The sequence below is a fragment of the Pelodiscus sinensis genome, chromosome 5, assembly GCF_049634645.1.
Source record: "Pelodiscus sinensis isolate JC-2024 chromosome 5, ASM4963464v1, whole genome shotgun sequence".
In the NCBI taxonomy this organism is placed as follows: Eukaryota; Metazoa; Chordata; order Testudines; family Trionychidae; genus Pelodiscus; species Pelodiscus sinensis.
Genome location: NC_134715.1, coordinates 109,590,230 through 109,662,318, shown reverse-complemented (window position 1 = coordinate 109,662,318; position 72,089 = coordinate 109,590,230). Strand labels below are relative to the sequence as shown.

At 43.5% G+C, this 72,089-nt stretch overlaps 1 long non-coding RNA gene across 1 annotated transcript; it reads left to right on the top strand.

Moving 5' to 3' along the window:
- Positions 1–23,019: 23,019 nt before the first annotated feature.
- LOC142829674 (uncharacterized) lies at positions 23,020–52,275 on the top strand. The gene is made up of 3 exons (XR_012904372.1): positions 23,020–23,096; positions 51,127–51,316; positions 52,139–52,275. It is a non-coding gene; the product is annotated as an uncharacterized LOC142829674 (long non-coding RNA).
- The last annotated feature ends 19,814 nt before the right edge of the window (positions 52,276–72,089 follow it).

The following is a 72,089-nucleotide window of genomic DNA, read 5'->3' as shown; positions in this document are numbered from 1 at the left end:
TGTTGGCTTTTTCTTCCCAAAGGCATTTGAATTATAATAAAAAAAATGAATCATGAGCATCCACCCCAAAACTGAGATTTCATCAAAAGTAGATAATTTTCCCTCCTAATGGTTGATAATTGAAGAAAACATTTCAGTGAATGTTTTTACAAAACAATCTGCAACCCTTTTCACCTTCGATTTTTTTAAATCAATATCTGCCCATAAAGTCTAAACAAATGATATAGATTAGAAGTACAAGTGACTGTAAATACACACAAGTATGTTTTATGCATAGCATAAAAAACACAGAATTTCAGTTCTCCAATGTACAATCCTTTAGTGAATATATAGTGCCATGACTGTATGTAACATTTATTTACTATGGTCTTCTACGCTATAAACTTTCAACTTATCCTAAGTAATGGGCAACACTTATGTTGCTGACCCAAAAGCAGGCCAGGGTAGGATTTGTGACTCAGGGTATGTCTACACTACAGCGCTAATTCGAACTAACTAAATTCGAATTAGTTAATTCGAACTAAGCTAATTCGAACTAACGCATCCAGACTAAAAAACTAGTTTGAATTAGCGTTTTGCTAATTCGGACTAGCATGTCCACATTAAGTGGACCCTGAACCGGGGTTAAGGATGGCCGAAAGCAGTGCCGGCAGGGCATCAGATGAGGACTTAGAGCGTGGAGCTGCTGTCTCAGGCTAGCCGAGGGCTGTGCTTAAAGGGACCTGACCCCCACCCTGGACAGACAGTTCTCAGGGGTCCAGTTCTCAGGGGTCCATATTTAACTTGCAAAGCAGTCCTGTCTTGGAGTGCCCTGAGTGCCCACACTGGGCACATCACAGCACTCGGCCATCAGACCGGCTGCACTTGCCGCAGGCTGCCATCTGGGGAGAGGGGGCAATTGGGGGCTGCAGGAGAGCTTCCACCCCCAGAAGCCCGCAGAGCCAGCCCAGTCCTCCCCATCGGGGGCTCGTACCCCATTCCTCCCTCACCTCCTTCCACTTACCCTTCCCTAGCCCCTCTTCCTGATGTACAAAATAAAGGACAATTGTGTTCAAAAATAGAATCTCTCTTTATTGAACAAAACTCGGGGAGCCTGGGAAAAGAAGGTGGGAGAGGGGAAGAGAGAGGGTGGGAGAGGGGAGGGCAACTACAATGATGAGGGTTTTGGAACAGGTCCCATATGAAGAGAGGCTAAAGAGACTGGGACTTTTCAGCTTAGAAAAGAGGAGATGGAGGGGGGATATGATAGAGGTCTATAAAAGCACGAGTGGGGTGGAGAGGGTGCATACAGAAAAGTTCTTCATTAGTTCCCATAATAGAAGGACTAGAGGACACCAAAGGAAAGGAATGGGTAGCAGGCTTCAAACTAGTAACAGAAAGTTGTTCTTCACAAAGCAAAGAGTCAACCTGTGGAACTCCGTGCTGCAGGAGGCTGTGAAGGCTACAACTAGAACAGAGTTTAAAGAGAAGTGAGATCAAGTGATGGAGGTTGGGTCCATGGAGTGGTATTAGCCAGGGGGTAGGAGTGGTGTCCCTGCCCAAAGAGACAAATGGCTTGGTCACTGTCTTTGGTCCATTCCCTCCAGGGTCCCTAGGGTTGGCCGCTGTCGGCAGACAGGCTACTGGGCTAGATGGACCTTTGGTCTGACCCAGTACAGCCATTGTAAGCTCAGGGCTCAGGGTCGGGGGTCTCAGTGGACCACCTTGATTTTCATGCACACCTGCTCCTGGGTGGCCAGGCTGGCAGCTATCCTGCCCTAGATGGCCACTTTCCTGTACCTAGTGCGGAGTTCGTGGACGAGGTCCAAGATGTCCGCACTAGACCAGGCGGGTTCCCGCCTCTTGCGGTCCCGGGCAAGCTCCCGAGAGCCGCCAGCCTGGTCCCGGGAAGAGGGGGAGGGCTAAGGGGGGAATCGGATGGCTGGCTCAAGCCATGCCAGGTGCAGGGTCTGCTAGCTGGGTGCTGGCAGGCTTGCACCTGGCACGGGCACCGTAGCCAGCCCGTGCCCCTTTAAGGGATCCGGGGCCAGGAGGGGGGCAGACGAGTTTCCCTGGTGTTGGCCAGAGTGGCCACCAGGGAAACCTGGGGAGGGTTAGCCTCCCACTAGTTCGAATTAAGGGGCTACACAGCCCTTAATTCGAACTAGTAAGTTCGAACTAGGCTTAGTCCTCGTAGAATGAGGTTTACCTAGTTCGAACTAAGTGCTCCGCTAGGTCGAATTAAGTTTGAACTAGCGGAGCGCTAGTGTAGCGCCTATCAAAGTTAATTCGAACTAACGTCTGTTAGTTCGAATTAACTTTGTAGTGTAGACATACCCTCAGAGATGCAATTTAGTTTCTCATTTTCTGTTACTTCAGGTGGGAAAAGTAATCTGCCGTCTCCCTTTCCGATGGACTACCTCCCATCCATACCAGCTCTGATCTCCTGGCTGGCATTTTGGGGAGGGAGTCATTCTTCTTTCCATCTGTCCACTGTATATTATGGTGGGTGGGAGTAACAACTTCCTCTGTGCATTGTAACCAAATCAGAATCGGGGCCCCATTATAACTGGGAGCTCTTTTATAGGACATAATACAGTATAAAATACAAAAAGTAAAAATAAGGTATCATTTTGGGGCTGCAGATATATGTCCTTTATAAACCCTGTTTTCCATCACCCAGATTTTTCTGAAACATTTCCTGTTGGGCTGAAAGGTTCCCGGCCAGGTGATTGTCCTGAGGTGATTGTTTTTAAATGTTCAAGTAAAATCTATTGGTTCATTGCAGACTTCGCTGATGTACATTTTTCCCACTGTGAGAAAAAGTTTTTATTTTTCTGAAAGGGGCTCATCAAAACTTTGAAACATAAAACTTGGCATGTTGGTAGGTCCTAATGCATAGTGATTTGTTAGTTGCACAAATGTTAGCTGAATATTAATAAAGTACTGCATGATTAATAAATTGGCTCTGTGCATGCACCAGAGGACAATTCCTGCCTGTGTTGGGGAGGATTGTTTATGAACTTAAGCTTTTATTACTTTAAAATCATTGGATGGATTTTCCTCCCAATTTTTTTCTTTTAAGTGTTAAGTTTGTGGCATTGGCTATTCAGTTCATATGAAGAGATAACACTTCTTTCCTCCACAGGAAGCAAATTAAGTCACTATACAGACATTGTTCTAGCAAGCACCAAGTCCCATGCTTCCCCTGGTTAGATGTCTTATACATTTGTGCAGTTACTATGCATGATTTCCAACCCTCACTTTTTATAGATAGCAGAGCTTGTGAGCCTTCCAGATTGAAATCTTGCTTGCTGGTTTAGCATTTCTGTGAAAAGAAAACTTAACCCAGATTGTTTTGGCAGGCCATAGACCATAATTCCTTCAGAAAAGTCCTAATAGAATAATTATCTTGAAGACAAGATTGCCTGAATCAAAGACAATTTTTCAAAATGCAAGGTGACAAAAAACCAGATTGTGCAATATCCCACCCTTATTTGTTAGAATGTAACAGTTGTGCAAATGGACATATAGAAAACACTCGAAGCTGCCAGATGCAAAAGAAAGGATCTTTCTCTACTCGGGATGGTGGAAGTCAGCAAGCAGCACCTAAACTCATTTGACGTTGATGCACCATTACCGATCCACACTTTGCACTAGCTCCCCATACTGTTCCCAATCAATTTTAACGTCCTTGTACTAATTTTTACAGGTAAAATTCTCAAAAGTATTGAGCACTCAGGACTACCATTGATTTACGTTAACTCAATCTAATAACAGATTGAGCCTTGAACTATTAATGTCCTTGACCTTCAAGGCCTTCATGGGCACGGGCCCAAGCTGCCTCAGAAACTGCTGGTGACAGCTGGTCCATCATGACAACTGTAATTAAAAGAGAAAGTGAAGCTATGGGTGAAATTCCTACAGCAAGGGACAGAGCATTCTCATTATCAGGACCTCTACTGTGGAAATCATTATCCTTAAATCATGCCACATTTTAATCTTAAGCAAGGTATTGGGCCATTCGTGGACTGTCTGCATTGGGGTGATTATCATCTTTATTTTGTTCACCTGACAGTCTACTGCCAACATTTCTGTTTTTACCTCAAATAAGGAAGTGTTGACAATAATGCTATCTGGCTTAAGAATATCTTTTTCTTTCCTAGTGGTTCTTTGCCAGTCTGCAGACTTTGTTTCCCCGCATTTATTAAAAATAATTACTACTTTTTTTAAAAAAGAGCAAATTATCATTTACAATTATGAACCGGGGGTGTTCCTTTTTTCAAGCCAAGAGCATTGCTAACTCGGACATGACACAGATGTATGCCTCAAGATCAAAAAGTGAAAAAAGGAGGCGGAGTGGTATATTGATGGCTTCACATCTATAAAGAATTCTCCCCAAGGTGTGCTCATGCATCTGTTATTTGTTTAGGTAAATATATACTGACAGCTTTAGAGATTTATTCAGGTGAGCATCTGTAGACACAAGACCATGTCAAGCAGCTGTGAGGTGGAACAAGGGGGTAGTGGAGTGCTCCCATTATGATTAAAATGGTTAATATAGAATGGATTGTATATAAAATGCCAGAGAGATTTTCAGAAATTGGAAAGTTATTCCCTCTCCTGTTCTCCCTCAGGACCGTGGTTGCTGTGAGGTCCAAAACAACCTGCTCATTGATAGTGGACTACAGAACATCCAGCAACAGGGATTGACTGTGACCGACTCATCCCATCTGTATTGAAGATATTTATGTCAAGACTATTTATTATGAATTATATTGATGAAATGCTAAAAAAAAATCTATTTTATTTGTAAACTATTATTCCAACATTAGAATGGGCATCACATTGTTTTTATTTCAGCTGGGGCAAGATGAATAACAACATCTCTCTTCTGATACTGTATGTGCTAATTATCTTGAGGAAAAGGAGAACAACAAAACCCTGTTGAGCCATAGAGCAACAGAAGTTCATTCAACTGATGTTCCTTTGCTAACAGTGAGAGCAACATATATAAAATGTCATCATATACTTGTGAAGTCAAATGCACATTCAGTGCTAGAAATTGACCTTCATTTCTCTCCCACGGCCATAAATCCATTTCATTGTTTGACATGGTTGGCTGAATTACAAATTATTGCCTTAGTGACAGTCTGAATGTAAGCAACACTATTGGTACAGATGCTTCTGCAGTGCACCTCTACGTCACAGCTTTGTGCTATAAAAATATAAACGCTTAAATGTGATGCTTAAACCTCACAGTCAGCCTGCAATAGGGCAGCAAACTAATAAAGCCGAAATACAAATTTGGCTTTAGTCCTGTGACAACATTACAGTGTGCTCTCATATCAAACATTAACACTTTTATACACACGTGACAAGATCTTTCAGTGGGCTGGTACTTAATTCCTTACTGTACATTTCTGGAGCACAAATGCTGTTTTTCTGGGAGGAAAATAACACCGAGGAAAGCCATTTCTCAGAAATAATGCAGGACTATTTCTCGTCTCACCCAAATTGGATTTCATTGACTACATTAGATTTGCTCCCATTTTATAGTAACATACATGAGATTAGAACCTGGACCTGTGTCTTAGTGGGGTTTTTGTTTTTGTTTTTGTTTTTGTTTTGCGTGCTGCTGAACTGCTTTTGAACATGTGCAACCTGAAACTATGGTTATATATTATTATAATATCTGCAGTGCTCCCCATTAACTTTTTAAAAGCCACCTTTATCACTGTCTAGGAACTAAAAAATTAATTTACTGGTGAAGTATGAATAATGGAATGACTGAACCATGGCATGTTTTATTTTCCCCAATGTGAAGCTATAAGAGATAATATTCCCATTGGGTCTGAAACCTGCAGCTGGCTGGCTAATTAGCCTTACCTGCTGCACCTGGGAAAAGACCAGCAACTTAATTGGCTGATCCACATAAAAGGAGGGGCAGATAATGTAAAGAGGGGGCTCTAATATCCGTGAATGTTTAGAGCAAGTGCTGGGAGAAGCAGTCTGAAGAAACTGAGGGACAGAAGAGAAATTGGGGAAATTCTTGTATCACAAATGGCTCTGAGGTAAGAGCCAGGAACTTTGGGTTGATGAACTCATGATGCAAGAGACAGACTTGGGGGGAAAGGAACTAACCTTTGCAGGACAAGACTGTGAAATTTTGGTCTTCCTTTTGTTAAGAAGGCTTGAAATAAAATGCATGGTAATTAATTGGACTGGAGACTATTCTGCCTGCATTCTGTGAGAAGGCCCCAGGCATGATTTCCCCAAGGAGGGGCTTGACCCTGCCTGGAACCAGACTGGGTCCGGCCAGAAGAGGGTAGCCCCAATCCTTTATTTCTGATCTGAAAGCTATTTGAGAGTTGAGAGTATTTTAATGTTGTCCAGAGTTTTTCTGCAGAGAAGACAAAGGAAAAGCAGTTGTTCTGCACACATAAGTAGCCCTTCACGTCTTCTCTAGGAACTCATATGGAGGTGAACAGGTCTCTTCACCACCAGTCTCCTGAAATTGGGCTACGTGTACTGAAATGCATGCTAAAAGCAATGCCAACAAGTCAAAAGGAAGTCCAAGCCTTTTAAGCACCAGTGTTTCAAAAACTGGAAGGGACTCCCATCATATGGCTATATGATGGCCTTTTAAATGGTGTGATCCTATTCCCCATACTGCTGGACAGAAGTCCTCAGGAAAGCCACTGAGACTGGCAGCCTTTTGGGCAGTCTCGGTAGAATCCAAAGATCTTGAAAAGTGAGCTTCTGTCATACTTTCAGAACTTCTAAGAACAGAAAGATTCTAGAAAACTGGAAAGGGGCAAACATGGTGCCCATCTATAATAAGGGAAATAAGAATGATCTAGGAAGCTACAGACTAGTCACTTTGACTTCTGTGCCAGGAAAGATAATGAAGCAGGTAATTAAGGAATTTATCTGCAAACCTCTGGAAGAAAACAAGGTGATAGATAAAAGCCAGTATGGTTTTATAAAGAACAAATCATGTCAAACCAAACTGATAGCTTTCTTTGATAGGATAACAAGTCTTGTGAATAATAGAGAAGCAGTGGATGCGGTATATCTAGACTTTAGTAAGGCATTTGATATGGTCTCACATGACGTGCTTATCAATAAATTAGGCAAATACACCTTAGATGGGGCTACTATAAGGTGGGTGCATAACTGGCTGGATAACTGTTCTCAGAGACTTCAGAGGGTAGCCGAGTTAGTCTGTTACTGAAAAAAACAACAAATGGTCTGGTAGCACAAATGACCGGTCATCTGAAGAAGTGGGCTGTGCCCACGAAAGCTCATGATACCATCTACATGTTTTGTTAATCTATAAAGTACTACAAGACCATTTGTTGTTTTGGTCGCAAAGAGTAGTTATTAATAGTTCACAGTCAGGCTGGAATGGCATAAAATGTGGAGTTCTACAGGCATCTGTTTGGGGACAGGAGCTGTTCAATATCTTCAGCAATGATTCAGATGATGGCATAGAGAATATGCTTATTAAGTCTGCAGATGCTTTGGAGGATAGGGTCATAATTCAAAATGATCTGGACCAACTGGAGAAATGGTCTGAGGTAAGTAGGATGAAGTTTAATATGGACAAATGCAAAGTACTCCCCTTAGGAAGGAATAATCCATTTCACACATATAGAATGGGAACTGATTGGCAAGGAAGGAGTACTGCAGAAAAGGATCATAGTAGACCAAAAGCTAAATATGAGTCAACAGTGTGGCACTGTTGCAAAAAAATGCATTCTGGGATTCATTAATAGGAATGTTGTGAGCAAGAGATGAGAAGTCATTCTTCTGCTCTTCTCTGTGCTGATTAGGACTCATTTGAAATATTGTGTCCAGTTCTGGGCACCACATTTCAAGAAAGATGTGGAGAAACTGGAGATGGTCCAGAGAAGAGCAACAAAAATGATTAAAGGTCTAGAGAACATGATCTATGAGTGAAGACTGAAAGAACTGGACTTGTTTAGTTTGGAAAAAAGAAGACTGAGAGGGGACATAATAGCAGTTTTCAAGTACCTAATAGGGAGTTACAAGGAGGAAGGAGAAAAATTGTTCACCTTGGCCTCTGATGATAGGACAAGAAGAAATGGGTTTATGTTGCAGCAAGAGAAGTTTAAGTTGGACATTAGGAAAAACTTCCTAACTGTTAGGGTGGATAAACACTGAATTAAATTGCCTAGGGAGGTTGTGGAATCTCCATCACGGGAGATATTTAGGAACAGGTTAGACAGACATCTATCAGGCATGATCTAGATGGTGTTTGGTCCTGCCATTAGGGTAGAAGACTGGGCTTGATGAGCTCTGGAGGTCCCTTCAGTTCTAGTATTCTCTGATTTTATGCAATGGCTGAGCAAACAGAAAACCATATGTTACTCCTGCCCATGCTCTAGCTGTTCAGTGAATGACAATAGTGACTAGGGCTTCCAGCTTGCTCATATGTAAAATATGAATAAGAACAATCTACTTAGTAAAATACTATAGATTATAACTTTGACTGATAAAGATAATAGTGTAGAAATAACATACTTCTATAAGGTAGTTGACTTGGTACAGTATTACATTTTGATGATATAAAATCAATATGGTGAATATTAAATAGATCAAAATTTAATTGTAAACAGGGAATCATTATCAAGTGGGCATATTCTTAAAGGAGTTGCACAGGAATAAGTTGTTAAAGTAGTTTGACACTTTTGCAAAGATCTGGAATAAAGCCTAAAATCATTCCTGATAGAATCTGCAGATAATGAAGAGAACAGGTCACTGATGCAGAGCAAACTGTACCAATTAGTAAACCTGGCACAAGCAAACAATATATCTAAGAACAAAGAAAGTTCCCACACTGGTTAGCCCTTGGAGAGGTGATGGTCTGAGACCATCTGTGGTGCTCTGAGGGGGTTGTGATCAAGAAGACCAGGAGGGGTCAGAGGTACAGTTAGACCATATATCTCATGTCTGTCCATGTTTCAGCGTAATTGAGTTCATGATAGGTCTATTTAAGGGGTCACAGCTCATTTCTGTTTTGTTCTCTGGAGGAACACAGACATGCTGTGGTTGGATTCAATTGCTAAATTCCATGTGCCTTGAAGTTACCCAGTTCTGGATCCCACAGGATACGTCTACACAGTGGCGTTATTTCGGGATAACATCCTTTATCCCAAAATAGCATTGTGCGCGTCTTAACAGCACTCACGTTATTTAAAAATAGGTTTTAAATAACGGGCATCTTATTCTGGTTTCCTGTAAACCTCATTGCACAAGGAATAAGGAAGACACTGGAATAGAGCTCTCTTTCAAAATAAGCTACGGAATTCACATAGCTCCAATTGCGTATCTTATTTTGAGCTACGTGCAACTGTAGACGTACCCTCAAGTGTCAAGCCCCTTGTTGCTGCTAGAACCCAGAATTATTGGCTCACCCTTCTGAGTCACCATTGCTTAGAAATGTTCCTCCAGGTTCAACCTGGCAGTGGAAGCTTTAGTTACACCCTCCATGTGATAGTACAGCCAGGCAACACAGGCTTAGCAAAGGAACTTTCATCCACAAACCATTTTTACTCTTAAAAACAAGTTACATTTTCATGGTAAACAAAATACTTGAATGCAATGCCTCTAAGTCTAACTTCACTTTGTTGATGAGTCCTGGGTTCGATATGTTGCCCAGATCTTTCAAGGTACTTAGGCTTCTAACTTCCAATAGTTCTATGGAAATAGGGAGCCTAAATAGAATCATAGAATCATAGGACTGGAAGGGACCTCAAGAGGTCATCGAGTCCAGCCCCCCGCCCTCAAGGCAGGACCAAGCTCCGTCTACACCATCCCTGACAGATGTCTATCTAACCTGTTCTTCAATATCTCCAGAGAGGGAGATTCCACCACCTCCCTTGGCAATTTATTCCAATATTTGACCACCCTGGGTATGTCTACACTACCCCGCTAGTTCGAACTAGCGGGATAATGTAGGCATACCGCAATTGCAAATGAAGCCCGGGATTTGAATTTCCCGGGCTTCATTTGCATAAGCGGGGCACCGCCATTTTTAAATCCCCGCTAGTTCGAATCCCGTGCCGCGCGGCTACACGCGGCACGAACTAGGTAGTTCGAACTAGGCTTCCTAGTTCGAACTACCGTTACTCCTTGTGGAATGAGGAGTAACGGTAGTTCGAACTAGGAAGCCTAGTTTGAACTACCTAGTTCGTGCCGCGTGTAGCTGCGCGGCACGGGGTTCAAACGAGTGGGGCTTTAAAAATGGCGGCGCCCCCCTTATGCAAATGAAGCCCGGGAAATTCAAATCCCGGGCTTCATTTGCAATTGTGGTATGCCTACATTACCCCGCTAGTTCGAACTAGAGGGGTAGTGTAGACATACCCCCTGACAGTTAGGAATTTTTTCCTAATATCCAATCTAAACCTCCCTTGCTGCACTTTAAGCCCATTACTCCTTGTCCTGTCCTCAGAAACCAAGAGGAACAAATTTTCTCCTTCCTCTTTGTGACACCCTTTTAGATATTTGAAAACCGCTATCATGTCCCCCCTTAATCTTCTTTTTTCCAAACTAAACAAGCCCAGTTCATGAAGCCTGGCTTCATAGGTCATGTTCTCCAGACCTTTAATCATTCTTGTAGCTCTTCTCTGTACCCTTTCCAATTTCTCCACATCTTTCTTGAAATGTGGCACCCAGAACTGGACACAGTACTCCAGCTGAGGACTAACTAGTGCAGAGTAGAGCGGCAGAATGACTTCACGAGTTTTGCTTACAACACACCTGTTGATACAACCTAGAATCATATTTGCTTTTTTTGCAACAGCATCACACTGTTGACTCATATTCAACTTGTGGTCCACTATGACCCCTGGATCTCTTTCCGCCATGCTCCTTCCTAGACAGTCGCTTCCCATCTTGTATGTATGGAACTGATTGTTCCTTCCTAAGTGGAGCACTTTGCATTTCTCTTTATTAAACTTCATCCTGTTTACCTCTGACCATTTCTCTAACTTGCTAAGGTCATTTTGAATTATGTCCCTATCCTCCAAAGAAGTTGCAACCCCACCCAGTTTGGTATCATCTGCAAACTTAATAAGTATACTCTCTATCCCAATATCTACATCATTGATGAAGATATTGAACAGTACGGGTCCCAAAACAGACCCTTGCGGAACTCCACTTGTTATTCCTTTCCAGCAGGATTTAGCACCGTTAACAACAACTCTCTGTCTACAGTTATCCAGCCAATTATGCACCCACCTTATCGTGGCCCTATCTAAGTTATATTTGCCTAGTTTATCAATAAGAATATCATGCGAGACTGTATCAAATGCCTTACTAAAGTCTAGGTATATGACATCCACCGCTTCTCCCTTATCCACAAGGCTCGTTATCCTATCAAAGAAAGCTATCAGATTAGTTTAGCATGACTTGTTCTTCACAAACCCATGCTGGCTATTCGCTATCACTTTATTACCTTCCAAGTGTTTGCATATGATTTCCTTAATTACCTGCTCCATTATCTTCCCTGGGACAGACGTTAAACTGACCGGTCTGTAGTTTCCTGGGTTGTTCTTATTCCCCTTTTTATAGATGGCCACAATATTTGCCCTTTTCCAGTCTTCTGGAATCTCTCCTGTCTTCCATGATTTTTCAAAGATCATAGCTAAAGGCTCAGATACCTCCTTCAAAGATCATACCTAAAGGCTCAGATACCTCCTCAAATACCTTGGAAGATCTGAGCTTGAGTCCTTTGAACAGGCAGGTTTTTCCAGCATCTCCCAGACAGCTTCTGGATAGAGAGTTGTTCACAGTCAACTGCCCTTGTTGACAGCCAACCATTAGGGCAGAACTATTTAATGTTGATGCCACTCGCTTGCTCTGTTTCTGGCTTCAAGGCATTGGAGACCTAGGTTAAAGTTCTGCTTCACGTCAGATCTTCTTATGAGACCTTAAGCAAATTATTCATTCTCTCTGTGCTTCAGTTTCCCATCTGTAAAATGCCCATGTAGTACTATCCTGCCTTACAAAGAGGTAGTGAGGATAAATACAGTGATACTATGGTGATTGGAGACATACAGTTTTATAGCCATTCCCTATGGCATATTGGATTTTTGCAGAAGTTAATCAAGTTAGAACCGAATGACTTTCATGCTCCAAGAATCATATTCAGTTTTTTCTTACGTAGTCTTCAAAGTGAAATCCAAAATGGTGTCCATGATCAGCTTCGTCAATCAATGTTTAAAATCAACGACTGCATCTAGACTGGCAAGTTTTTCCGCAAAAGCAGGTGCTTTTGTGCAAAAACCTGCCAGGTGTCTACACTGGCCACTTGATTTTGCACAAAAACACTGACGTTCTACTGTCTGAAATCAGTGCTTCTTGCACAAATGCTTTGACGTTCCCGTTTGGGCAAAAGCCCTTTTCTGAAAATGTTTTTGCGCAAGAGAGCCAGTGTAGACAGCTAAAAACTGTTTTGCACAAAAAAGCCCCGATGGCGAAAATGGCGATCGGGGCTTTCTTGCACAAAACCGTGTCTAGATTGGCACGGATGCTTTTCCGCAAAAAGTGCTTTTGCGGAAAAGCATCCGTGCCAATCTAGACGCTCTTTTCCACAAATTCTTTTAACGGAAAAACTTTTCCGTTAAAAGCATTTGCAGAAAATCATGCCAGTCTTGATGTAGCCAACCAGTCAAGACTTACATTACAGGCAGTCCCCGAGTTACGCGGATCCGACTTATGTTGGATCCGCAGTTACGAACGGGGCTTTTCTCGCCCCGGAGGACTGGAGCGGCGGGTCGTCCAGATGCGCTGCAGTCCCGCCGCCCCCATCCTCCAGGGCGAGAAAAGCTGCTCCATGTCTCCCTGGTCTGCTGGGGGGGGGGGAGCCCCCCCCCAGCAGACCAGAGAGCAAAGCCTTGGAGCACGCCCGCAGCGGAACAGCCCGGGTGCGTCCAGGCTGTTCCGCTGCGGGTGTGCTCCACAGCTTTGCTCCCCATCTCCCTGGTCAGCAGACCAGGGAGACAGAGCAAAGCTGTGGAGGACGTGGGCGGTCCTGCCACCCGCGTCTCTCTGGTCTGCTGGGGGGGGGGGGGTGCAGCTAGTGCCACCCCTCCCTCCCCCAGCAGACCAGGCTTTTCTTGCCTACCCCTGGGGTAGAGCAGTTGGGGCGCTGCCGGGTTGGTCCCGCAGCACCGCTCCTCGGCGCTACTGTACCAACCGGGAAGCACCCCAGCTGCTCTGCCCCAGGCGTCCTGATTCAGCCACTGCTGGTCAGTTTCAGCAGTGGCTGAATCAGGACGCCTGGGGCAGAGCAGCTGGGGTGCTGCTGGGTTGCTCCAGTAGCGCCGAGGAGCGGCGCTACTGGAGCAACCCAGCAGCACCCCAGCTGGTCTGCCCCAGGCGTCCCCAAGTCAGCCGCTGCTGAAACTGACCAGGGGCTGACTACAGGAAGCCCGAGGCAGAGTTGTTCTGCCCCGGGCTTCCTGGAATCAGCCGCTGATCAGTTTCAGCAGCAGCTGACTTGGGGACGCCTGGGGTTCTTATGTTGAATCCTATGTAAGTTAGAACTGGCGTCCAGATTCAGCAGCTGTTGAAACTGATCAGTTTCAGCAGCGGCTGACACCAGTTCCTACCTACATACAGATTCAACTTAAGAACAAACCTACAGTCCCTATCTTGTACGTAACCTGGGGACTGCCTGTATTGTCACAGACATCTAGGAGCCCAGGTATAGACCAGGATCCCATTGAATTAGGTGTTATTCTAGCATATAACCTTTTAGACTTTGAGGTCAGAAGGGACCATCATAATCATCTAGTCTGACCTCCTGCACATTGCAGGTCCCAGAACCTCACCCATCCACTCGTGCAGTAGTCCCATAACCTTTGGCTCAGTTACTGAACTCCTCAAATCACTATTTAAAGGTTACTGAAAATCTACCAGTTACACTAATTTAAACCTGCCAGAGACCATGCCCCATGACGCAGAGGAAAATTATCACCCCTCCCAGCTACTGAGGAAGATTAACCTGAATTATTATGAGGTGTTAGCCATACAGCGGAGCTGAGAGAATTGCCAGGCCCCTGGGCAAGGTCAGAGGAATCCTGGCTCCCTGCTTCTGGAAGGGATGGGGCCTCAGGCAGAAGGGGCAGGACTGGGGGCTAACCTCCCCTACAAGCCCTTCAGCACCACCTGGACCATGTTGCGTGGGGCTCTAACAGTGATTTAAAGGACCCCAGGGCTCCGGTCACAGCTGCTACCACAGTATCAGCAACGGTGGCTGGGAGCCCTGAGCCCTTTTGAATTGCCAGGCCCTGGGGCACCTCATGCTTTGCCCCTCCCCCCATCAGTGGGCCTGCAGCCATGTGGCTATCCAAGTTTTATACATTTTCATCATACATGTCGAAATGTAATGGTGTTACACCCAAATGAGAAAGCAGTGAGAAGAGAATTGACGTTTTTTGGCCAGCTAGTCTTTGGCCCATGGCCCAGTACAATACACTAGTGAGACCCCACTGATGAGCAGCAGCATAATACAATAAGGATGTTATATCTCTAACTTGTCTTTTCCCAAAGTTTCCACCAGTTGTTTCTTTGGAAAGCCCCTTTAATTGTGCTGAGAATATGATGTCCAGCAAACTGCTTCCAGATAATGCAGGAAGGCTTTCAGTTTTGCCCAGATTTGATTATATGTACTAATGGTAATTTGTAAGTCTCTCAAGAGTTTTTATTGCATATTCTTAAGTACTTACCAGAAATGTCATGCAGTTGTTTTAAATGATCAGTGGACACTTTTAAGGTTAGCCACTCTTACAATGCTATTTGTATTGACCTTGTTCACTCTCAACAAAACTAACAGTTATGGGATGACTTCAAGATATAGTCTTGTGGGGTGAAGGGAGGGCTTCCTAGATGTGCCAGGAGTCTGAATCTGAACAGTGCTCAGTACCATCAGTTCCTATTGATTTAAATAAAATTGGACAGTGTGCAGTAACTCACAGAACATGCTCTCTGGACTGGAGGCCTGTATGAGGTATGTGCTAAGGTGCAGCATGTTTTCTCCTATAAGGAGCACCCTCTGCTGGCCAGTGGTGGGGAGGGGGGTTAGGAATCTGCCCTCACACCACTGCACTGGGTAAGGGTAAGACCACTAGCATCATCAGCTTGGAAGTGATTCTTGCACATCAAGAGTGAAAAGTCTGGGACTGTGTGACCCTGGAACAGAGGTCGGAGGGAAGGGGGGAGGGGATGATCTTCAGATCCTTTTCTCTTTATGCACCTTGCAAGACCAAATCCAATCTAAGCCTTATAGAGTGATGTAGCAGATAATACCTAATTCAGTTTCTGTTATGGAGGGATGGTGGAGGAGGAGGAAACCACCTTCCTATACAAACTATGTGATGTTTTACTGTCCAGAATCACATTTGGTATCTGACAAAATTTATATCAAAGTATTTAGTATCTGATTAAAGGGGAAAAAAGTGGGTTTGTCATATTCCTAGCTCTATGCAACACATTTGAATAAAAGCTATGTAAACCTCTCTCTCTTTCTCTGATTACAATAAAATGCCCGTGGTTCTTCCAGAGTTTTCAAAATCCTCCATTTGTCATTTATATTTTGAATAAGCCAGAGGATCTTTGACTAAATAAGCAATGGTTTACTGCAAAGAGAAAGCATAAGAATGTTTAAAAATAATAAATCAACCAAAAGAAAACATATGCATGTTTTATGGATTAATATCTCAGATATGTTAATTGATGTACTCTCTTGTGGATTTCAAGAACATGCAGATTATTCTATCTAAAATGAAAGCATGTGTCATTATCTCCAAAGAGTCCCCAGAAGCCCAGTAATGGTGGCTAATGACAGCACAGTGTGAATGTGAAGCAGCTGTGAATTATTTTCTGACACTATCGCTGTCAAGCTAACAATGTAACAAGAAATAGCTCTTATCTGGAAACTTCCACTATATTTTCTTAACCATTTGAAAAAAATAACCCCCCACCCCCCGCCACACACACATCCTATGCCCGACTAGGACTTTTGTCATATGCCTCTTTCATATTAGATGAATGATAGCCTCACTTTTGACTTCACGTGTAGCCAAGGGAAAAATATTTAACCTCGGGACAGATTCAGGACTATATATGGCTGCTCAGCTGCACCTTGGTTAGAATACCCCTCTGTTTGGGATCCTGCGCTACACTCATTTGACATCAAATCCTGACGTGTTCACCACCACAAAAGCTGAGCATTTTCCTGGGGCAAAGATGTGGCATAGTCAGCTAGGGGGAGGGGGCATTGTCAGCAAGGTTCTGGCCTTGGGAGTTGGTTCTTGCTTCTAGAGTAGTTCTCAATGGCCCCAACTTTGCTTCATCAAGAAATTTCCCCTTCCCACTCTGTGCCTCTATTTCCCACTTCTGGTCACAGTTATCTCAGGCTGGGAGCCAGCTGTTGAGATGTGATATGCACATGGATTCAAGACATGGTGCAGGAAGATTGGGAAGATCCAAGAATTGCTGTTTGATGGGCTGGGGCTTTTGGGAAGTGCAGGAAAGTCATGAGTGAGCGAGGTGTTAGTCTGGGTGATAATCACAGTGTGGGTGAGTGCACTGTTCCTCCTTCTCCTTCTTCTTCTTTGTCTTGCCCACACCACCGGAATTGATGACACTTGTTGTCTCCATTTGTTCTTGCTAAGTGCATTTTCCAAGCTGACACCTACTATGACAGGGCGCCTGCCCTGCACTGACCCTTTAAGACCAGGGCTCAGGCCCTGAGTCGGGGCTGGAAACAGAGAGGCCAGCTGAAGCTGTTTGGGCTAGGGAGAGCCCAGCTGGCAACTATCTAGGGCAGCACAATTGGCTTGTAGAAGCCAGCTGAAATCCTTAGGACGCGTGAGAGCCCAGCTGGTAGGTACAGACAGTCCCCGAGTTACGCGGATCCGACTTATGTCAGATCCGCAGTTACGAACGGGGTTTGCTGCCCGTCACCCTGGTCTGCTTGAGACCAGCAGTCCAGGGAGGCGGGAAGCAAAACCTCTGAGGACGCCGGCAGCGGGACAGCTGTGGCACATCTGGGCTGTCCGCTGCCCGCGTGCTCCGTGGCTTTGCTCCACATCTCCCCAGACCAGGGAGACTGGGAGCAAAGCCGGGGAGCATGCGGGCTGCTGTCCTGCTGCCGGCGTCCTCAGAGGCTTTGCTCCCCCTCTCCCTGGTCTGCTGGCAAGACTGTAACTTGCCCTGAGAGGGGCTAGATGAGGACAGTCAGGGGGCACTGAGGCATGGTGGGGGCTTGCTCCCTGACACCTACCTTCTTCATGTCCTCTAAGCATCTCAAACCACCTTTTTCTAGATCTTCCTTGTGGTCTTTATCCCATGACTACTAGCTCTTGTACTCCCTGGCAAACATACCACATAGTTGTTGATACTCCTTGGCTACATCTACACTGAGCATTGTTGTGCAATAAGATACACAAATGAGGCACAGGGATGAATATCACTGCAACTCATTTGCATACCTAAGGAGCCACCATTTTGTGGCACAGGCTTTTGCTCAAAAAGGAGCTGTCTACACTGTTCCTTCTTGCACAAAAACCCCTCTTGTGCAGAGCCATTCTGCTGTTTATTTTCAGTGTAGATCGCTCCTTCTTGCGCAAAAGCCTGTGCTACAAAAATGGCGGCTCATTAGGTATGCAAATAAGGGGCAGCATACCTTATTGCGCAACAATGCACAGTGTAGACGTACTTCAGTATATAAAGGGCCTTGTGCTGAACTCATTTAAGGCAAAGTAGATTAGGAGACACTTCAAGTGAATTTTCAGGTTTATATTCAGAGATACAAAGAGCAATTAGCCAATTCCCATGTTGGCCCATGAAAATCTCCCCTATAATTTCCCCAGACTTAGAACAAGTAAACTCTAGTGAAGTCACTGGGAAAATTGAGTTCACTATGTAGACGAATGAGTGTGTAACATATTTTTTCGCTATTGTAACTTAGTATGAACAAATCTTTGAACAAATTCACCACAGCAGTTCAATATTTAAAATCTATCCTTTGTCCTCTGATCTGACAGATAGCAAATACAATTCATGATACTGAGAACCTTTGGGTAAGAGTTACATTGGAGATGCAACTAAATCTATCACACTTTTATAGGCGTAATAAAAAACAGTAGCCCATTTCACAAAAATACCATGAATGGTTTATTAAATTTACCTAGTTCTGTCATTATGGCTTCCTTTGGTGATGGCCATTCAAGCATGTAACTATTAGTGATTTTATAAAATATAAAGTTTTTAATAAGATAGATAAAGAATAATACTTTAGATATAGATTAAGCAATTGGTCTGTTTAAATTAATTTCTTGTCTGGAAAAAGGGAATCCTTCTCAAAATTGTCAACATGAAATGCTTCATTTTTTAAAACTTGCAACTTAATTTTTTTTAAATCTGATTTTTTTTTCCAGTTTAGAAAGAATGGAATAAGGGTGCCCCATATGTGAAACCTTTTTTTGGTGAGACATTTGAAAGTTAAGAAGAGGAGTTGACTCAGTCATTGAAATGCCTTTATTATAAGTACAAATCATTAACCACTTGTATGAGCTTTTTCTCAGAAGTGCTCTTTGACATGTTGTCATCTCAGCTCTAAATCCATTATTTTATTCCTCATGTTGATAAATGCTATCTCTGCTATGACTTCAGATCATGCATCTAAGCCCCCTATCAGATTGCTCCAACTGAAGAAAGTATTGGACCCTCTACTGAACTGTGTAAACTTTCATAAAGAATGTAGAGAGCATTTTTATTGAAGCATAATTAGAATGCATCCTGTTGCAGTACCAACCCTGCTTTAGGGATTATTTGACCTATTCCTGTCTCTTCATAGACTCCCATTCAAGAGAAATCTTCATTAAGGGTGACATTCTTCCCCATACTGAGGGCCAGTACAAAGTCTGTGCATCTTTTATGGAACTCCTGAGCCCTCTTTTGGGGACTTAAGTGGAAATTAAGTTGACTGTAAACCCCATACTAATCCTTTTGTACAGAGCTGAATTCACTCTGTGATAGGAGAGATTCCTACAGATTAGTCTAAACTTCTTATAAACTTTGAAGTGAGCATAGAATTTCTAATAGAAGAGAACTGGGAATGAGAACCTTGAACAGATGGTTAGTGGTTCAGCTAAACAAAGCTTTTCAGTCAGACCATGTTCCAAACTGATGACAAAAATTCTGAGTGGATCTCAATGAATAAGGAATGCATAGAAATGAATGGAAAGATTGTGCATCAACACTAGAGAGATGAACAGTACAGTTTCATCCCAAGTAGGAAATCAGATAGATGGATGCACTTTAAGCATCCTTGGTGCCACTTGAGGGAGAAAAGATTTGGATGGTAAACATTTCTGTAATAGCGAATTTAAAATTCTTAGTCTGCCTCTTTTGTCTCTGGAGCACCACACAGCACATTGTTTTGCCTCACATACATACACTCAGGCTGGCTGGCACTCAGGGCCAGGTTTGCTAATACAAATAAATGATAATGAAAAGTTACAGCTGAGCCGCATTGAGAACTGCAGTGGGGGAAGGTCTCTGTTCATGTACTTATATGGAAGTACGGCACAACGGCTGCCACATTTCTAAGGTATAAGTTATTTTTAAGACTAATTTTAAAATGTTTTTAAAGAATAATCATCCAAAAAAATCTCTGGCTCGTGCCAGATAGCCTGATTCGCACTAAGACTCGATTGTGATCTCATATCCGTTTTACAGCAGAGTATCTCCATTGACTCAGCATAAATGAGGTCAGTGTATGGACCTTAGGGGTTTGCAAGCAGTCCAATCTTCTAATTGCAAATCCTTAGTCACAGAATTAGACCCATTGGGACTATTTGTGTGTGCAATGGTTTTTTCCCAGGAATACTGGTTTATGGGTGTAACCCTTCTGCCATATGGAATTGGCAGAAACCAAGGCCAGGTTCAATATCAAGGGGCTCCATTCCACTGATACAACAACTTGAGCCCACACCCAGTTTCCCAGGAAAATTACACACCATCCGTAGGCACCTCTGAGAGGCAATACTTGCCCACTCACAGGCACAGGGTCTGAGTATAGAAAAGAAACTTTTAATGAAAGGAGGGAAGTAACTCAACATTAATTAGGGAAAATACCACAAGCAGGATTCATAATCATACAACTATGAGTCAGACACCTGCTTTGTGAGGCAGTGCCTTCTTCCTCATGTTCTTGAGTTCTGAATTCAAAAGTTGCTTTTTTGTGTCCCTCTTTGCTCCCTCGCCATACCCCCATTCACAGCAGTTTTCCTTGGTCAGAGTGAACTCAGGATTCAGAGGTGCCACTGTATGAGTTCACTTCCAACCCAGGGAAGAGGTACCTTGCTTGATCTTCCATCTGAGCACTTGCTTTGGTGGGTTCCCCACTGACTGCTGCTTCTTGCCACCCCAATAGTTGAAGTCCCTTGCTGCCTTGTCAGCCACTCGTCCACCGGCCATCTGTAAGTCACTTTCTGCTGCCACCTGCCTCTGTGCTGTGACTACTGCAGATCAGTCTTAGTAATTTTCAGCTCCTTGCAGGCCAGACAGAAACAGTGCCTCATCTGAAGTGAGTTCAGCTCTCAGTGGTTTTTAGCTTTTAGAAGGCAGGGCAGAAACACAGCTCTACCACAGCTGATTTCAGCTCTGATTGAGCATTAAAATAACAAGGCCCAAATGAAACCTGCTTAGCTCTTTCTTTGAACAGTGGGAAAGAACAGGTTAAACCCCTAAGGAGGGTCCATACACCTCCTGGCTGAGACACCTATGCCCACCCGTCTCACTTTCACAGGATTCTGGCATTCCTGTGCCTGAACAAGGTCCTTTAAGCTGAGGGTGACACCCTCATGTGGGACATGTTAAGTAGAGTCCTGCTTCCATATATTCGTATAAAAATTAAGACAACTTTGAAACAGCATTTCACTGCCCCTTCAATCAGTACTAAAGTGATTTGTAACCCAGCCTCAACTAAAGTTTATTCACTTTGAGCAACACCTTTCTATCTGCTAGATATCAACAGAGCAGGTGTGTTCATGTAAATACAATTTGCCCCGAAGCAGGTCTGAGTAAAATACAGCCTTCAGGCTGAATTTGGCCCACCAAGCCACCAGATCCGGCTCGTGGATGCATTGGGGAGCCTCAGGCAGCCTCCCTGCCTGTCCCAAAGCAGGTGCTGTGGGGCCCTGTTTGAAAACCTGAACAACTGCAAGCCAGGGGGAGAGGCTTCACTTGTGAACCCCCAACCTCTTCTCCCCTCCATTTAAGTTCATAACTATTTAAAGACCATATGGACTTGCAGCCAGTAACTCTGCCTGAGAAGGCTGCTGGTTGGGCGTCAAGAAGCTAAGCCTGACTCTGGCATCCCAAACCTCTGCCCCTTCACCTCACATAACCCAAACCCTTTGCCCCCACTCCTGCATTCCTATCCCCTCCCAGATCTGGCACCTCAATCCTCTGCCCCAGGTCACACCAACCCGTGCACTCCAGCCCCACGCTCAAGGTTACAAGCCAAACCCTCTCCTGCACTCTAGTCCCCTGCCCCAAGTCACAACTCCCTACTACCCTAGGTCCTATCCCCAAACCACTAACCTCCTCCTGCATCTCAGTCCCCTGCTCCAGGTCACACCTGCTCCTTCACCCACACTCCATCCTGCACCCCAGTCCCTTACTGCAAGCTCCCTTATGTACCCAACCTCCATCCCAGGCCCCACACCTCCTCCATTAATATAATGGAAGAGTGTAGCCCTTGACCACTTTCCAAATTATTGGATTGGCTCCCCCCATCAAAAATTATTTCCCATCTTTGCCCTAGAGCCTTTCCCCCTCCCAGCTAGCTGTCAGGGGATTCATTCAGACCTTGCTTATCTCAGATCAGGTCATTCTTTTACAGCATTTGACATAAAAAACTGTCTGAGTACTTTTTATAGCAATAATAATATAAAAGCAGAAGGAAAAAATAATGAAGATTTAAGGGAGAAAAGGTGTATTTTCAGGTGAGATTTGGAAATAACTATAAAGATAATGACATGAAACCTAAGAAACCTCTTCTCAATGGTTACATCTACATTGGCAAGATTTTGCGCAAATACTCTTTAACGCAAGAGTTTTTGTGTTAGAGTATTTGTGCAACAGAGCATCTACACTGCTTTTGTACAAAAGCATGTGCTTTTGCGCAAGAGATGTGCTTTTGTACAAAAGCATCTGTGCCAGTGTAGACTCTCTCTTGCGCAAGAAAGCTCTGATGGCCATTTTAGCCATCGGGCTTTCTTGCTCAAGAAATTCATGTTGCCTGTCTACACTGGCCTCTCGTGCAAGAACACTTGCACAAGAGGGCTTATTCCTGAGTGGGAGCGTCATGGTTCTTGGCAAGAAGCACTGATTTCTTACATTAGAACGTCAGTGTTCTTGCGCAATAACTCATGGCCAGTGTAGACAGGCGGCAAGTTTTTGCACAAAAGCAGCTGCTTTTGCGCAAAATCTTGCCAATGTAGACATAGCCAATGTGTGTAATAGAACCCTAATTCTGGGGGGGGAGGGGTAAGCTACTGCAATATAAATAATGGAGCAGAAGACTCCTGCACCCAGAGGTGAAAACAGAGAAGAGATCTATGTTAGATGTGCAGAATGATGAAAGGTGAATAAATGATTAAAAAATGAAACAATTTGCAAACTAATGCAATAACATAAGTGCTAGTTACTCTGGCTCCCATGGGTGAGAAGACGTGCATTGGCTGCATTTCAGTTTGCTGCTACCCACCAGCCAGTTCTACAAAAAATGAACTGGCTGGGGGATAACAGCAAACTGAAATGAAATGTAGCCAGTGCTGATTGGCTAATGGGGTGTCATGTGGAATACTTCTAGTTAGGTGCAGACTTGGAGCTAATGACCATCTGATTTGCTACAGCCACAGGTGCTGCATTTCACTTAAAAACCCCCAGACAACCCCAACGTAGCTTAAATGAGTGTATTGAAGGATGCTTCTGAACTCTATTTGTACACCAGGCATAGGGAAAGAAGCCATATTGACTAATACATGAGGAATATGTACCCAGACAAGGTAAGCTTAATATTTCTTTGGGCCTTGCCTTGTTCTAGTACAAAAATGCAAAATGTTTCACTTGCCATTGAAACAGCTTGAATCACTTTTCTCATCTATAATTCTTTTCTTTTTGCTTTCCTGGAGATTATTAGCTATCGGGTACATTGTTCTCATACCTCCTCAAAATTTTGTGAAAATTATGTACATCAGGCAGGCTGATGCTAAGTAGAAAGCTCAGGAAGAAAACAATCTGTGCCTGACTTACTTCTCCCCTCTCCCTGTTATACTTACACTATTTTTACATGTTAATTGAATGTTTTGCACTCCAAGTACTGGTTATGAAAGCCTCAAATATACTGGTAGCTTATAAGGAAACACTGATAGACACTATAGATAACATTGGATTTGTTTTTGTGTTCAATGTTACAGTAATTGTTAATTGCATAGAAGCTCAATACACATAGAATTATAAAGAAGCAGTAAATCAATGAGGGTTTGATTCTGCAAAGGGTCCTGGTGTATTACATACTTTTCATTCTGATAGATGTCTAGGGGAGTTGAGGCTGCTGCTGAGCTCCTTGTTAAATCAAGGGACCCCATCCCATGCATGTTGAAAAGGAGTCCTGCTACTAACATCAGCATGCATTAGTTCGACCCCTAAACAGCACTGTATGACGCAAAAGCACTTGTATCCCCTGTAGAATTGTTAGGGTGCAATAGGATGAGGATACCTTTTGTGCGCCTTAGAAGCCCTGCAAAAGGGACTCCCCTTCCACCATACGCAGTAGGAAAATAAAACGTTGGCACTTCTATTGTGCATCTAAACAGCAAATATCTTTAACAGGAGGAAATAAAAGTGAAAAAATTAATAACTTCACTATCCTGCATATCATACTCCCCATGAAACACCAACTTTAGAGGATTAAAAGAAACAAAACAATACTCTATTGGATACAAGCCATTCAGCTCACCTGGCACAATCCCAGGCTATTCAATATTTATTAGATCCCTGCAGGATTAAGCCTAAGTCTGCAATATCAGTTCGAGTCCCAAATCCATTCCTACTTAAGCTGCTAGTGCCATGTTTGTTACCAGAAAGTTAATATCTATCTAGCCTTAAACAAAGAAGAACCCCACACTCTGAACACTGATAAATATGAGCCACTCACCATTAAGACCTTGACTAGTTAAATCCCTTAACTGGCTCACCCTAAACCAGGTGTCTGAGAGCCTGACAGAATTAACACTGTATTGCTTGGGAGAGACTATATTTATCAATTGTACCAATGTCTGACACTTTGGCATTAGGATATTTATTTATCCTACTGGATAGAGAGAAGTATAATTCCCGTTACCAAAATGTTCAGCTCTATAACAAACAGCACTGCTGGCCTGCTCTCCACTGTAGTTCCTGCACTCTTCTCTCTTCCATCAGCTGTGCCAGCCCACTCTCTTGTCAACAGCTGCTGCACATTCTCCTCCCCTGGCAACATTGCTGGCCTGTTCCAATGTATAATTCTTAATCTGTCACAATCCTACTCATGATTCTATCCCTTTGTCCAGGCTCAGGATTTGCCAGGGTATTCAGACTCCCAGCTCTTACACCAGGCATTGTGTCTGCTGACTACCCAGATCTGTATAGAATACAAGCAGCCAGGATACTTAAGAGTCAATGTATCAATAGATGAGGACAAAAGAGAGCTGTGACCTTCTACTAGGCTATTATTTTAATAGCTCTGTAGTATCAAGATATTTTCCCCTTGGGAAGTCTGGTTTGCAACAGTGAGCCTATCATTTTCAGAAGGAAGATTTAATAGAATAAGTATTCTTCTCCAATGAAAGCAAAGACTTGAGAGGCTGACTTGGAATCAGATTTCTCAGATGTGGCCACAGCCTCCTGGTTTATGATGAGGTGTGGAAGCATTGGTCCCTCCCTCTCCCTGGTGCTCCTGGATGCATCATCTTGGTTCTGACTGCTACAGTTGCATACAGAGACCAGGCCCTGTGGTCTCTGGAGATAGTTAGAGCACAATGCTGGAGGGGCAAGCACTGGAGAATTCCCCCACTTTGCCAGGGTGGTGTGGCTCAGGCCTTGAGTGTGGCCCCAGACACTGGCCATGCAGCTTCAGACTCCATCCAGTGGCCATAGGGCTTTGGACTCTGACTACAGGGCACAAGGCTCTACCCATGACTGTTTCCCTGAGCACAACCCCCAAATTGCCCCTGGATCCTGCTGTCTACCTCCAACCTGCCCCCCCTCCCTCCCCAAGAGTTGGTGGCTGCATTCTCAAGCCACCAAAACACTGTCCTGAGAATCTCTGTTCCAAGTGCTGGATGACACAGGTGCAGTCTTCAACCACTTTGCTCAAAACAATATCTGAAGCCAAGTTTTAATGTATTGCAAAGATCTAAATATATATCATTCATCTCAACACTTTGAAAATAAAGGTGTTCAGCTGTCTCTTTTTTTTTTCTTTAGGAAATGTCTCATATACATATAAAAGAACTAAAAGAGGTCAATGGAGAATCAAGTACAGTAAATGTATTTAAATGCTGATTACTTCAGTATCCTGGGCATATAGACAGGATAGTAGAATACAGAACAGCTTAGTGTCTCTTGGTGTCCAACCTCATAGCTGACCAAGAAGAAATGTTAGATCTTGCTCAGTATTATTTCTCCCATCTCCTAATGGGACTTACCATCAGTGGGGGGGGGGGGGGGGGGGGGGGGGGAAATGTGCTTAATGATGAGAGGGGGCCAAGTTTACAATCCATAGAGCAAGAGAATAAGTGATGTGTATATTTAGAGACTGAAATAACCTGGGTTAGTTCAAGATCTTATGACCTCCCTGCCTTCCCCCTCCTCCCCCAAGATAGATTATCATGCTATCAATTGCATGGATCTTGATGTTAGTTAATTCAATAAATCTGGTGTGTTTATCAAAAACCAGAAATGAGAAGAATTAACTGAGAAGAGAGTTCTGCAGTGCAGCAGGGAAGACATTTTATAAACCCTCAAAAGATTCCACCTTTCAAACAAAGGGCCTCCTGTCCCTAAGGCCATGTGTATGCTACAGAGTTCAGTCGACTTACGTTATGTTGATGATGTGTGGAGTTGCCAGCTTCCACGCTGCTACTGGTCAGTCGCAAATCAGTTTGGACTTGGAAAGCCCACCCTGGGGGCAATGGTGGTGCAAGTGTGCAGGCCCGTTAATTGCGTACTGCTACAAAGGACTGTGCCCCTCAGTAATTTGCGGAAAGTAATTGATGACTGAGGCAATGGGATTCCCTAACTATGGCAGGGTGCTAAGTGGAACACATCTCAGTTTTGTCCCCAGACTATCTTGCACTGGAGTACATCAACCAGAAGGGATTTTTCACCATGGTTTTGTAGGCACTGGTGGAACATCAGGGTTATTTCACTAACAATGTGAAGTGGTCAGGGAAGGTGCATGGTGCCTGCTTCTTTAGGAACACTGGACTATATAGAAGCTGCATATTTTTCAACACCAGAAGATTCAAATGGAGGATCCTTTATGATAGCCAACAAACCTTAAGAATATCTTGCCATTTGATCATCAGTAATGGGATAGTCCTGCTAGAGTGTTCTCTTGAACTCATTTTTCCCCAGCCTGGGAGACCTCTTATCTTGTGATTTGGACTATGCCTAGTACTCTAGACACGTGACGACGTCCACCCTCTTTTTTTCTTAGTTCTATTGTGTCCCCAAAGAATATTAGAGGGACCTTAGGTTGGTTATAGTTCCTTTTAGTGGCATTAGCATTTAGTGCACCCTGTGGTTAAGGCATGTATTAGAAAAATATGAATATCTTGTAATTAATTTTAATCTTAAAGTAATTTGACATCACCACCCTTTGGTACCTCTGTTCATGTAACTCTATGGGCTAGAGTCATTCTTAAGTGATTAATGTCAAGCATTTCTTAAATTGAAAGCCTTGTACAGCTAAGCTAAAATATTACAGACCTCAGCCTGTAGGCCTTGCATTTCAGGCTTACTTAATTATGTATTATGTATCTAATTATCTTTTAAACAAATATCAGTCTTCTATAATCCTACAATTTAAATCTATTTAGCATACAATAATTACATATGACATGTTAGTCATAATCATAACATCACACAATAAATAAATGATAAAATGAATTAATTAGCTACAGATATGTAAAGGGAATACTGGCTGGAAACAAGGATGCACTGTTACCACTGTATACAGCATAAGTGATACATCACTAGAATACTTTGTCCAGCTCTCATGTCTACACTATAACAAGGATATTAACAAATTGGAAAGGGTTCAGAAAAGAGCTACAAGAATGATCCAAGATCTAGAATACCCACCTTTTAATAGAAGACTAGTGAGAGCTCAGTCTCTTTAGTTTAACAAAGGAAGTCGAGAGCAGTGTTCCCACTAAGATTTTCCAACCATGAGTGAAGTGAGTTTTGGCTTGTGTACCAATATTGAGGTCATGTGTGCTGGGTTGGATGTGTGCCACCATGGCACCTAATCAGGGGCAGACAACGATTTTGCGGGGCCCAGGGCAGCACAATTTCGTGGGGCCCCCCTTTGACACTGCGCATGCGCGGTGGCACCATGGTGCATGCACGGGGCTTCTTGAAGCGCGGGGCGGCCACCCTGCTCACCCTGCCCTATATCCGCCCCTGCACCCAATCAACACATGCACATGTTCTCAGCCATCCGAGCCGAACCTGCCCCCCCCCCCCCCCCCCCCCCCCCCCGCCATGTGGCATGTATTGTTCCTATGGAAGAAAACAAGGTCCTCACTCTGCATTTAGTAAGCAACAAGCTAGAGGCAGTTTATTTTCAAGTAATTGCAAGACAATTGCAAGGGAAGTTTGACTGCATGGGGGGAGGAGGGAAATCCTCCCTCCCCCTTCCCTGGGCAGATCTTCGAATACAAACAGTAAAAGCAGTAGTATATATACTTTCCCATTACATACATACAACAATGGCTAGACAATTATCTCTTAGTTCCTCCTAGTTGCTACCTTATCTTCAAGGCTCTTACTGGAGTCAGCATTCCATCCTTGTCTCTGTATGGAGGCGAGAGGTGAAGGCAGCGCTTTTTACAGATCTCGCGCTGACAGGCGACAGACTTAGCCTGACTCTTGCTCTGCTACTGACAAACCTAAGATGGCTGCACACAAATCCCCTTTTCCTGCTTCCACATTCCCAACAGCTGGAACAGAAACCCTCCCCTGAAGTATGTCTTATTCTCAGCCGCCAGAGCAGACCCCAGCCCCCGGCCTTGTGGCATGTCCTGCCTGGCCACCAGAGCAAATGCGCCCCCCCCCCCCCCCCCAACATGTGGCAGGTCCTGCCCCAGCGGCTCTCACCATGTTTTCTCAGCTGGCCCCACCCACCAGAGCAGCTGCTCTGCTGAGTGGCTTTCCAGGGGCGGTGTGAATGTTTTTGTGCACGGCCACACACTTTTGTGGGAACTATGATCAAGAGGTAGCATGCAATAAGTACCTACATGGGCAAGAGATTTTTCTAAAAGAGGATTCTTTTTAATCTAGTTAATAAAGATATATCATATGACTGGAAACTGAAGCTAGACAAACTCAGACTAGAAAGTAACAACGATGGAAATTTAATCCTTACAACAATTTCTCTAGAGATGTGGTGGATTCTCCATCATTCATGGAGTATACAGCTGCTGCAGTGGACACCTTTCTCAGCATATCAGGGAACTGAAAGGGAGACTTTGACCTTGGATTGTTCCAAGGCAGTGCAACAAGTGGTCCATTAACCAGGTCAGATTGCAATCTAGTCCTTAAGGAGCTGCTTAATGGCTTGTAAGAATGGAGGGGTGGGGCTGGAAAGCAATTAAATAATGGAATGGTGTCATATAAACTTGATTTCTTCTTTTTTATTTTAAATGTTTATGATGCTAATGCATGAGTAGAATACCACTGATAAAACAGGACAGGACCCTGATTTGGGGTAAACAAATGGAGTTTTATTTGTCAACTGAGCTATACTGATTTACTTCTCCCAAGGATCTGACCCAATATATTTGAATTTTAGCAAAGCGAAATCTCAAGGAAAAATTAATTCACCTTGACTTGGACTTAAACATGGGTCGTAGGAGATTGAAAACTCACTGACGTACCATACACTGACGTACCATACACTAGAAGTAAAAGTAAAGAGTAATGTAACAAGATGGGAAGAAATATCTAGTGGGATATACTTCAGGGATCAGTGTTAAGACTGGGTTTATTTAACATTGCGATTAATATTCTTGAAATTAACCACATCTTAATGAAACTCTCACAGGTTAAGAAGTTAGAATGGTTACAGATAGCAGTGAGGGCAGAAAGATTAGAAATATGGGTTTAAAAAGTGAATCACATGGGAAAGTGCAAGCTATTGCAATTAGGGAAAACAAACCAAAATATATGTTCAGTGGGAAGGAGAAACCAGATAAATGGTGAAAAAGACCAAGGATGGCAATGGACTGACAATTAGTCAGGCCTTTTCATAAGAGATAGACTTGAAATGCATTGTGCAATCATGGTTTAAGTTTAAATCTTGTAGCTACATTATTTTTCATCCTTCCTTCCTTCCTTTCTCCCTCCTCCCCCATCTTGTAATTTTAACAAGGCAGAGAATTTCTATTGGGCAGAGTTTTTAGTAAAGTTGTTATCCCTTTCATTTTCCACATACTTGTTTATGAAACTGTAGATCTAAATTTGCAATGTTGCATTCAGCAAACAGAATATTGCATACACTAGTTCTGGTGATAAATTTGTGTGTGGAATAAAAATACGCACATCACTTTAATCAAGTATTCCATTAAAAATGAATAAAGCTTAGTGACACAGCCAAGCACAGTGATGAATGTTACACAAATGTTTGGATTTAGGTGCATGCCAGCACTCAAATTACTTTTTTACACTGACAGCCCTTGTATTAAAAAATGGTAACTGAAAGTTTCATGGGAAAGAACATTTCTCTCAACAGATCAGAGGAAAGTTGTAAGGAGAACCTGCTAATGCTAAAATGGTTTTGTGACTAACCCTAATATAGTGCACTAGTTGGTCAGAGGACAGCCGTTGCATTTTGCAACAACTCATGAGATTCTGAAATTTGTTTAGCTATGTATGGGAACAGTAGCAAAATCTCTGAACAATTTGGCAAAATGGAAGTGTTGTCATCACATCTGTTTTCAGAGAGGAAAAAGATAGAGACTCGGAAGGGGGAAAGGGAGGGAAGATAAGTGAGCAGGGATCTCTAGAATCAAAAAACCTTCCTGTCAAAAATGTCATCAAAACTGCATCACTGCACAGTGTTTCAGCTTCAATGAAACAGCATTTTGAAACAGTTACTAGAAAAAGTTCAGATCAGTTCTACTATGTATGTATATGGCTTAAACTTTGTTTTTCCACAAAGATAATCTTGGGAGGTTGGAGCAGACTGAAAATTTATTTCCAATTAGAGCTTATTTTTTTTAATTCTCCCTTCACCTCTGAGGCTTCCACGGTTTAAAGAAATATTGTCATTTATTAAAAGAAGCTTAAAAGCTGGTGATGTCCCAACATAATAAAGAATCCATGAGCCCACTATCCATGTTTTTCTCTTCACTTTCCATTTTATGATTGTTTCCCTCCTTCCAAGTCTAATATGGTAAGCATCCAGACTTATACTCAGTGTACCTCTATTGAAATACTGATTTGCACAAGCCTGAGGCTCTTCTGGCTTCTCTTCCATTCTTGTGTTGTGTCCTGTCTATTGCTAGTTTCCTTCTTTCCCTCCACCCTATTATCACTTTCTTGCCTTGCTCCTGGCCATCTGTACTTTCTTTCATTCCCAGATGTGTCGTTCTCCCCAGCAGCTCCACTCTTGTAGCAGTACAATGAAATTCACTAAATTCCTGATAGCTGTGCAGATGCTCCAGTGAGGGGGGATTTTAGTATATTTTATTTTTACTCTGCTCAGTGGGCTGACAGCAGACAGCTGCATCAAGGGAGAACAACAAAAGGAGTAAGTTTTGAAAGGATTTTGCCAACAAGAATGAGTTCATTTGTATGATGTACATTGTATGATATCAAAAGAAACAACGGGACCCTAGGGCTATTAGATTCAGAATGTTTCTTACTCTTCATCCACTTCAAAGAAGCTGCTGACCTGCTTCTACCACAAACCAATCCTGTTTATATGACTCTGGAGTGCTGGTCTCTGTGTTGTCATTGATCTACTGTGACCTTGGTAAAGTTGCTTAATTTCTTTGCCTCACTTTCCCCTTCTGTAAAATGAGTACAATAGACCCCTGTACACCTACAATATATAAGAACATATTTAATTGTTTTACTGTATTAGGAAATCAGACTCTTATGCTTCACTATAGTGTAATATAGCGCCTGCCTTGCATATCATGATTCCAAGTAAGTTAGTTATCAGATAAGTCAGTGTTATTTCTGTTCTCTAATCAGATAAATTTGCAACCACTTCTGGTGCAAGCACTGTACGTTCAAAATACATTCCTCTCCAGAAGCATAACTAGGCCTATAAAACTTTGCCATGTGATGCAAAAGTGGGAGGACAGCTAAAGCAAATTAATTTTCTAATCAGATGAATATTCCCACAACTATAGTTGTGGTATTGACTCAGCTCTAGTGCTTACCATGTGAAGGGATCCTTGATAGTTCACACAGGTTGTAGCATGATACTTTGGGAGCTTATGTCACACAGGCAGGATTTAAAAAAGCAACTGGCAGGGAAGACACTCTACAAACTCATGCACAGCATTGGCAGCAGCTACTTTAATATCCAAGTCCATCATTCTATTCAGAGTTTCACAGCAGCAAAAATAATATCAGCTTCTCTTGCATTCTTGCAATGGTGTAAAAGTCTTTGTCTAAATGAGCCCAAAATATGAATAGCTCAGATAATGTCTGAGCATAACAAGGGATTATTTTTGCCTTTTTTATATTGGAGAACAGAGATTAAGTAACTTGTCCAAGATCCTCTAGGAAATGTTGGACAGAGGTAAGAATTGAATTTGGATCTCCTGAGTCTCCGGCCTGGTTCATTAGCCTAAGATTATCTCTCCTTTCCTTCAAGAAATTCCAAATACCAGACTGTAAATAGCCCCCTGAACACACTGTGCTTCACCTGGCTAAGGAATAGCCCAGATGTGACATGTAGTTTTGTCCCCTAACTTCTGCGATTCTCTCCCCATGCACACCTAGTCCTAGGCCTGTGAGACCTAAAAAATTGTTTACAGAATGAGTCTCCCTTACACACCATTAACTGTCCCTTCCTGGCCACACTTGTTCCTTGTGAATCTCTAGTTGAGTGACCGTACTTATTTGATTATGAGCCTTGCCTATCTTAACTGAAATTTTTAGAGAAATTAGATTATCGCCAGTTCCTCTTGACCACTAATAGTAAAAATAAAGATCACTAAGGGTGTGTCTAGACTACAGGGTTTTGTCGACAAAAGTGGACTTTTGTCAACAAAACTATACCTGCATCTACACTGCCGCTGAGTTCTGTCAACATAACGTCGACAGAACTCGTCAGTTTTGTCGACGGCGGTAAACCTCATTCTACGAGGAATAACGCCTTTTGTCGACAGAGTTCTGCTGACAGAAAGCGTTATTGCATCTACACTGTCCTTTGCGTCTATGCTGTCATGTCGACAAAGCTGGATGTAGTCTAGACGCTCTTTGTTGACAGAAGCTTTGTCGACAGTATCTGTCAACAAAACTTCTTTCGACAGAAGCCTGTAGTCTAGACCTACCCTTAGGGAGACAGAGCACTGACAGGATGGTAATAAGCATTGTCACAGTAAGCCTACTAATAGTAGGGGTTTGATTCACAAAGGTAATTTGGCATTGCAAAGCTCCATGTTGGAATGCCAATATAACCCAGTCCTGACCTGCAGCTGCAACCTTTTCCCTTGACTCCTGTATATATTTGGTAATGTCTTGCCCATTACATAGTTAAACATGACTAGTAGAAGCACTTTCACTGGTAGGTTTAAGAAACTTTCTACAGGTTAATAAATCTCATTGTCAGGCAGTCTCAAGAAAAACTTGCTAATTTTTTTTCTTTTTCTTTCTCTCTCTTTTTTTTTTTCTCTCTCTCTCTCTTGTTATTCTTGGCAATAGTCTATGTAATGGGGCTAAATAATTCCTCTCCTTCCTCGTGATTCATTATTGATGTTAAAACATCTTTCTGAGGCTATGTATACACTGTAGCTCTTTTCTGGGATACTGGAGGTTTCCTGGAAAAGTTCTGCCACATCCAAGGAACATGTCCACTTTTCCAAAATTTTTGGAAAAGCGGACGTGTTCTTTAGCCATCCCTGTAAACCTTGTTGTATGAGGAAGAAGGGATGTACTGAAAGAGGCAGTTTCTTCCAAAATTTGGAGCCATGTAGACATTTCAAATTTTGGAAAAGCCTCTTCCGAAAGAATAGCAGAAAAAGATACGCAAATTTGCGGTTTGCAATTTGCGTATCTTTTCCCAACTTTTTTTGTAGTGTAGATAGACACTGCCTGAGTTAGGTTTAAAAATCCACCCGTGATCAAATCCCAGTTTAGTTTTCAAACAACTGGAGGCATAGGGAGGCTAGATTCCCACCTGTGCCAGAGCTCAAACAGCACAGGAGAGTGTGAGGAGTATCATGGAACCAATTACAATTACTTGAAATAACTTACAGCAATAGCCAGGATACTCTGAACTGCACCATTGCCATAGTCCCCCACTGATTCTACATCAGTAGAGAGCAGATGTAGCAGAGGTCTGTTCTGACACACACACCTCCCTGCTGTGACATGCCTACTGTCTCGTGAAGGGAGGCCCTGGGTACAGGACAGTTTTGTGTTGCATTTGCCCCTTCAGCTGGGGTATTTTCTGCTTGGCATTTAAAGCCAGACAGTGGGCCTTCTGAGCCACATGAATGGTGCAAAGGAGTTGTAATTGTGTAACTCTTGCCCCAGATTATTTTATCCACCTCAGCTTATGTGCGTTGAAAAATGTGCCTTAACATCTCATCCTTCTGTTACTTATAGACAATCATAGAAATGTAAGTTCCATTGCTAAGTAGAAACAAGATAAAGCCCATGTGAGAGATTCCTAGTACTACTTGCTCTTCATTTTATTATACACTCTGTTTTCAACTAGGGGAAATTGATTAATTATCAATAATAATGAAAGTCTCAGTAAGTGAAAGAAAGGAAATACATTCTCAATCATTACACAATGGTGTATAGTGCACTTTGCGGAACCTGGAGATGAGCCAGGGGGTGTCGGAAGGAAGGAGTATGAATCGGCACTGTGTGGGGCCAGAAAAAAGGGCATCCAAAATCACTTTTTTTTTTTTTTTTTTTTTTTTTTTTTTTAAAGCACTTAGGCCAGGATCATCGGAGCTTATAATAACAGTATAGGTGACCATAACACATTCCAAAACTTCAGAGGGGTAGCTGAGTTAGACTGGATAAACTTAAATAAACAACATAGTCTGGTAGCCCTTTATAGGTGAACAAAACATGTAGATAATATCATGAGCTTTCATGGGCACAGCCCACACCAACACTCTGGTCATCTGAAGAAGTGAGCTATGCCCACGAAAGCTCATGACACCATCTACATGTTTTGTTCACCTATAAAGGGCTACCAGACTACTAGTTTAAGTTTATCCATAACATGTTTCATTTGTTCTGAAGCGTCTCATGCAAATGATGGGCTGGAATAGGAATGAAGGATTATACTCAGAGGACTATACTCTGTTGGTGATAGGCCTGTTGTAATTCAGAGAGCTGGAAGAGACCTCAGGAGGTCATCAAGTCTAGCCCCCTGCCCAAGGCAGGACCAATCCCATCTAAATGAACCCAGCCAGAGCCCTGTTAACCCAAGACTTAAAGCTCTAGGGATGGAGATTCCACCACCTCCCTAGGTAACCCATTCCAGTGCTTCACCACCCTCCTAGTGAAATATTTTTTCCTAATATCCAACCTAGACCTCCCCTACTGTATCTTGAGACCATTGCTCCTTGTTCTGCCATCCATCACTACTGAGAACAGCCTTTCTCCATCCTCTTTGGAACCTCCCTTCAGGAAGCTGAAAGCTGCTATCAAATCCCTCCTCACTCTTCTCTTCTGCAGACTAAAGAAATCCAAAACCCTCAGCCTCTCCTCATAGGTGATGTGCTCCAGCCTCCTAATAATTCTGGTTGCCCTCTGCTGGACCCCCTCCAATGCGTCCACATCCTTTTCTCTAGTGGGGGGCCCAGAACGGGACACAGTACATCAAAAGTGGAAGTCTTGGCACCAAAAGTGGAAGTGTCCTGATAAAATTTGCAGATGACACAAAGTTGGGAGCTATTGACAATTCAGAAAAGGACCGGGATATCATACAGGAAGATCTGGATGATCTTGTAAATTGGAGGGATAGCAATAGGATGAAATTTAATAGTGAGAAGTGTAAGGTTATGCATTTAGGGATTAATAACAAGAATTTTAGTTATAAGCTGGGGACACATCAGTTGGAAGTAAGAGGAGAAGGACCTTGGAGTCCTGGTTGATTATAGGATGACTATGAGCCGCCATTGTTACATGGCTGTGAAAAAGGCTAATACGGTCTTGGGATGTATTAGGCGAGGTATTCCCAGTAGGGACAAGGAGGTGTTAGTGCCATTATACAAGGCATTGGTGAGACCCCATTTGGAATACTGTGTGCAGTTCTGGTCTCCCATGTTTAAAAAGGATGAATTCAAACTGGAACAGGTACAAAGAAGGGCCACTAGGATGATCCGAGGAATGGAAAACCTGTCTTATGAAAGAAGACTCAAGGAGTTTGGCTTGTTTACCTTAACCAAAAGAAGGTTGAGGGGGGACATGACTGTACTCTTTAAATATATTAGAGGGATAAATACTAGGGAGGGAGAGGAATTATTTAAGCTTAATACCAATGTGGACACAAGAACAAATGGATATAAGCTGGCTAGTAGGAAGTTTTGTCTAATCTCAAATCTAAGGTTTCTAACCATTAGAGGAGTGAAGTTCTGGAACGGCCTTCCAAGGGAAGTAGTGGGGGCAAAATATCTATCTGGTTTCAAGATTAAACTAGATGGGTTTATGAAGGAGAAGGTTTGATGAGAACATGATCTTGGTAACTAATTGACCATTCATTATCAGTGGGAAATAGGTCAATGGAGGGATTATAGGAGTTATTATAGAGAACTTTCTGGGTGTCTGGCTGGTGAGTCTTGCCCACGTGCTCAGGGTTTAGCTGATCGCCATATTTGGGGTCGGGAAGGAATTTTCCTCCAGGGTAGATTGGCAGAGACCCTGGAGGTTTTTCACCTTCCTTTGTAGCATGGGGTACAGATCACAGCTGGAGGATTCTCTGCATCGTGGGGTCTTCAAAGTATTTGAAGGCTTCAATATCTGAGATATAGGTGAGAGGATTATTCTAGGAGGGGTGGGTGAGATTCTGTGGCCTGTACTGTGCAGGGGGTCAGACTAGATGATCACAGTGGTCCCTTCTGACCTGTGAATCTGAGATGTAGCCTCACTAGAGCCGAATAAAGGGGAATAATGACTTCTCTAGATCTGCTGGCAATGCTCTTGCTAATGCAACCTAATATGCCATTAGCTTTCTTGCCTACAAGGGCACATTGTTGCCTCATATCCAGCTCTTCATCCACTGTTATCCCCAGGTCCTTTTCTGCAGAACTGCCACTTAGACAGTCAGTCACCACCTTGTAACAATGCTTGGGATTTTTCCATCCCAAGTGTGACTCTGCACTTGTCCTTGTTGAACCTCATCAGATTTCTTTTGGCCCAATCCTCTAATCTGTCTAGGTCACTCTGGAACCTATCCCTGCCCTCCAGCATATCTACCTCTCTCCCTAGTTTAGTGTCATCTGCAAACTTGCTGAGGGTGCAATCCATCCCCTCATCCATGTTATTAATAAAGATATTGAACAAAACTGGTCCTAGAATTCAGTGGGTCCTATCCTTTTTGCTGTCCAACTCAAGTTCCTTCTCCCTAGCTTTACCACCTGGAGATTTGCACAGCTCTGAGGGTGGAATGCTCAGAAATTCAGCTGCCCTGATTGGTGCAGAGAAGTACCCTTTTTGTAGTTTCCTGTACCAGCAGGGTGTGAGAAATCTGACATGTTTACATCACCTTCTTCTTAATACTGAACAAAACTGCTAGCCTAACTCCACTAATGCCAAGATTCTGTGGATTTTAAATGTTGGGAAGGTGAAGTTGTGAGATGGTACAGCATTCAGGTTTCTGAGGTTCCCAGACACTACAATAGATGCATATCAGCATCTCAAAAGACAAGAAGTAACTGAGGGTGGGTGGAAGCAAAGAAAAGAAGCCAGAGCCCTTCTTGTTGAAAGGTGATGGCCTCCATTTACATTGAAGATGTTTAGGTGACTGCGTGCTAAATCCTTGCTAATAGTCATTAGAAGCTTATGATGCTTAGCACAGTAAGGCTGCACCAAAGAATTCTATTTCGCTCTGACTATTTTGCAAACTAAATAAATATTTAGCATTTTTTTTCTCAAAACCCTTACAAAGCTACAGGATCAGGATTTGAGGGCAAGAACAGCAGTAAACAAGTGACTAACTGGCTGCAAGAATTAAATGAGGCCTACTAAGCGTGTCTAACCAGGCACAAGAGAAAAAGGGAGGTTGCAAACAAGGGCACTGTTTCAGGAAGGCAGGGGAGGGCTGCATCCAGGCATACTAGGATGCTGCTTGCACTTCTCCTTCTCCTTGTTATCAGGAAGCAAAGGAAAAGTACAAGGCTTGTATTACTACTCTGCCCCCTCCCCTCGCTAGCTAGGACTGAGGGGAATGCATGCAAGCTGTGTACTTCCCCTCACTCCCTGATAGTTAGGGGAACAGGAAGAAGAGCTGCCTGGGTGCAGCTCCACCACTGCCCTTCCAAAATGGTGCTGTTATTTGTCTAGCCATGAGGTCCTCTTATTGGCTCTGTATTTTAAACAAGCTAGAGCAACATGTACCTAGTTTATGCAACTTCAGCTACAGTGTGCAAGGTTTCAGCTACGTGAACCTCAGGTTTAAGTCGCTGTGGAGTCCCCACTATGGGTGGTCATAAGAACGGCAGTACTGGGTCAGACCAAAGGTCCTTCTAGCCCAGTATCCTGTCTACCGACAGTGGCCAGCACCAGATGCCCCAGAGAGGGTGGACCGAAGACAATGATCAAGCGATTTGTCTCCTGCCATCTCTCTCCAGCCTCTGACAAACAGAGGCCAAGGACACCATTTTATCCCCTGGCTAATAGCCTTTTATGGACCTAACCTCCATGAAATTATCTAGATTCTCTTTAAACTCTATTATAGTCCTAGCCTTCACAACCTTCTCTGGCAAGGAGTTCCACAGGTTGACTACACGCTGTGTGAAGAAGAACTTTTTTATTCGTTTTAAACCTGCTACCCATTAATTTCATTTGGTGTCCTCTAATTCTTCTATTTAGGGAACTAATAAATAACTTTTCTTTATTGGCCCTCTCCACACCACTCATGATTTTATAGACCTCTATCATATCCCCCCTCAGTCTCCTCTTTTCTAAACTGAAAAGTCCCAGACGCTTTAACCTCTCCTCACATGGGACCCGTTCCAAACCTCTAATCATTTTAGTTGCCCTTTTCTGAACCCTTTCCAAGACCAAAATATCTTTTTTGAGGTGAGGAGACCACATCTGTACACAGTATTCCAGATGTGGGCGTACCATAGTTTTATACAGGGGCAGTACGATATTCTGGGTCTTATTTTCTATCCCTTTCCTAATAATTCCTAGCATCCTATTTGCCTTTTTGACCGCCGCTGCACACTGCGTGGAAGTTTTCAGAGAACTGTCCACGATAACTCCAAGATCCCTTTCCTGATTTGTCGTAGCCAAATTAGCCCCCATCCTACTGTACGTATAGTTGGGATTATTTTTCCCCAATGTGCATTACTTTACACTTATCCACATTAAATTTCATTTCCCATTTTGCTGCCCAATCACTGAGTTTGGTGAGATCTTCTTGGAGTCCCTCACAGTCTGCTTCTGTCTTGACTATCCTAAACAGTTTGGTATCATCCGCAAACTTTACTACCTCCCTGCTTACCCCTTTCTCCAGATCATTTATGAATAAGTTGAAAAGGATTGGTTCCAGGACTGACCCTTGGGGTACACCACTAGTTACCCCTCTCCAATCTGAAAATTTACCATTTATTCCTACCCTTTGTTTCCTGTCTTTTAACCAGTTTGCAATCCAAGAAAGGACCTTCCCTCTTATCCCATGGCCATGTAATTTACACAAGAGTCTTTGGTGAGGGACCTTGTCAAAGGCTTTCTGAAAATCCAAGTATACTATATCTACTGGATCCCCTCTATCCATATGCTTGTTAACCCCTTCAAAGAACTCTAACAGATTAGTAAGACAGGATTTCCCTTTACAGAAACCATGTTGACTTTTATCCAACAAATTATGTTCTGCTACATGCTTCACAATTTTATTCTTTACTATTGTTTCGACTAATTTGCCCGGTACTGAAGTTAGACTTACTGGTCTGTAATAGCCAGGATCGCCTCTAGAGCCCTTTTTAAATATTGGTGTCACATTGGCTACCTTCCAGTCATTAGGTATGGAAGCCGATTTAAAGGATAGGTTACAAACCACAGAAAATAGCTCAGCAATTTTTCATTTGAGTTCTTTTAGAACCCTTGGATGAATGCCATCCGGTCCCGGAGATTTGTTAACATTAAGTTTTTCTATTTGTTCCAAAACCTCCTCTAATGACACTTCAATCCGGGACAGTTCCTCAGATTCATCACCCACAAAGGACGGTGCAGATTCGGGAATCTCCCCAACGTCCTCAGCCGTGAAGACTGAAGCAAAGAAATCATTTAGTTTCTCCGCAATGGCTTTATCGTCCTTGATTGCTCCTTTTATAGCTCGATCATCTAGGGGACCCACAGGTTTTTTTAGCAGGCTTCCTGCTTCTAATGTACTTAAAAACATTTTGTTACTTCTTTTTGAGTTTTTGGCTAGCTGTTCCTCAATCTTTTTTTGCTTTTCTTATTACATTTTTACACTTGATTTGACAGTGTTTATGTTCCTTTCTATTTATCTCACTAGGATTGGACTTCCAATTCTTAAGATACCTTTTTGTCCCTTACTTGTCCCTCACTGCTTCTTTTACATGGTGATTAAGCCACGGTGACACTGTTTTAGGTCTCTTGCTATGTTTTTTAATTTGGGGTATACATTTAAGTTGGGCCTCTATTATGGTGTCTTTAAAAAGTTTCCATGCAGCTTTCAGGGATTTGGCTCTAGTCACTGTGCCTTTTAATTTCTGTTTAACTAACTTCCTCATTTTTGTGTAATTCCCCTTTTTGAAATTAAATGCCAGGGTGCTGGCTGCTGAGGTGTTCTTCCCACCACAGGAATGTTGAATGTTATTCTATTATGGTCGCTATTCCCAAGCTGTCCTGTAACGGTTATTTCCTGGACCTGATCCTGCACTCCACTCAGGACTAAATCGAGAATTGCTTCTCCCCTTGTGGGTTCCTGCACCAGCTGCTCCAAGAAGCAGTCATTTAAGCCTTTGAGAAATTTTATCTCTGCTTCTCTTCCTGAGGTGACATGTATCCAGTCAATATGGGGTAATTAAAATCCAGAAAATTTCAGAAATTTCTCCCACTGACTTACCTTACACATCTCATGCTGGTGAAGTACCAAAGTTGATGAGAGTGATCTGCAGTTGACTTAGTGAGTCTTCACTGTACCCCCTAAATCAATTCCCAAGGGATTGATCACCACAGCACTGATCCATTGCTAAGTGTAGACATGCACTTCTCAACAGTTCCTGAGAGAGAGAAAGCACACACCTGACCTGAGTTCAGTAGCTTTTTATCTTGGTAAAATAATGATTTAGAAAACCTGTGCTCAAAACTTTTTGGTCAGTTGTCATGAGTTTATTATAGCACTGACGCTTAAGGAGAAAATTCTGGCTACTGAATCCAAAGAGTCCATATCGGATTGCCTTCCTCCCTCCCAGTGTCCCTTCACTTTTATTAGATTTCAGACTTGGAATTGATATCTTTTAGAGGTACTTCCAGCATAATTGCCTTCCAGATCATTTGGCTTTGTGCTCCCATTAATACAGCCCTTAAATAGCATACAATAACATTACATTTACAAAACAGGTCATCATTATATAACATCTTTCACAGAGCACCACAAAGCATTTCTAAGAGCAGGATCAATCTGAGCTATGCACAGCAATGGACAGAGAAAAATAAAACAAGGCACAGAGATTGAATAGAGTAAAATAATGGAGAGCTGAACTTGGGGGGGGGGGGGGGGAAGGATGGGGAGGAATGGCAAAGATGCAAATATAGAATGTTGTCTTGTATGTGAGTTAGAGAGGACATAACAGAAGGCTTCTTTAAGTAGTGAATTGAGATGAGTATTCATCCTAAACTGAAGTGAAAAGAAAACGTACACTGCAACATTTGAAGAGAGAAAGCAGCTTCAAAACCAGCCAAAGTACAGCTTGCTATACTTTTAGAGGGAAGGAGATAAAATGGTCACCCTTCTCCTTCTGGTATTCCCATCTGACACAGGTCTGTGCAGGGGTGACCCTAATTCTCTGGGGCCACTAGACACAGGTGTGTCTTCCCCTCTATATAGCTTGGGGAGGGCGGGGGGTGAGCTGCCAGCCTGAAACTCCAGGGGCAGCCAAAAGCAGGAACTTTCAAAAATCATTCTATGGATTTGACTGCTTTGTGTTAGCTTTCAACCCTCCTGCTCCCTCAGCCTTTTCACCTGAGCTTCATTACAGATCTGTCTTTCCTACTTTCTCCTCCTCTGTCCTTTTCCCCTCAGACTCTTTCCTTTTTGTTTAGTTGTGCCCTTAGTAACTAAATGTTTGCCAACACATTGTGTTATATCCCTTCCACCACTCCATGTCTGGCTTGTCTCTTCAAATTTTAAGCTCTCTGAGGTGGTTGCTGTCTTCCACTGTATGTTTGTCTAGCACCTGAATTAATGGGGCCACATTCTTGATTTGGTCCTTAGGCACTACAAGAAAGAGGCAGATTTATTTGTATCATCATAGCACCTAGAAACCCTAGTCATGGAGCATAACACAATTGAGCTAAGCTCTGGAGAAAAAAGGCACAAAAAAGATGGTCTGTCCCCAAAAACCGTACAACCAAAATAGTAATATGGAAAAGAAGCTGATGCAGTAGCCTGAAATTAATGAGAAGAGTTACAAGATAGCTTAAGGTGTCCCAAGTGAGAGGAGCCTAAAGGAAGCTGAAATGTGGGTAGCAGGCAGATATGTGGCAATGCAGCTTTTATAGTTTCCATATACAATTCTTTTGTCCTTACTAGTTGGATTTTTGGATTGTGGCATGGCATGAATATTAATATATTCATTGCAATGATGCCTGAAAGGTATCCCTGCCTTTGTTACGGCTGGCTAAAAATGTTTTGTCTTACTTGCTGTCCCTTCCTAAAAATAATAGGATGTATAGATATGCATCCTTATGTTCCTACAAAAGAATATTCTATGATAATTCAGCATGGGTGTAATCCATACAATGACTTCAGACTTGGGCTAGACTGACCCAACTTACCTTCATCAGCCAAGTTTAGGTCATAGTTTTGTCTACAAGACTTCACAGATTTCTGAAATGTAGGAAGACTTTCTATAAACCAACTATAGCACTGATTGAAAGACTGGGGAAGTCAAAGGAAATATTCCCATTCATATCAGTGGATTTAGGATAAAACTTGAATCCCAGTGTAGTGGTAGAACTTCAGATTGCACAGCAATAAAGACTATGGTTTCAATAGCACTTTAAATGCTAGGATTAACTTTATAAAACTTTCAGAAGCAGAAAATTTAATAAATCGTATCCCACAGATTAATTAATAAACCATTTCAAATAGTTATTCAGTTTTGGCATTACAACCTCTCATCATTTCTGGTAACATGTACTTGACCCCAGTTGTTTTTCTTCTCATCCCAATATTAATTCTTGCTAACTAAATTCAGTCATCCACTATATGTCTAATGAGAAATAGTACCTGTTAGTTTAAATGGATGACAATTTCATTAATGTTCCAGCAGAACATTCTGCCCCCCTCACTTTCTGTTGAGAGATGAGTTAGTAGTACTTGGATAGAAGTAGTACAGATTTATTTTGTCATTCATTCTGTAGCTTTACCAGCTCTGAGCTCAGAAGCTAATCTAAAAACATAAATGTAAGCTCCTTTTGGTAAAATATTTAAATACTTATGTGGGGGTCTAAGAAAGCACTGTTCCATTGTATCATGTGGACTCCTGGTGCTACTGTTTACAGCCTCTGGCCGTTGAAACAAGGAATTTGTTAGAGACGAGGGATGATCAGGGATCTAGATGTTGCTTGGCCCTGCTGTGAGGGTAGGGGACTGGATTTGATGATCTCTCGAGTTCCTTTCTAGTTCTAGTGTTCTATGACTAAATGAACAGGAAACCAGCTATTGGGTTCCTGACTCTTAAAGGTCCATTAAGACCAGGGAGACCCAGAGCTGGTGGAGGAGACTTTGGGAGAGGTTACTCTGCATGGACCAAACAGAGGTCAGGGCCTGGAGTGTACTAGTATGACCTTGCCATAGCAGCCAGATAGAGCCAAGAAGGACTACACTTCAAGGCCTAGTATGGGGTCTGCAGAGAACCCTGCAGCAAGGGATGAGTCTGATGGAGCCAAGCAGAAGGTTGATGGATAACAGAGGCTTGTGAGATGCTGCTGCTGGGAAGAGTGAGAGGACTGTTTGTTGTGCATGAGGGGCTCCTGAGACTGAGGCAAAAAGACCTAAGCATGAAGGGGCATAAGGGAAGGACTATTTGTGAAGCAGTTGCTTATATTCATGCCTGTGTCTAATAAACCAAATGATAAAAAGGATGTTGCTTAAACACATGTGGATGTGCATGCACATTCAAAAAGGAGGAAACTGAGGCTGCAGACATATGCCCTAACTGGATAAGAAAAACCTAGAATGAGGGTCAAACCCTTATTACAAATCAAGTCCTAGAAAACAGTGTTAATATAGTTAATTTTCTGTCCAGTTCTACCAGTCATTCTATTCAAACAGCCTCCTAGAACAACAGCAATAATTGACTAGCCCTACTTGCCAAATAAATGGTGGGCAATAATTTTCAGAGGGATCACTCCAAGAAATTGGTAAGTGGAGGAGATGAAGGTCTGGGATGGAGTTTGGATACAGGAGGGAACGCAGGGCTAGGTTGGGATGCAGGAGAGAGTGCAGAATTTGGGAGGTAGTTTGGGCACAGGATGGGATTGGTGTGTGGGTGCCAGGTGCAGACTCTGGCTGAGAGGTGTTTACTATAGGTGCCACTCAGCTGGCAGCTCAGGCAGGTTGCCTGCCTGCTGTGTTTCCACAGGCTGCTGAAAGTGGGCAGCTGCTGGGGCAAGCATGTCTTCACATGCCCCAGTGGATCTCTGCTTGCTGCCCATGCCTGCAATCCCTGCCACTGCAGCTCCTATTGTTCAGTTGGAGGCAGACCGTGGAGTCCCACTGTGCCTGTCTCCTCAAGGGGTGCACAGCCAAAGACATGCTTGATCTAGCAGCCAGCCACTTCCAGTAGTGCATGGGACTGTTCATGAAGCCTGGCTTCATAGGTCACATTCTCTAAACCTTTAATCATTCTTGTCGCTCTTCTCTGTACCCTTTCCAATTTCTCCACATCTTTCTTGAAATGTGGCGCCCAGAACTGGACACAGTACTCCAGCTGAGGCCTAACTAGTGCAGAGTAGAGCGGCAGAATAACTTCACGAGTTTTGCTTACAACACACCTGTTGATACAACCTAGAATCATATTTGCTTTTTTTGCAACAGCATCACACTGTTGACTCATATTCAACTTGTGGTCCACTATGACCCCTCGATCCCTTGCTGCCATGCTCCTTCCTAGACAGTCGCTTCCCATCTTGTATGTATGGAACTGATTGTTCCTTCCTAAGTGGAGCACTTTGCATTTCTCTTTATTAAACCTCATCCTGTTTACCTCTGACCATTTCTCTAACTTGCTATGGTCATTTTGAATTATGTCCCTATCCTCCAAAGAAGTTGCAACCCCACCCAGGTTGGTATCATCTGCAAACTTAATAAGCGTACTCTCTATCCCAATATCTACATCATTGATGAAGATATTGAACAGTACGGGTCCCAAAACAGACCCTTGAGGAACTCCACTTGTTATCCCTTTCCAGCAGGATTTAGAACCATTAACAACAACTCTCTGACTACGGTTATCCAGCCAATTATGCACCCACCTTATCGTGGCCCTATCTAAGTTATATTTGCCTAGTTTATCAATAAGAATATCATGCGAGACCGTATCAAATGCCTTACTAAAGTCTAGGTATATGACATCCACCGCTTCTCCCTTATCCACAAGGCTCGTTATCCTATCAAAGAAAGCTATCAGATTAGTTTGGCATGACTTGTTCTTCACAAACCCATGCTGGCTATTCCCTATCACTTTATTACCTTCCAAGTGTTTGCATATGATTTCCTTAATTACCTGCTCCATTATCTTCCCTGGGACAGACAAACTGACCGGTCTGTAGTTTCCTGGGTTGTTCTTATTCCCCTTTTTATAGATGGGCACAATATTTGCCCTTTTCCAGTCTTCTGGAATCTCCCCTGTCTGCCATGATTTTTCAAAAATCATAGCTAAAGGCTCAGATACCTCCTCTATCAGCTCCTTGAGTATCCTGGGATGCATTTCATCAGGACCTGGTGACTTGCTGACATCTAACTTTCCTAAGTGATTTTTAACTTGTTCTTTGTGTATCCTATCTTCTAAACTTACCCTCTCTCTGCTTGTATTCACTACGTTAGGCACACCTCCAGACTTCTCGGTGAAGACCGAAACAAAGATGTCATTGAGCATCTCTGCCATTTCCAAGTTTCCTGTTACTGCTTTTCCCTCCTCACTAAGCAGTGGGCCTACCCTGTCCTTGGTCTTCCTCTTGCTTTCTAGTTTGATCTCATTTTGTGCCTTTGCCTTTCTAATCTTGCCCCTGCATTCCCGTGTTGCTTGTCTATATTCATCCTTTATTTGTCCTAGTTTCCATTTTTTATATGACTCCTTTTTTATTTTGAGATCATGCAAGATCTCCTTGTTAAGCCAAGCTGGTCTTTTGCCATATTTTCTGTCTTTCCTACACAGCGGAATTGTTTGCTTTTGGGCCCTTAACAACGTCCCTTTGAAATACTTCCAACTCTCCTCAGTTGTTTTTCCCTTCAGTCTTGCTTCCCATGGGACCTTACCTACAAGTTCTCTGAGCTTATCAAAATCTGCCTTCCTGAAATATGAAGTGGTTCCAGGCAGCCCCAGAAGGGGTGGGGCCTCAGGTAGAAGGGGTGGGCCCAGGACACTTCCATGCTTCCCTGCCCACAGCCCCTGATTGGTCTGAGGGTGGGGGAGTGTGTGAAGTCTCCCCCCCCCCCTGGGGGGGCAATCACCAGCTGTTCTGAACAGCCCCTGGTTAATCAGGGCCTTGGGGTGGAGAAGCATGTGAAGTCTGCCCCTGCCTGACAAGGGAGTGCCGTGCTGAATCACCCACCAGCTGCGTAGCAGCTGGGGGTGACTAAGTGCCACACACCTTCCAGGGCTGGGGAAGACTTCATGCACTCACCCTGCCCCCTTGCCAATCAGGGTTTAGGGATGAGGGAAGCACATGAAGTCTTCTCCCACACTGCCCCTGCCCTGCAAGGAGTTCATGGCACTTAGACGCACTGCATGCTCCTTGCAGGACAGGGGCAGTGTGGGAGGAGTCTTCAAATACCCCCCCCCCCCCCTCCCCAGGCCATGATTGGGCTGGAGGAGCATGAAGTCTCTCTGACATGTGGCAGTCAGCTATGGCAATTGACTCTTAAGTCCATATGCTCCCCTCTCCCTTGGCCCTGGTTGGCTTGGGGGTTGTGAGCGGCAGGACCTCCATGGGCCAGATCATCCTGCTTGACAGGTCAGATACGGCCTGCGAAGGCCCTTTTGCTCACCCCTGCTTTACAGGCACAGCCTGACCACATCTTGAAATAATTGTTTTCTCATGGAGACTCCATAAACATGATTTCTTAGGAAAAAATAGCAGTAACTACCAGTTTGTAGCTTTTAAAAAATGTATGCAAATATGCTTCCCAGGGGTTCTCACAACATACTACCATGCATTAAACAAATGTAGATTTGCACTAGGTCTTTGCAGGCAGTTGTTCTTAATTCCTTATCATATTATTCAGCACAGCTTGAGAAAATGTTCTCTGAGGTATCTTTTCTAAAGCAAAGGGCTGCAGATTTTATTTTCCTTGAGTCTTAAACAACATACATTGCTTGTTATTAGCAGTAGACTGGTTTCGTATGGCACCTTTATTCTCCCAGTCTCTCTTTTCCACAGATCCTAGCAAGTCTTTTCACTTCTCTATGTCAGGAGCATAGGTAATGTAACACTTTTTAAAGGTTCCAGGGGCAGTCCAGGCCAGTCAGTCTGAATTATCCATTTTTATAGATTAACACAATTTGTTGGGGGAAACTCAACATGGCTCTTGTAAAGGGAAATTATTCTTCACCAATCTGTTAGAATTGTTTGAGGGAACCATTGACAAATATGTGCACAAGGGTGAGCTAGTGCTATTATGTACTTGAACTTTCAGAAAACCTTTCACAGTGTTCCTCCTGAAATGGTCTTAAGCACAATAAGCAATCAAGGGATAAGAGGGGATGTTATCACATGGATCAGTAACTGCCTAAAATAGGAAACAAAGGGGAGGAATAAATGTTCAATCCTCACAATAGAAAGAGGTAACTAATGGCGTTCTGTTGGGATCTGTACTGGGACAAGTGCAGTTCAACATAGAGCCATAGATTTGTGGCCCTGAAAGAGACCTCAATAGATCATCCACTCCAGTTCCTGCACTCAAGGCAGGACTATGAAATAACTAGGCCATTCCTGAGCGGTGTTTGTTCTTAACCTCCAGTGACAGAAATTCTACAGCCTCTGAAAGCAATTTGTTTTAGTACTTAACCACCCTGACATTTAGGAAGTTTTTCTTAATGTCCAACCTAAACCTACCCTGCTGCAATGTAAACTCATTGCTTCTTCTCTTGGTCTCACAGATTAAGAAATTTTTCACCCTCCTCTTTGTAATAACAGTTTTCAAGTACAGAAAAAGCTATCATGTCCCATCTCAGTCTTCCTTTCTCCAGACTAAACACACACTATATTTTCAATCTTTCCTCATAGGTCATACTTTCTAGACCTTTAATAACTTTTGTTGCTGTCCTGTGGACTTTCTCCACATCTTTCCTGAAATATGGTATCAAGAACTGGACACAGTACTCAAGCTTAGGCCGTATCTCTAGAGTGGCTTGCTTACAATACTGCTGCTGCATTTTTTGGGGGGGAGGAGGGAGCAACCGTGTTGCACTGTTGGCTCATTTACCTCGTGATCCACTGTAACCTCCAGATCCCTTTCCTCAGTATTCCTCCTTAGGCAATCATTTCCCATTTTGTATCTTTACAGCTAAATGTTCCTTCCTAAGTAGAACAGTTTGCATTTGTTCACATTGAAGTTCATCCTATTTTTGTCAGATCACTTCTCCAGTTTGTCCAGATCACTTTTACATTTTAATCCTATACTCCAAAGAACTTGAAACCCCTCTCATCTTGGTATCATCTGCAAAGCTTGTAAGGGTGCTTTCTCTGCCATTATCTAAATATTTGACAATGAAATTGAACAAAATCAGAACCAGGACAGATCCATGTGGGATTTGACTTCATTTGCTTCTCCAGTTTCACTGTGAGCCACTGATAATGAACCTCTGGGAATGGTTTTCCAATCAAGTATGCACCCAAATTATAGTAGCTCCATCAAGGCACTATTCCCTAGTTTGTTTGAGAAGGTCATTGAAGATAGTACAAAAAACATACTGAAATCAATATATGCCACATCTACCACTTTTCCCCCATCCACAAGGCTTATCAGCCTATCAAAGATATTTGGTTGGCTTAACATGATTTGTTCTTGAAAAATTCCTGCTGACTGTTGCTTATTATCGATCCTAACCTATTATCTTCTAGGTCTTTGCAAATTGCTTGACTCCATTACCATTCAGGATACTAAAGTTAAGCTGACTGATTGTAATTGCCCAGATTCTCCTTACTGCCCTTTTTATAGATTTGCCCTCTTCTGTTTCTATGGAATCTCCCATATGTTTTTCAAGATAATTGCTAATTACAGTAAAACTCCAATTGTCCAGCATCCAGTGGTCCGGCACTCCCAATAGTCCGGCACCAACTGGAACCCGGAAATGCTCCAGCCAGCTGGACAATTGGAGCTGCTCTGTGCTGCTTCCCCAAGGCCACTGATGAAAATGACCAGTGGCAGTCTTGGGGAAGCTGGGGGCAGAGCAGCTGGGGTGCTGCTGGGTTGGTCCCACAGCACCGCTCAGGTGAGGGGCAGCGCTGAGGGGCCAACCCAGCAGCACCCCAGATGCTCTGCCCTGCTGCTTCCCCAAGTTGCCGCTGCCGCTTGCAGCCCCAGCTGGCCTGTTGCTGGCGGCTGCGCGGGGCTTCCCCCACCAACCCTGTCCACAGACCCTTCATAGCCCCCCTTCCGGAGTACCTCCTGATAATCCAGCACCTCCTCCACCCCCCGGGTCCCAAAGGTGCTGGATTATCAGAAGTTTACTGAAACAAAATACAGGATTATGTTTACTGTACTCAGATATCTCTTCAGTGAGCAACTTGAGGATTCTAGGATATTTCAGCAGACCCTGTGTCTAAGGTATATCTCTGTCTAATTTTTAACTTGTTCTCTTTTCCCCCTCCCCACTTTCCCTCAGATCCTACCTCATTTTCACTAGAATTCATTGTTAGATGTCATATCACTACTAACCTTTTTGGTTGGTACAAACTGAAACAAAAAAAAATTCAGAACTTTTGCATTCAATTTTTTCTGTTGTCTTCCCTTGGTTGTCTTCCTGCTTTTAATGCCTTTTTTGTTGAACATTTTCTTAACCTTTTTCCTCTAGTTAGTTCCTTGGCCTTTCTAATTTTGTCAATACATGCTTATATCTATATAACTTGTATCTGCATATTTTTGTTAGTGTCTATAAGTATGTCTATACTACAGGACAAAGTCAAGTTAATATACACAACTTCAGCTACGTTAATGCATAGCTGAAATTGAAGTATCTTAACTTGGCTTTCAGCGCTGTCTTGACAGCAGGAAGTTGAAGGGAGAACGTTCTTCCTTCAACTTCCCTTACTCCTCATGAAAGCAAGGCTACTGGCATTGCCCTAGTGAAAGGGCAGGCAGCAATGCACACACCCTAAAATCAGAAATGTATCTTCACATGTAGAAATACTCAAATATTATTGTTCAGAGACTCAAAGACCGACATTTTCAGTGGCTTGATAAAATGAAAGTGCTGTTTATAGAGTTACCCTGGTGTTAGAAGATAATCTTTCTTTATCTCCTCTTTTTTTGATTTTTTGCTATGATAATATCATTTGCACTTTCATGACATACTGATTCTATTATCAAAGTATAAGTAATCTGCAGTTTGGTAACCTTTTTTCCAAACCTTAATATAAGTATTAGTATTTATAACCACTTACTCTAGCATTAGTCTGGTCTCATTCAATGGTATTGAATTTGTATCATTGGGAGGGATTTCTCATAATCAAATGGAGTTAGCGACCAAAAATAATTGCACCATAATGCAGAATAATGTGCAGTGAAATTGCATTGTTCATTATTTTGTTTAGTATTTGTATTTCCCTGGTGACTGAGGACTGAACTAGGAGTCAAGCCCAATTATGCTAGGGTGGTACAAAGACATATGATATACCATGTCACAACATCACATGTCTATGGAATGTTATCAGTCTTTTCCCTCCTCAAACTTACTAAGGGCACGTCTTCTCTCACCACGCCAGAGATCAATGTTCTTGTGTTCAAACTAGCAGATCTAGTTTCGACCCATTCATTGAATGCTGAGGGCAGCTCCAGTTGGTGTCTATACTCCAGTTATGAGGAGTAAGAAGTTATGAGGAGTAAGAGAAGCAGACAGGAGTGGTTGCTCCCATTGGCCTTCCACAGTGGGGATGGTGCCAAGTTCCACTTGAGGTAAGCCAACTACAGCAACGTATTCTACATAGATGGAGTTGTGTACCTTAAGCCAACTTTCCAGGTCTGGTGTAGACCCGGCATAAGAGACTGTAATAGTCTTTCCTCTTTTTTTTTTTTTTTTTTTTTTTTTTTCTGTTTATCAAGGCCACTGGCAAAGAGAGGAACTTCTGCAATGACTATTTTTTTCCTGTTTCTTCTCTACTAGTCTATTCACTGCCTGCGAATTAGTAATGCTAAGTAGAGTTACATCTGGATGCAAAAAACAAAAGGTCTCCTAAGAGGAACATGTAAATTTAACCTGAAGATCTGCAGGGTGACTAGCAACAGTGGCAAATTAGATTTGAATTGTTGCCCCTTAGCCAAATTGGATGATTTGGGGCCTTACCGGTTTGCTAGAGAAATCAATGATATGGAGCGAAGTGTAGTATAACTTGTATTAATAGCAATAAGGCAATGTCTTAGAGATGGCCACAATGGCGCACAGATAACCCTCAATTCTGTCACTATCTCACTAGCATTCCAGGACCACTCTCTGTCCCTCTTGTTCTTCAACTACCTTTTGAACATTAATTCTGTTCCTTTTTCAAACCCAAGCCCCTGTGTAATGTTCTATGTGGTTGTATTTTAATCATATCATTGTTTCAACTGCTGTTATATAATTACAACAAATCTTCTGTAAAGTGTGCCATATATGGTATCCATCATGATTTGTTTAATGTGATTATTTTATTTGTATTCATGCATCATTTTTGTATGTGAAATTATGACTATTGACTCTTTCTGTATTTCAAATGTTTGTTCCTGTGGTAATATTAACAGGGTTATTGCATCTAATCTGGCCAGCACACTGGAGTATTCAAGTTGACTTATCAGTGAACACAATGGACTATGGAAGAAGCGTATCTACACCTAATAGACTTTCATGTCTTCATGAAAGTCTATGAATAATGGTTCCCTAACTCATCAAAGCACACAAGGGCATGTGACAAGATCATATGACCCTAAACTACATGATGTGCCTGTATTTTTTTTTTTTTTTTTTTTGTATGCTGATGGCATTGTCTGGGACAATGGGAATTCTCAGTTGTGACCCACTGAAGCACAGTGACATCCTGGGATATAATTAGTTCACAGCCTCTGCAAAAGCGACACTTCTGGCATTCTAACCTAACAACACCATGCAACAAAGACACTTAGTTGATTTTTCTTTTTTAATGTTTAGCAAAGCACACATGCTTTAGAGTTTCAGTGAAATTACCTTTTATTTCAACTTTCACTGTTATCTAGGCAAACAGGCGACATGTACTCAGAACAACTGAACAAGGACAAAACTCTCTAAATATCACTATAATAGGGAGCTTTAAAGCTGAACCATCAGTGTGTGCAATGCTGTCTGCTCTTTCACTAGGGTAATAAATCTATTGTCTTGCTGTCATCCTCTTGTGTGGAGATTTCTCGTTCAGTTCTTTTGGGTGTGCTCAGCCTGACTATTTGTTGGCAGTTTTTGCTATGCTCAGCAACTGCTACTTTCACTCGGGTGGTTTGTTCCACACCTTTTATATAGTTGTTTTTGTGTTTTTTTTTTTTTTAAGTCAACACACACTAAACCAAGCCAATGGATTTCAGTATAGTCTGTTGTCTTAACACTTTAACTTTTAATGCCCTTTGAACTTTTTAACATTATAGATAACTGGCACAAATACATTTATAGATGCTACTGTTTTAACAACAATTAGTTTACTCTTCTTATACATACATTCAAGTTTTTGAAAGCTTTATATATATAAATCCTGAGCAATCCTGTGACATAAGTGAAGTGTTAATCCTATTTTGTAAATGATTAGGCTGAGGAACAGAGTAAAATTCTGGCCCATTAAAGTCAATGGTAAAACTCTGACTTCAGTGGAGTTAAGATTTCACTCTGAGAGTTTATGGGGTTTACTCAAGGTCATGCAAGTAAATAGTGAAATGATTCACAGAGCTGTAACCAAAGCTCAAGAGCTGAGCTGGGTGGAAACAGGAATTTCCATCCCATGGGAAATTTCACATTTCTCAAAAACCCAAAAACCCCTCCTTCTAAATGTAAGCAAAAAGCCAGACGTTTTAAATTTCCTGCAGAATGGAGGTGTTTGAAATGTTTCAAAATGGAACCCATGAAACAGACTGCTTCAACTATTTTGGATCTGTTCTCTGGCTGCCCTTATGGAAAACTGGCTAGGGAGCTGGCAGCCTTTCTGCCAAGCAAACAGGCAGCCAAGAAGCTAGCTAACTTCGCAGCTCACCCAGTAGCCCAGACAGCTCATGTGGTATACCTGAGCCTGATGAGTCATCCCTGAATAGGAGAGTGGTGAGTGACTTGAGGCAGGTCTTGTAATAGGCACCACACCATTCAAGAAAAGTTCAGCCTATCCATAGGGAAAGATCCACCCAGGGGACTCCAAGTCAAGTCTATAGGCTCCTAAGGGAAACAGTTTGTCCCCAACTGCTTAGTGTCACTTCCTGGCCAGGAGCTGTTCTAGTGCCGGTAGTTTCAACACACTGCTCCTGTTCTAACCTACCTGTTTCATACCAGCTGCTTGGGCCTGCCTCTGCTCCTTCCTCAGCTGGCTGCTCATTTACTGAGACAGGTGTCAAACCAGGCTATTTCTCTAGCAGATGACTAGCTCAGAGCGGGACTGCCAAGGAGTCAGGGGGCCTATGTCCCCGGGTGGCTTGAACTGGGTAGCTGTCTGTCCAGATCACCAGGCAAGCTGCCTATCCAGTGGATAGTCCAAGGAGCTAACTGCTAGCAGTGGGGAGCTGGCGCAGCATGGGGAAGGCGGAGCGCCTTGGCAACCCGCAAGGGGAGGGGAGCTGGTGTGGAGAAGCGACAGCTCCACCCTCGTGACGTCAGGTAGGATGGAAGCAGCGTAGCATTTAAAAGCGCCACTGCCATAAAACCAAGAGGGGGTGAAGAGAGTAGCCAGGCTGGGGAGCACTGGGAGAAACTTCCGAGAATGGCTTGGGGGTAGAGGGGCGCTAAGAGGCTGGTGATTCTGGTCTGCCGACCTCTTTTTTTTTTTTTTTTTTTTTTTTTTTGTGTGTCGACAGTCTGTCTGCCAAAGGAAAGGTGGCAAGAAGCCGGGGGCGGGGAAAGGAAGCAGCCCAGGGCGGAACCCGTTAGGGTTGGTGGACTGATGAGTTACGGCAGGATGCCCCGTCAGCCGGACTGGATCCAGACCGATCCATGTCCTTAGGGCCCTGGGCTGGGGCCCGTGAGTGAGGGTGGGCCTGGGCCCCTCTTTTCCCCCACTCCCGCTGCTTTGGTGGAGGAGGTAGTCTGCCCACGCCACTGACGGTGCCGCAGCCGAGGTGGGAGGATCGTCCAAGGAAGGCGTCTGAACAACAATACCCTCCTCCCCCAGAAAGGTGGCGGGGAATAGGGTACAGCCAGAGAGGGCTGGTACAACCAGCCACCCCAAGGAAGGCCACAAGGCCCGCGGTTCGAGATACAGGGTGATCTGCTGTACCGACTGACCCAAGATCCGCAAACCCAAGCCGAGATCTGTCAGCTGCTGATACCCCAATGGTTTCAGAGGGTGGTGATGAGGTTGGCCCACGATGTGCCTGGGCGGGACACTTGGGCTGGGAAAAGACGTTATGCAGACTAGCCCAACAGTTCTTCTGACCGGGGATACACCACGCTGTGAGAGACTATTGTGCATCGTGCCCTGAGTGCCAGCGTGCTAATGGGGTTCCCCGAGCCCCCATTGGTGCCACTGCCAGTGGTAGGGACACCTTTTGAATGGGTAGGACTGGACATGGTCAGGCTGCTGGAACAAAGCACCAACAGAAACAAATACATTTTAGTCATCGTGGACTACGCCACCCGATACCCGGAGGCGATTCCCCTACGGGTCGCGTCTGCCCGCGCCATCGCCGATGAACTCTTAAAAGTGTTTGCCAGGGTGGGCCTCCCTAAGACGATCCTAACAGATCAGGGAACTAATGTAACGTCAAAGCTGATAAAGGAATTGTCGACTACTGAATATTCGATCCCTGAGAACTTCTGTTTGCTACCCCCAGACAGACGGACTGGTGGAACAATTCAACAGGACGCTGAAGTCGATGCTGCACAAATTCATTGAGGACGACCCACGGCAGTGGGACAGGTGGCTACCAGCGCTTCTCTTTGCAGTAAGGAAGGTTCCCCAAGCCTCCATGGGATTTTCCCCTTTTGAATTATTATATGGGTGCTGACTGCAGGGTATTCTGGACCTAGTGAGAGACTTGGGAGGGGCAAGAAAGACATGCCCAGGGGTCCATCTACTATATACTACAACTGCGAGAGCGGCTAGAATAATTGGGCCGGCTGGCCCAGGAGAACTTACGGATGGCGCAGGAAGCACAGGTGCGCTACTACAACCAGGAGGCAAAGTTGTGGACCTTTCAACCCAGGGACCGGGTGTTACTCTTGTTGCCCTCCTCAGAGTCCAAGTTGCTAACGAAGTGGCAAGGACAGTTTGAAGTTGTGCAGAAGGTGGGGCCGGTCAACTATGAGGTGAAGGTGCCAGAGTGGCAGAAGGACTTATGAATATACCATGTGAACCTCCTGAAAGCATGGAAAGAGGGAGGCAATGATGATCACCCCATTCTCCCCAGAAGAAGAGTTGGGGCCGCAAGTTGGAGCCTTGACAGAGTGCCCCCAGGTGGATATCAGGCAGGACCTGGAGAAGGGACAACAGCAACAACTTCAAAAACTCATGGCACAGTTCCCGCATGTGTTGTCCGATAAACCTGGAAGAACCCCATTAATCAGTCATCACAATATCGGGGCAGAAAGTATGGGATAATCATCGACCTCTGCCCCGGAAAATGTGGGACACCGTGCGCCAGGAACTAAAATAAATGCTGGCCCTAGGGGTGGTGGAAGAATCCAGAAGTGAATGGAGGAGTCCCATTGTGCTGGTTCCCAAGCTCAATGGCTCAGTGAGGTTTTGCGTCGACTTCTGCAAGGTGAACGCCATCTCCCAGTTCGATGCATACCCCATGCCCCGGGTAGACGTGCAACTGGAATGCCTAGGGAGGGCCAGGTACATCTCGACACTGGATCTCACAAAGGGCTATTGGCAGATCCCGTTGACACTGACAGCCAAAGCCAAAACAGCATTTCCGATCCCTTTTAGGCTCTATCAATTCACGATGATGCCTTTCGGACTACATGGAGCCGTCGCCACATTTCAGTGGCTGATGGATCAAGTCTTGGCCCCTCATGATGAGTATGCAGCTGCATATGTTGATATTGTTTACAGCGAAGGATGGGAGGAACATCTAACCCACTTAGAAAAGGCACTAAGGGCACTAGGAGAGGCCAGGTTGACAGCGAACCCGGCCAAGTGTCATCTAGGGAAGGAGGAGGTAACCTACTTGGGATATACGGTGGGGAAGGGATGGGTGAAACCCGTAATAGACAAAATTCAGGCCCTCAGAGAATACCCCACTCCCACCACGAAACGACAGGTGAGACAGTTCCTGGGGTTGGTGGGATATTACCAGCGCTTTGTCCCTAACTTTTCCACCATAGCTGTCCCCCGACGGACCTGACCAAAAACCAACACCCACAGTGGGTGGAGTGGTCGTCAGCATGTGAGAGGACATTTCAGACCTTGCGAGACCAACTTACTCGGGGACCGGTGTTAGCCCAGCCAGATTTTTTCCAAGCCCATCATCCTACAGACGGACACCTCTGAGGTAGGCCTCGGAGCTGTGCTATCTCAAGAGGGGGAGGGAGTAGAACACCCTCTACTGTATCTAAGCCACAAGCTGTCCCCTTGAGAAACCAAGTATTCCACCATAGAGAGGGAGGCGCTGGCAGTGAAGTGGGCCGTGGATGCACTGAGATATTTGATAGTGACCAATCATACCTCCCTAACGTGGTTGCGAACAATGAAAGACACTAATGCTCGTATCATGCGCTGGTATCTAGCATTGCAGCCGTATTCGTTTCAAGTGGCACATAGGCAAGGGAGAGCCCACGGAAATGCAGACTTCTTTTCTCGCATAGGATCTAAGGAGGGAGAGGAGAGACTACCGGGGAGAATGCTCTTAACGGGGGAGGTGTGTGGCAGGGCTGCCCTGCCCTGCACTGAACAGGGAGGCGGGAAGCCCACCTATTGGGTGGAGTATGCCCCTCCCCTGCAGCCTTGTTGGGCATGCTCACAGTGCAGCCCCCGTATAAAAGGCTGCCGGGCTGCTCAGTTGGGGCTGGCCTCCGGGGAGGAAGGAGTTCCAGCTCAACCCCCAGAGCCACAGCCGGACCTGCCGCCGGGATTGCTGCCATTGCTGCTACCATCCCCGGGTCGAGCGCGCCTGCAACGCCGACTCCAGGGGGGCACCTGCCCCGCCACGGTGGACAACCCCTTTGCTGCTGCCGCAGACACCGTCGCTGCCAGCCCAGCTTCTGCAGGTGGGGTCTCCATCGGCCACAGGGATGGGGTAGGAAGCAACCCAGGGCAAGGGGCAGGGAACCCCCCAGTGGGCTCAGTGCATTTCAGGGAGAACTCCCCACCGAGCCAGTGGTGGGAACCACCCACCACTAATAGGGCCCTGGGTTGGGGTCCGGTGGAGAGGGAGGGCCCGGACCCCCCCTACCCCATCCTCTCAGAGCGTGGACTGGGCCTCAAGGCCTGCTTTGACCTTGGGGAGAAGAGGGTGGGGTTGGGGAGCCACACTCATATACAAATAGCAAAGAACGTTTTTGCCTCTGCAAAGTAAACGTATAGTAATGGGGGGGGGGGAACATTTGTACATGCTCAGCCACAATATTTTAAAGTCCCTTGGTCATGTGCCTTAACTAGGATAGAATATGTCCCATAGTGATGGACCCTTAGGCTGGATCCTCAGCTAGTTAATTGACAAAGCTTTGTTAAAGTCAATGGAGCTGCACCATTTTATATTAGCTGAGGATCTGGCCCTTCATTTTTCTCAGACACAGACATTTTGGAAATCATTTGAGCTGAATAGCCAATCTGATATGGGAAGTTTCTATAACTCTACAGGTTCCGGCTGGGACGCATTCTAGCTTAACATTGCACCTTTTATTTCAATTCTTCTGCATGGCTTCCTTTGAAGAATCTTACCTTCTGCTTCTGTTCCACTGCAATGCTCTCTTTCTTAGAAAACATTGAAGTTCTTTATAAATTTCTCACTCTCATCTTTTGTTTTCTACATGTGCATATTTCCTTCCTTCCTCACTACCTTCAGTCTCATATGTAATCTTTTCTTTCTTATTTAAATGTTCTGTTCTCTTTTTCCTACATTTTTCCAAGAAACTTATCAGCAACCTTGTTTTCTGTATTTCTCTGCTCTATGATTAGAGTTTCCTTTGTAGTGACTATCTTGCTATATGAAACTTTTTCAACATATCTATCATCTAAAACTGCAACTAGTCATTGAAGGCATTTTTGTTTCCCTCCTCACTCCCCCTCCCATTTCTACCCAAGGAAGCCTTCAGAATAACTTGTACATCTATATGGTATATTTCTCAAGTCCTTAGTCATTTAAAGGTATTTATTTTACTTTCCATAAGCTGAAGTAACAGGGCATTTCTGCTTTGCAGGGCGGGTATTGGCCATAGAAAATTGTTACCTCTGTTATCATACGCCCACAGATACATTCTAAATTAAGTGGTATGGAGCAATGTCATTTTGCTCTTTCTGCCAAACACTTATGATTAAGGCAGTTTTTGTTGACTGCAGGTTTTTTTTTTAAAGCTAAATAATTGACAGCTAAAAATCATGACTACTAACTCATGCAGCCTTCCAGAAGAGAGAGGGGGGGTATAGAGTCTCACTCCTTGTATGACTGACTGTTTAAGGGCTGACCAGAATAGCAGCTAAGGGGAATGCAGGGGCTACTGATGACTTGCTTCTCCAGGGGTGATTCACTAAAATGGGAGAGATGGGAAGGGAGTTGGCAGAAGTGTTATGGCACCTGAAAAGATTATACTACAGTGGACTGTGCTGGAAGGAAGGGAGAAAAACGATTTGCTTTTTCCCTTTAAAAGAATATGAAAGTGTGACATGTATCCACAGATACCTGTGCATATTCACATCTGTAGTATAGAGTGCCTTTTGATTTATGTGCTTGGTTTCTAAGATGGGATCAGATAGCTTCAACTCTCCCATCTAGGGGAGGGGGAGGTCCTTTCCGAGTTTGTCTTCTTTACAGAATTAGCCTGGCCTGTTGCATGAGTGTTACCTATAATACCCCATCCATCCATGCACCGTTCTCATCCATGCTTTAGATCCAGGATAGCTGGTCCAGCTGTGAGTTGTGTGGGTTAGAATCCTAGATGTTTCTTTCATTAAGGCTGGTAACCTGCCTTCTTTGCAGTGTGAGGACACAAACTAAATGCCTTGAATGTTGATAAGCCTATGATGCCTTCCTACAATGCCATCTTTGTGCCCAGAAGGACAGAGTTCTCCTTCTATTAACTGGAAAAGAATCATACAGGGACTTCTGAGGATATACCTTAGTAAACACCGCACCATTGAGGATATGATAACTCAGGAATGTTCTTGCAGTGTGGCTTAAGAAAACCTTGTAGTGTAGACCTGTTGCAAATGTCCTGAGTTAGCTCTGCTGTGAAGAGATTCCCTAGCAGTCACTTAACAGATTTTACTTAAAGTGGAAAAGCAAATTATTAGGGCTGTCAATCCATTTAAAAGAACCCTAATTGCAATTAATCATGCATGGTGCCCCTTTGAAACACTGCCACAGCATTTCAAAGGGGCAGCACTGTGGAAGCCCAGGATCAGCTCGAGTCCTCAGCTGACCCCAGGCTCAGTTCAGCTGCCTCTTTGAAATGTAGCGGTGGTTCTTCAAAGGGGCAGCACCACAGGAGCCCAGGATCAGATGGAGTCCCCAGCTGACCCAGCTCCGTGCAGCATTGCGCTTTGGAAAGGCCACCCTGGCATTTCCAAGGGGTAGAAGCACGGGAGTCCAGGGTCAGCTGGAGTGCCCAGCTGACCCTGGGCTTACTGCAGCACTGCCCCCTTTCAAGCGTCAGAGCGGCACTTCAAAAGGGCAGTGCAATGCCGAGCTGGGGATCAGCTGGGCACTCCAAAGGAGCAGTGCAGCATTAATGCCTGCGATTGACACGTTAATTTTTTTAACTAGTTAATCCTGCCCTGTGTTAATTGCATGTGTTAATGCAGATAGTTTGTAGGGCTGTCAGTTTATCTTAATGGATCTAGCCTAATCTCCTTAGGAAGCACCCCACAAACAGTTAAAAAAGGGGATCTTAAACTAAGGGGCAATTGTTGAGTCAGGAGAATCTAGGATTTGCTAGGAGAATGTACGTTGGTTTTGTTCTGTCCCTGTAACCTAAACAGGAAAATGTTTAGCATGCTGTGAAGCATAATTAGAGGAGAGTAAATATGTGAGCAGGGTGTTCATTTTTAATTTTTTTTCTCCATTGCCTTTTTCCAAGAAGGCTGCTAGTCACACTCACTGGCCACAAGTTCTTGAAGGAAAGAAATGTGAGTGTCTCAAACCCAGACAGTCTTTCAAAGAGGTAATTAGTTAGTTGAGACATGGAGTACTACAAGTGGGACATGGCTAAAGAGTGGAAGTGTTGTGCGTTTCTACCCTGAGACAGGTAAGGACAAGAGGCCTGCACCTGAGTGGTGACACCAGAAGGGAGAGGCAGGGTACCCTATTGGGTAGAGCACTGGAATGGAACTCAGAAGACCTGATTTTATTACCAGCTGGCAAGTGACTGTAGACATGTCATTTTATTGCCCTATTGCTCAGTTTCCCCATGTGCAGAACGGAAGAAGCGATACTTTGTAAAGCAGTGGGATGTTTACTGTTTAAAAGAGCTATATAAGAGCTCAGTGTATCAAAGGGGGCAAAAATGTGGATAGCCTCAAACTGGCAGGAAGATTTCAAAACATCAAAGTTGTTTCTATTATGCAGAGTTCAAAAACTATTCTTTTTTTTATTTTAAAATTTTGCTAAATGTTTTTTAAATCTTTGCATTTTCAGACTTTGAAAATGTCCAATTTTGTCTCCTTTCCTCATTTTCCCCCTACATCCCCTTTTTGCTATTGAATAACAGAATGAATGATGCTTTGTGTTCTTTCCTCTCACTTTTCAGTTTTCCTTTATCCATTTTTTCCTTTTTATAATCTGGAACATTCAGATAATCAGAGAAGTTTTGAAAAGTTATGGAGCAGCAAAGAGAAAATGAAAAAAGTGTGGGGGAGATAAATATAACTTCATTCTTCCCTTTTTTACTTCTTGTTCTATTTTTTGTCACTGAATGCAATAGAAACAGGACAAACTACTGAAACTGACCATTTGAAAATTTTGGTTTAGATAAAAAATGGAAATTATTCAAAACCAGAATTCTTTGGAAAGATTTCGGGGGGGAGAGGAGGAGATTTCTTCAAACAAATTTTCTGTTGAAAATTTTTAGCCAGCTCTAAAGGAGTATGCGGCATGTTTTCAAGGCATATGTCATAAATTTTTCTCCCATGATACAACCATGGAGCTGTGAAAAGCATTTTTTCTGAGACAGAAACCCTTCTTGCTGTTTTTCGATAGGTATGCCCCTGTGCTGCTCTTCATGACACCCTCTGTGTGTCTTTAAGGCAGCAGACTATGTCTACACTACCCCGCTAATTCGAACTAGCGGGGTAATGTAGGCATATCGCACTTGCAAATGAAGCCCGGGATTTGAATTTCCCGGGCTTCATTTGCATAAGCGGGGAGCCGCCATTTTTAAATCCCGGCTAGTTCAAACCCCGTGCCGCACGGCTACACGCAGCACGGAGTAGCTAGTTCGGATTAGGCTTCCTAATCCGAACTAGCTGTACTCCTCATTCCACGAGGAGCCTAATCCGAACTAGCTACTCTGTGCCGCGTGTAGCCGCGCGGCATGGGGTTCGAACTAGCCGGGATTTAAAAATGGCGGCGCCCGGCTTATGCAAATGAAGCCTGGGAAATTCAAATCCTGGGCTTCATTTGCAAGTGCGGTATGCCTACATTACCCCGCTAGTTCGAACTAGTGGGGTAGTGTAGACATACCCAGAGATACTCAAAGGGCACTCAGGCCTCTTTCCCATTTGTGCCTTTGATCATTTCCTCACAACCTAGCCCGTCATTTTACCCACCTCAATGTAGGGTGAAGTGTTCTGTGAGGCTGCTATGCCTCTCTCCTGTGCAGTAGTGGCTAGAATTTAGAATAGCTAAAACATTTAACAATGTTCAGGCCCCAACAGCTAGGTCAAAACAGAGGAAGAACGCCTCTGCACTAGTAAAGGACCAACCTAGGTTACTCTGTCATAACGAGGCATGAACCAGAGTCCAAACTGCACAATTTGTCCCGTGGTTTGCTCCTGGGCCACCACAGCTATGCATCATCCCTTTTCTCAGAATAGAATTCATTATAACTTGTCCCTTAATGTTTTGTACAAACTTGGTTCTGGTAGGTAGCACAGCAGATCCCCTGGAAGAACACTCTATGAAGAAACTTGCTGCAAATACTGAGCAGCCCACCCAGAATTCAGAGAGGACATTATTTAAAAAAAACAAACCCATACCGACCACAATCTGGTCTGAACAGCCACTAACTTCCATCTTTACCAACTAGGACAAACAAACAGGTGTGACTGCTTGGTCAATCCAGCCTGAGACAAGGCAAAAAACAGTGTCCAGGAGGAGGGAGTGTCAGTGAGTAGTGAGGGGGAAAATGAGTTGTTGTGGCGGGTTTTTTTAAGTGTGTCTTTCAAGAGCTGTAAACTGGAAATGGCCTGGGCCAGCCACGCTCTTCACTGAGGTCAAGGGGTGTTAAAAAGATCATTATAGAATGGAGGCATATCTAAACTCTGTGATTAACCAGGTGCAAACAAATAGCTGGAATGCAAAGTCCTTCTCCTCTTCCCCCCATCCCCCACCCGTATGGAGGGAGAAGTCAAGGAACTTCTAGGCCAGGAGGGAGTAAAAGGATAGCAAGCACTAAACAGATGGGAGGTAAAAGGCCATCATACTGCTGACTAAATCCGTTAACTCCCTGGCCCCTTTCCAATGGCAAGAACTACAAGGTGGGGTTCAGCCAATGTTCCAAAATGGTTGTTAATTCTCTAAATCTGGTCCAAAAAGCTCAGGGGATGGCCCAGACACACTAACTGGTGCCACAACATTGAGGCAACAATATTATTGGCAGTCAAAGCCCATCACTAAAAAGAGAGTCCAGTAAGGAGGCAGCACCATTTCCACCATCAGCATTGGCCCTTCACCTCAGCCCCCTCCGAGTTCCCAACCATGTATTGTTGAGATTTAAAAAAAAAAAAAGCCTCAGCCTCTTAATCCCAGAGGTGCCTTATTGATATTTAGGGCTAGCTATACTGCCAATTGTGTCATAAGAACAAATTGCTGCTACTCTAGTTAATGCAAGCAGAAGATGCCTGTTCACACACTTATAAACCAGCACAAAGTGCCCGTATGTTACTGTCAGATGTGTTAAACTGTTTTGCTATCCATGTAGGCTGACATGAACTGGGAAAGCATCTGGCCCTATGCCACAGAAACAACAGTCAAGAAATATGTGAAAAGTACACTGACCCAATCCCAAAGAGTTTTCCAAAGATCACTGTGGGGCTGTGTCTACACTGGCATGAATTTCTGGAAATGCTTAAAACGGAATACTATTCCGTTTTCAGTTTTTCCGGAAAAGGAGCGTCTACATTGGCAGGATGCTTTTCCGGAAAAGCCCTTTTTCCAGAAAAGCGTCTGTGGCCAATGTAGACGCACTTTTCTGGAAAAGAGCCCTGATCGCCATTTTCGTGATCGGGGCTTTTTTCCAGAAAAGACTACTGGGCTGTCTACACTGGCCCTTTTCCAGAACAGTGTTCCGGAATAAGGACTTATGCCCGAGCAGGAGCAGAATAGTTTTTCCGGAATAGCGGCTGACTTTGTACAGTAGAGCATCGTTGCTTTTCTGGAAATTCAAAGGCCAGTGTAGACAGCTCGCAGCTTATTCCGGAAAAGCGGCTTATTTTCCGGAATAAGTGGCCCAGTGTAGACACAGCCTGGGTGTTGCCGTAAAAGGCCTTCTCCTAGTCCATTGAAATAAGCCCCCACATCCAAATGACAGTTTGGCTTAGAAAATTTCCTAACAACCTTGCCCATCATTTTAATCCACCTTGTAGGTCTCAGTGCAGGAGGAAGATCTGTGTGGGGCTGCTTGTCCTCTCTCCTGAGCAGGGGTGGTTAGGAGTTAATGGTTGGAACCTTTCATGGTCCCCACAGTGCTCAGGGCACAACAACAGTCAAAACAGAGGAAGAAAGAATCTGCACTAGTAAAGAGCTGGCATAGCTTACTCTCCATCAGAGCACGGTGAATTAAAAATGAAACGTCAAAAATACAGCATTTAGGAATACAATGTTTGATCAGAGTCCAGACAGTCCTGCTTGCAACATTCAGGTGGCATCCCATCAGTGCCTGTGCTCTTGCCTATAGAGTGCTGCTGGATTGCAAGAGTGACAACAGGGCATCTAGGCACTACCGTTCTTCACCGGTCAGATGCGGGTACCATTGCCAGCATATCACAAGTTTCAGATGAGTACTGACTACTGTGCAATGAAACAGCTGCTTTCCAGATCTCAGAAGCATCAGCTGTCAGATGACCATCTGGTAGCTACAAACAAATTATCTGCTAATGGTCTGTAGACTTTTGCTCTAATTCTGAAAAGAACTTTGCAGAAGCATTAATTTCCTATGATCAACCAAAGTGTGTCTCAAGTCAAAGGTGGCTGGGTGAACAGAGTGCTGTAGATCAGGGAAACAGGCCGCAAGCCCCACTTCCTTAGTGTGACTTTTCAGAGAGCACAAATCTTCATGTTGTATCCGTCCTTCCTATATAACTAACTTCCTCAGATGTCAGGAATCGGTGAGGAATTGGAGAGAGCATCATCCTCTTCTTTCCCTCAGATTCCACCAGCTCAGAAGAACATCGAGCCAGCACTGAAACATTCTCATTATTCCTGAAGAGAAATTCAGTGGGAGCACCAGCTGGCATAGCTATTTTCCAAAGAGTGCAGCCCCAGGCTAGGACCCATCATCATCACTCACAGCATTAAGATTCAAGGCTGGAGGACTCATCATGTCTGTGGAAGACAATAATCCACTGGGAGGTCCAGGCATGCAGCTACCACCCAGAGCAACGCTATCTTCCTTTTTCTGGGAACACAGCTCTATTTTCAGCCACTGCCAGCAGCTCACAGCTGCCAAAGTCTTAGCTCTTTTAGAAATAGTCCAGCATAAATCTGTCTCATTGTTCTGTTCATCTTCTCTGCTTCCTCTGCAAGGAACTGCTCTTCGGCTTTCTGGACTCACTCCTGCATAGACACAAGTGACGAGGTCATAACAGAGTTCATTTGGGGGGGGGGGGGGGGGGAGGGCTGTTCCCTGGACAATGATAGACCAACTACAGTGAAGGAGAAAGAGCCTGCATCTTCACTATTAGATCTTGCTGGTTCCTTGATATCCACCATTTCTGTGTCCTGGGGGGACACATTCTTACCAAGCACCCCTGAGCTAGCAGTGCATGAGCAGGACCATGTCAAATGCCAGTATGTCCACATAAGAAACATTTCATGTTTTCAGAGGTAATAAACACTGTATCATCAGCCCACCCTTGTGGTGCTTTATAACCAGGACCTAGGGCTGTTCAGTTTACTTAGAGCCACGTAAACCTGGTGGCAGCACATCATAACACGTCAGACATTTTGGGTTCTGACGGCATCATCCTAGCAAAAATTATCTTCCCGTAAATGAAGAGCTCCAACTCGAGCATCTCTTATGAAGGATACAGGGGTCATTTGGGGGGGGGGGGGGGCGATTATTAGTAGCAGGAGTAAACAAGGGACATAATTGAACAAAATGCTCCTTGACCCAGAGTGCCTCCTGTACCAAACAATTCACAAACTGCTTACAGTCCAGGAAAATCATTATAGATTTGCTCATTTGAGAGGCAGATTTTATATTAGCACAGCCATTTTACCTACACTCAGCAACACATCCTCCACAGTGAAGGAGACAGCAGGTGTTCACAGAACCCCACACTTGTGGGTCCAACTGCTAAACCAATCTGAAGTGGACCCTATGGAAGAACCCTCTCCCACTGAAAAAGAAGGGGAACCAACACCCCTAAACAAAGACACAGCAAATAACAAAATACAGACTAACAAACTCAGCTAGTGCACACAGGACATAATAAACACAGCATCACTCTCAGAAGCTCCCACAACCCCTAGAGAGAGCAAGAGAAAGTAACCAAAAATATCCTTTTTATAGTCTGAGACTTTATTCCAAGTCTCCACCCTGGGGGGATTTTCATTCTTTTTATCCTAGCATTCTAAATCTTTGAAAGGAAGCATTTAGAATGGGTGGCATGACAGACCTTTAAATGCAATATGCAGCTACTGAGCTCCACACTATAATTACTGTCATACTGAAGAAGGTTAAATATTTATGAAGAAAGAACATTTTATCACCCAATCTAATTTTTTAACTTGGATTCAGTAATCTCATTGAGATGCTAATAATCAAGGGGGGAGGGAGTTATTTGTTTAGCAGCAGTATAAAAAAATCGTTCATTTTCATTTATTTTGTGGAGTTGCTTAGTTGTGGTTTATAAATACAGCCAATAGAACATTTGTCTTTGTTTGTTTTATTTACATTTTTAGCCAAAGGCTGACCTGGACTCAGCCTAATCATTGGTTCCATAGCGATTAGAAATTTGATTGCATAGGGTTGTGTGAGTTAAGATTTTCACAGAAGGGCTTTCTTTGGGTATGTCCACACAGTAGCGCATAGCTTGAAATAAGCTATGCAATTTGAAATATGCAAATTGCACAACTTATTTTGAAATAGAGTGCTCTTCCAGCATCTTCCTTATTCTTTGTGCAACAAGGTTTACAGGAAACTGGAATAAGATACATTCAAAATAATGGGTATTTCACAATAACAGGCCTGGTATTAAGACACACACAATGCTATTTCAAGATAACTGACATTATTCTGAAAAAGCACCATGTTCCTTTTATGGCCGGTCCACATGCATTTGCAGCCACATCCCCTAATTTTTGCTTGAGTGTCAGGTCAAATTTTTAAGTGAGAACAAGACTTTAAGTGGTTTCTTTCATCTGCTGCTGTTTTGAAATTGTGTGAACTGATAAATAACTTAGTTTTGAAGCAAAGCCCATACATCTAGTACATTTGCTCAATACATGACCCAAATTTGCTTGGGGGTTTCCCTGAACCTTAATGAGCCTATTGAGGAAACTGATCTAGTTTTATGTTTCTAAAGCAGCTCCAAAATGGGCATATTTCACATGGGATAGGATTCACAAGGCAATTCAGTGCCTAACTTTTTGGCATCCTGCCACTATTAAATGACATTCAGAACCCTGAATAAGAAAAACAACCAATGTATGAAGACAATTAGGTGCCTGAGTTGAATTCACAAAAGCCATCACAATAGGTGGGGAGATGACTAAATAGCCAATAGGAAGTGTTAAGGAAAAGGCGTTATCTTAACCTCACACCTCAAAGGGATTGAGTCACCTACTTGAGCTGAAAGGGGGAAACCTAACTCCACTTTGGATTCACAGCTGTGAATCCTCTCCTGGACTATGTTCTGATTTAGGCACCAGTCTTTTTTTTTTTTTTTTTTCCAAGAGAAATGAAGATTTTCCTCTTATCTTTAGTCCACTGGTTAGAATGTTCACCCAAGTTGTAGGGGACTAAATGATTTTCATCTCCCTTCTATCTAGATGACTGCTTATCTAGTAATTTGATCTATGCCATCAAATGCCAACAGTGCCCCTCTACTATGTATATTGGTCAAACTGTGGACGTTCTCTACGTGAAAGAATCAATGGATACAAATCGGATATATGTAAAAAAAATACTCAGAAGCCAGTGGTAGAACATTTCTGTTTACCTAACCATAATCTCACAGATCTGAAGGTGGCAGTCTTGTCATAGGCCAGTTACTCAAGCCAAATCCACAGGGAAACTTGGAATTACAATACATATGCAAATTCAATTCAATTAATTATGGACTTAATCAAGATATGGGGTGGTTGAACTATTGAAAGTGCTAACTACTTTCTGAATGGTATCCTTCCTGCCTTATCCATCCACTGACTTTGATCTTTATCTACTCAGGTTTAGCACCCTTTCTCCTGATACTTTATGCATAGAGGTAGGGAGGTGGGCTACAGAACATCTTTCTTTCCCCACCTCCCCCTTCCCTTCTATTTATTTCAAGTTTCCTTATCCTCTAATCATAACTCCGGTCATCTGAAGAAGTGGGCTGTGCCCACGAAAGCTCATGATACCATCTGCATGTTTTGTTAGTCTATAAAGTGCTACCAGACCATTTGCTTGCTTTTTTTTTTTCTTGTAACAGACTAACTTGGCTACTCCCTGAAGCTTCTATCAGATGAGTACCCTAAACATCGCCTTCCTAATCTGTCCTTTTTGAAGTTTTCACTTTATATAAAACTAGCATGTTTATGCAGCATTGCTCAGGTCCTTAAAGAGGGGATTAGGGCAGGGTCCTGTGTCTGCTGCAGTACCCATAGACAGGTGCTTTCACTTGGCCCCAAGATGATGTAGTGAGAGAGGGCTGGGGTTGTCCCCCCTCCCCTGAGGAATCATAAGGTTGGAAGAGACCCCCTCATAGAATCATAAGGTTGGAAGAGACCTCAGGAGGTCATCGAGTCCAACTCCCTACTCAAAGCAGGACCAATCCCAACTAAAACATCCCAGCCAAGGCTTTGTCAAGCTAGAAATTAAAAACCTAGGGATGGAGATTCCACTACCTCCTGAAGTAACCCATTCCAGAGCTTCACCACCTTCCTAGTGAAATAGTTTTCCTTAATATCCAACTAAGACCTTCCCCACTGAAACATGAGACTATTGCTCCTTGTTCTGTCATCTGTCACCACTAAGAACAGCCTCTCCATCCTCTTTGGAACCCCTCTTCAGGTAGCTGAAGGCTGCTACCAGATCTTCCCTCACTCTTCTCAACTATACATAAACCCAAATCCGGAGCCCCATTCCAGAACAATGATTTAAATGAAGAAAAATAAAACTTGGTGGAGTTCAGAACTTGAGAAATGTTTGGAAAATTTTCTATAAATTAATAAAAAGGGATTCTTACAAACTTAACATGGATTTACCAAATAGCTTTGGCTGAAAACATTTGTTTGGGGGTAGAGTGACATGAGGGTTTGGGCTATGTCTGCCCTTGAAGCTGGAGGAGGGATTCCTAGCTAGAAGAGCCATGACCTAGCATGCTAAAAATACAACACAGTTGTGGCAGCACATGTGACTAGTTGCCCCAAGTGTGTGCCCATCATAGATGCTGGGTACATAGTCAGGGCAGCTAGTCTAGCCCCTTCCAATGCTCCTGCTGCAATTCTAATCTTGGAGTATGGCTAGACTGTAGGGGTTTTTTTTGGGGGGGGGGAGGTATCCTGAAAAAACTCTACCGCATCCAGGGAATGCGTTTGCTCTTCCGCTTTTTTTGTGTGTAAGAGCAAACATACACTTTCAGAAGCCCCTGCATTTCTCATTCCATGAGGAAGAAGAGGGCTTTCAAAAGAGGGATTTTTTTTCCCCTGAAATTTGGCCCTGTCTAGATGGGCCTAATTTTGGAAAAGCCTATTCCGACAAATGTATCAGAAAAAGATGCACAAAATGCACGGTACAGTTTGCATATCTTTTTCCAATAGATCCTTGCAGTCTAGATGTTCTCTGTGTGCTAGCATGATGAGTGCTATCATTAGAGTATTTCCTTAAGCTTGGAACGCACCCGTCCCAGTGTAGACACACCATTGGGCACTATTTGAGGAGGAAGTTGCAATGATGGTGCTCATGCCCCCCTAAAACTTTTACCTAATGTTGGGGAACTCATCTGAGTGAGTGTGGGACATTCAGTTTTGAATCCTGGCTTAGGAACAGGGTTTTGAAGATAAGGCCTCCCTCCAACTCAGCTGAGTGTCATAACTATGTGCTTCAGGGAATTCTGAGAGCATCCTATGCCAGTCTTGCCTGTTTAAGCTTGTATAAGTAATGGAACATTCAGCAGAGTAGGGAGAATGGGATGTGGGTCTCCCAGGCTGTGTCTACACTGGCGGGTTGTTGCACCAGAAATATGCAGATGAGGCTAATCATGGAGTATCGCTGAGCCTCATTTGCATACCTAAGGAGCTGCTATTTTTGCGGACAAGGCTCTTGTGCCAGAAGGAGCATCTACACTGCCCCTTCTTGCGCAAGAAAAACCCTCTTGCACAATGCTGCTATGCTGATTATTTTCAGGAATAATGGCATTGCACAAGAAGGTTTTTCTTGTGCAAGAAGGGGCAGTGTAGACAGCTCCCTCTGGTGCAAAATGGCAGCTCAGGTATGCAAATGAGGCTCGGCATGCAAATGAGGCTCGGCGATATTCCATGCTTAGCCTCATTTGCATATTTCTGGTGCAACAACCCGCCAGTGTAGAAATAGCCCCAGAGAGTGCACCAACTACCAATTGATTATTTTTTTCTCTCTCCCTCGGATACTTGAATAGTCATGGGCCAAAGTGGAATAGCTTCAATAGGAGAAATTCAGAAAGCCTTAGTCACCCCTGTATATCTCTATATCCCTATGCTGAGGGTGCTCACACAGGTAGAAAAGAGAGAGCTGGATTCAAATACCTGCTCCAGAGCATCAAATTGAGCCTAGGTCTCCCTAGGTAACCTGTGAGCTAAAAAGATTACAAGGTATCACAATTTCCTTCTATGACCCTTTTGTGAATGTATCACTTTAATAACACTTGGAAACAAAATATTTCATTTGAACTCAAGTGTTTTAATGTTCTTTTTAACTGTCAGCCAACTGAGAAATCCATTATTTGAACAGCTTGATTCAGAAGCTATAAGAGACGAAACCCTGCCCTTGAATGTGTCTCTGATTGGTGTACAGTCATCTGAAGACAGACTTTAGTAGAGCTACAGCAAGAGAGGAATAAATATTATATCAGATTGTTTGGTCCAGAAGGCAATAAACTCAAAATTATTAAAGCTGTTGCCCTGTTAACTTTCCTCATCCTCCCTTTATTCTTTGAAACAATATTCTTCTTTGTGAACCTCCACATGTTGTAAATGCAAACCTGCAAGCTATAAGCTGTTTGGAGGTTCAGATCACATAAACCAAAATCTTGGGGCTTCTTTCCGTTGGAAAGTCCTACTTATTTCACATCCAGACACCGCCTTATTAAGTCTCATTAACTTGAACGTGTGCTCCAGGGTATAATACATCCCAGACAGAGCTGAATTATTCAGAGGGCCCTCCAGGGAGTTCAGGGAACTATAGGAGTGATGGAATGATAACTACTTAAGTTGGATAATTGACAGGGTCTTCTTCACCAAACCTTTCTGGAGGAAGGGATATGGTGAGATGTCACTAATAATCACTTTATACACAACCTGGGGGAATATTTCCCCTAAACCTTTGTTGCTGGTTTTAATCCAGACTATGATACATCTACCTTGGAATCTCACTTGACAACATTAATACATGTGTGACCTAAATTACACTTTACAGAAAATGCCTTATGAAGAATTCACTATTGTGTGACTAATATTGCAAATAAAGCTATAAAGCTTTTTGTTCTACAAAAGATATAATGCTGTCAAGGTCTTTCATAGAGTCCTTTAAATCCTTAAT